Raw genomic sequence first — 72,089 nt, forward strand, 5'->3', positions numbered from 1 at the left:
GTATTAATAAACACTGTTCTTAGATGGAGTAACCCTTGCTGGCGTGCCTTCCCAGCAATTAAAGGATCACTATAGTGTCAGGAAAACAAATCGATTTTCCTGACACTATAGTGCCCTGACGGTGCCCCCACCCTCAAGGTCCCCCTCCCGTGGCGCTGAAGGGGTTAAAAACGCCTTCAGCCACTTTCCTTAATCCAGCGCTGGGCTCCCTCGGCGCTGGTGACCTCTCCTACCCGTCTGACGTCACCTCATCCCCCCCTGCTCCTACCTGAACCCCCCAGTACCCACCTCAGCCCCCCTGTACCCACCATGGCCCCCCCAGTACCCACCTCAGTCCCCCAGCTCCTACCTCAGCCCCCCAGTACCCACCTCAGCCCCCCAGTACCCACCTCAGCCCCCCCTGTACCCACCACGGCCCCCCCAGTACCCACCTCAGCCCCCCTGTACCCACCTCAGCCCCCCAGTACCCACCTCTGCTCCCACCTCAGACCCACTGTTCGTACCTTAACCCCCCTGAGAGACAGGAATTAGGGTATTGGGTATTGTAAGTTAGGAGGTCTGCTCTATCTTTTTTGGTGATGGTATTTATAGTGGTGTTGAGGCGGGTTGGTGAGTAATTTTTCTCAATACATTTTTCTTTTAGATAATTTGATTGTTTGTTAAAATCTTCTATTTGGGAGCAATTCCTTCTGAGACGACCAAGGTTTGTAATGGCAGCTAGATCTTTCGATAGCTGTGTTGACGCAGACCTTTTTAAAGAATGTTTTGGTGTGGATGGTGTTGTCTGTAATGAAGATGTTGAGGTCTAAAAAATTTATAGATTCCTTACTTGTTTCGTGGGTTAGGGTAATGCCTCTATTGTTGATGTTGAGGTGGTGGATAAAAGAGTTAAAAAGAGCTTCTGTGCCATCCCAGATAAAAAACAAATCGTCTATATATCTAAAATATGTTACAAGGTTCATACACCAAGCTTGCCTTCCCCATATGGCTGTGGATTCCCAGTCGGCCATAAAGAGGTTGGCGTAGCTTGGCGCGAACCTTGTACCCATCGCAGTGCCTTGTTTTTTTTTTTAGAATCTTTATTTTTGTTGTGCATGGTATGACAGTAGGCTTATTCAGCCACAATAGTATTCGTAAGCGGAAACAGGCATAACATTCAAAGCATGGCATACGAATATACTGCACAATTTTTTTAAGTTTTGTTGAGAAAAAGCGTTTTTACAAGTATGACATTTGAGTATTGGCACATTTTTAAGATGAACCACAAAGTTTCCACAATAGTCATAGCAGCTTGCATCGACATATATCAGCATATAATGGAGTTTAAACAGTGGCATGCATAGTCACACAAGTTTCTCTCTATATTTATGCAGGGTACAACAGTTATCGGTTATTGTCTAGCTAAACAAAACATCCAACTTAACCTTTACGATAAGGCACTGTAATATTGTAACACGCTTGGTATGAGTTAGGTTTTATATTTGAGGAACCAACAGAGTAGTATGTGTGGCTTGGAAATATAATTTGAGATTAATGCTAGACAGCGCTGCTCGGTTGTCTCGAGTGTGTTAGGGAGGGGGATGAACAAGGGACGTATATTTCCTACGCTTCATGGAGGGAGAGGGGGGACAGGTTGTCATTAGCTGGAGAACATAAGGCAAACAAGCATCAAACTTAACCATGTCCCTAGTCAATAAGGCAATCGGGTCCGGCATATCGGGTACTTCTGGCGTGACCTGTGCAGCAGAAGGTACATTCGCGATCAGCCGACACCCATCAACGGGAAGTGCAGAGACCTTGGTAGGTGAGTTGCAAAGTCCCACAACGCCGTCCGAGAGATCTGCCATCGGTGTGGAGGCTTGCACATGTAAGCACTAGTCAGCTGTATTGTCCCTGATCCGGGCTGTAACGCAGGTTTGGTGTTAGCTGGGTGTGTGCCGGTTGGCCGTTCGCCCCTGCTCGTCAGTCTTGCCTTAGTGGAGCCGGCGGTGCGGTGAGCGGGAGATGACTTTGGGCTTCCGTTTTGATTGTGGTGCCATGTTGGTTGTGGGCATCTGTGGCCCTGAAGGGTGGTGGACGGTCCGCCGGAGCTTCCCGTGGGTGGCTGTGGTGCCTTTGCATGGCTTCCAACAGGCCGCTTCGTGCGGGTAATGCCCTTTTGTCGCTTCATCTGCTGAGTTCCAGCGCCCTGCACGCTCCTCCGCATCGGCAGCGCTGTGCATGGGTGTCCCGGCTGCTTTTTAGGGGGTGCGCTATGATTCTTTGCCGGTGAAGAAGGCATCGGTCTGGGATGTGAGCGCCTTGCCTCCATTCGTTCCCAGAAGCGCAGGTAGACAGCATCAAATTTAGCCTTGAAGGCCGTCGCCCATTCCTCAGCGGTTTGCTGCTGCAGGTCAGTAACCCCACCGTCGGCCATCTTGGCTGGGCCTCGTGGGCCAGACTGTGTGGTGTGGCGCTGAGTTGCGTCCCAAAGGTGGGTGCTCGCCATATGCTGGTGGACCGGGATAACCCCCACCTGTCCAGAGGGGGGGGAACTGGGACCCTTCCATACCGAGGTCCTCACCCGTGGTGGGGGGAGAGCGGCCGCCTCTCCCGCTCGTCCGGTATCTTTTGCTCATTTCGCCGCTTGATGGGTATCATTGCCCTCCGCTTGATGTTCCCTGTCTATTGCTGGGTCTTTTGACCCGATTAGTCTCCGTTTTGGACGGGAAAGGTGGCTTTATTTTCGGATTTGTGCCGGAGCTCCTGAGGTTGTCAACCACTCGGCTCTGCGGTCAGGCCCCGCCCTCGCAGTGCCTTGTTTTTGTAGGTAAAAGGAGTCAAAAAACCAAAAATAGTTGTTGGTTAAAATTATATTACTACCCCAATAACATCAACACTCATTTGAAAGAAAAATCCAAATTTTACCCTTCCTACTGCAAATCTGCACCCCTCATGTTCGAAAAACTTGTGTTAAAAGACTTTGAAAAAATTAAATATAACAAATATGACTCACACAACCTCACCCATGCCGAGCGCAACACACTGAAACAACTACAAGAAGACAAAGATATTGTCATAAAGCCGGCAGATAAAGGAGGTGGGATCGTTATCCTATCTAGCAAGATGTACATAGATGAGGCACATAGACAACTACACGATAAGGAAACATATAACCAACTACCCTCTGACCCCACCCCTACCATCCAAATTACCCTATCCACTTTTTTACAAAAAGGCTTGGATTCTGTCATCCTAACCAAAAACAAATACAACTATCTTAATATCAAATACCCTAAACTCCCTGTCATAGATTTTTTTACCAAAGATACATAAAAATATTAATAACCCCCCTGGCAGACCCATTGCGTAAGGGATAAATTCCCTATTCTGCAATCTGTCAGAATACATTGACATACTCCTCCAACCATCCGTTAAATTAATGCGCTCTTACCTAAAAGACTATGTCACTACTACGTTTTTTAGACAAATTCAAATGGCAAACTAATTAAATTTAACTACTTGTGATGTCCAATCCCTATACACGATTATACCCCACCATATAGGATGCCAGGCAATCAGAGACATTTTAACTAAAGAAAACAGAATCCCCCCAGCCCAAATAGATTTTATTTTAGAGAGTATTAATATCATTTTAACCAACAACTATTTTTGGTTTTTTGACTCCTTTTACCTACAAAAACAAGGCAATGCGATGGGTACAAGGTTTGCGCCAAGCTACGCCAACCTCTTTATGGCCGACTGGGAATCCACGGCCATATGGGGAAGGCATGCTTGGTGTACGAACCTTGTAACATATTTTAGATATATAGACGATTCGTTTTTTATCTGGGATGGCACAGAAGCTCTTTTTACTCTTTTATCCACCACCTCAACATCAACAATAGAGGCATTACCCTAACCCACGAAACAAGTAAGGAATCTATTAATTTTTTAGACCTCAACATCTTCATTACAGACAACACCATCCACACCAAAACATTCTTTAAAAAGGTCTGCGTCAACACAGCTATCGAAAGATCTAGCTGCCATTACAAACCTTGGTCGTCTCAGAAGGAATTGCTCCCAAATAGAAGATTTTAACAAACAATCAAATTATCTAAAAGAAAAATGTATTGAGAAAAATTACTCACCAACCCGCCTCAACACCACTATAAATACCATCACCAAAAAAGATAGAGCAAACCTCCTAACTTACAATACCCAACCCACCACCAACCCCATGCCCCTTTCTGTTGTTTTCAATTTGAATAACAAAAGTGGCCATGTCAAAAAAATTATCAAAAAACATTGGCACCTCTTAAAAGAAGACAAAGTACTTAAAAATATTATACCTGACAAACCTAATGTTGTCTTTAGAGGTGCCCCAAACTTCAAATCCATTTTAACCACCAATTTACAAAAGAAACCAAACCTACTTTTAATTCTTTTATGCCCAATGCCAGTGGCTTTTATAAATGTAAAAGATGCATCGGATGCAAAAACACAGACCCCTCCGTCCCTTCCAAAACCACCAGTTTTAAATCTAATATCACTAACAAAACCTATAAAATTAAAGATTTTATCAGTTGCGATACCAAAAATGGCATCTACTTGTTGGAGTCCCCTTGTGGTCTCCAGTATGTAGGCATGACCACAAGAAGTCTTAAAGTGAGACTGAGTGAACACTGTAGAAATATCAAATAAGGCTACCTGAATCACTCAGTCTCCAAACACTTTTATACACATAATAACGACATAAGACACCTTAAATGCATCGGCATAAAAAAAATGTATAATACCATGGAGAGGTGGTAACATTAAGAACATATTAGGTAAAGCTGAGATGGAATGGGTTTTTAATCTAAAAACTCTTACCCTATCTGGTTTAAATGTTGATTTTGACCTGTTCAATTTTATTTAAATTCCTATATACAACCCTTATCTACATGCTTTTATTCTTTATGTTTGGACCTAACCAACCCTCATAATAATAATTTTTAATTTTTCATCTATGCCTTTCCATTTATGTATCTTGTATTCTGTGTTATTTTTTATTTAATTTTATTTTTCTTTTATCTATTATTTTCATTTAACATCTGTAATATATTATTACTCTGGGGTATAATTTAACCCCTATTTAAATCATTATGTTTGTGATTATATTACCCCCTTTTCATGCATACTCCATTTACATATATCTCTGTATCTCTGTACCTTTAAACCATCTACTTATGTGTTATTTATTTTTTCGATATGTGACGTATGTTTTTTTTATTTATATTTGTTTTTTATGAACTTTATAAAACAATTTATTTTTTTACTTTTAAAAAACAACTTTCTCACCCTCGTTTTTACATTTAAATAATTTAAATGGACTCATCACCTTTATAACATCACTCCCATACTTTTGAATCCTAATTTTTAAAAGTGTTTTTAAAAATTGTCTCTGATTGGCCAATTACAATTTTGGCACAATTTTCTAATTAACATAGCCCTATTTAAACAACCCCTGCCAGGTTACTACTTTTATCCCATTCTGAAGAAGCCACTTATGGTGAAACGCGTTTATGGGTATTAATTCTGTATTTTATTGTGTATTTTAGATCAATAAAAGTTTTTTGGCTACTTTATTGTACCAATCCTCTTTTTATTGCACTCTCTGTGCACTTTAAACTTTTTTTTACCTATTCCTGGCATTTTAACCTCTCCTGGTTACTTTTACTTCCACTGGCAATTTTAAAGTTCCAGTACTCCAAGAAATCCTAGGTGGGGATCATACCACCAGCGCCTATCCATAGAGCAGTACCTCTGCTCTATCTTTGTATTATTTTATTTCCTCTACTACTCTCTTAACCTATCACAATTGAGAGCACTATTGCTGCTTTTTATTCTTCTATATTGGAGCCTTGGATCAACAGACGGTGCTGACGGACGTTTCGCCGCTACATATCCTATAAGTGGGAATTATACCGCTGTACGCTATCCACACCAGAGCTGGCCATAGCTCCCTCAAATGTGAGTTTTTTACCTCTACTTATCTGCACACTGAACCACATCAAAATTGAGAGCACTATTGTCGCTTTCTGTCTTTCTTTTCCGAGTTCTGGACTACCAGAAGTTCTGGACTACCCCCTCCCTACATATCCCATAAGTGGGGATTATACCGCTGTACGCAAACCACACCAGAGCTGGCCATAGCTCTCTTGAATGTGAGTTCTCTACATTTTGTTACCTATCACACCCTGAACTTTCCTACTATACCATTAGTCGCCTCTACCTCTCTTGTATTTACATATACCGAACGGTCTACACTAGACGCATCCACAGAGGAACTCTATCAAGTATCCTAGACCATCTATTGGCACCCTAGCAATACTTTACTTGACTATCTACCCTTATTTGGCGCAGCCCTTCCATATCTTTTTATAATAGACAATCACAGTCTGCTTAAACTAATAACACACAAAGAATTACATGTTGCCATGTTTTTATTGAACACACCATGTAAACATTCACAGTGCAGGTGGAAAAAGTATGTGAACCCCTAGAGTAATGACATCTCCAAGAGCTAATTGGAGTGAGATGTCAGCCAACTGGAGTCCAATCAATGAGATGAGATTGAAGGTGTTGGTTACAGCTGCCCTGCCCTATAAAAAACACACACCAGTTCTGGGTTTGCTTTTCACAAGAAGCATTGCCTGATGTGAATGATGCCTCGCACAAAAGACCTACGATTAAGAATTGTTGCATAAAGCTGGAAAGGGTTATAAAAGTATCTCCAAAAGCCTTGCTGTTCATCAGTCCACGGTAAGACAAATTGTCCATAAATGGAGAAAGTTCAGCACTGATGCTACTTTCCATAGGAGTGGCTGTCCTGTAAAGATGACTGCAAGAGCACAGTGCAGACTGCTCAATGAGGTGAAGAAGAATCCTAGAGTGTCAGCTAAAGACTTACAAAAGTCACTGGCAAATGCTAACATCCCTGTTAGCAAATCTACAATACGTAAAACACTAAACAAGAATGGATTTCATGGGAGGATACCACAGAGGAAGCCACTGCAAACAAAACATTGCTGCATGTTTACAGTTTGCACAAGAGCACCTGGATGTTCCACAGCAGTACTGGCAAAATATTCTGTGGACAGATGAAACCAAAGTTGAGTTGTTTGGAAGAAACACACAACACTATGTGTGGCGAAAAAGAGGCAGAGCACAACAACATCAAAACCTCATCCCAACTGTGAAGTATGGTGGTGGGGGCATCATGGTTTGGGGCTGCTTTGCTGCGTCAGGGCCTGGACGGATTGCTATCATCGAAGGAAAAATGAATTCCCAAGTTTATCAAGACATTTTGCAGAAGAACTTAAGGCCATCTTTCTACCAGCTGAAGCTCAACAGAAGATGGGTGTTGCAACAAGACAATGACCCAAAGCATAGAAGTAAATCAACAACAGAATGGCTTAAACAGAAGATAATACGCCTTCTGAAGTGGCCCAGTCAGAGTCCTGACCTCAACCCGATTGAGATGCTGTGGCAGGACCTCAAGAAACCAATTCACACCAGACATCACAAGAATATTGCTGAACTGAAACAGTTCTGTAAAGAAGAATGGTCAATAATTACTCCTGACCGTTGTGCATGTCTGATCTGCAACTACAGGAAACGTTTGGTTGAAGTTATTGCTGCCAAAGGAGGTTCAACCAGTTATTAAATCCAAGGGTTCACATACTTTTTCCACCTGCTCTGTGAATGTTTACATGGTGTGTTCAATAAAAACATGGCAACATGTCATTCTTTGTGTGTTATTAGTTTAAGCAGACTGCGATTGTCTATTGTTGTGACTTAGATGATGATCAGATCACATTTTATGACCAATTTGTGCAGAAATCCATATCATTCCAAAGGGTTCACATACTTTTTCTTGCAACTGTAGTCATTTTTTAATAGTCCTTAAGAAATTTCCTGTATAGAAATGAAATGTTGATCTTTTTATTGACTTATTTACATGAAATAAAGGAATACAAAGATGGCCTATCCTATTAAAATATATATTTTTCAGAGGAAAATGCTATTATTTTAATATCTTACTAAGTAAAACTCCCTTAAAATCGAAAAATAGATCCAATTTATTCCTTACTAGGGAAATATTCAGTGAGTATAAATGTCAAACTTTGTTCATTAATAAATAAAAAATAAAAATAGCGTCTGTACCATTTGATCAGGACAGTAGATAGAACGATACCTATTGCGCACTAAAACTGTAACAACGTAACCAGAACCTTTTCTATAACACTCGCCATCTTCTCCCATTACAGCCATCATCTCCACAGACTTATCAACCCTAGAACCAGCAGCCACCAAATCCATCTCATTCTGTATTTCTAATGTATGCCAATACCCATCACTCTAAGCTTCTCAGACAGGTTATTCACTAAATTGAGAATTGTCAGAATTAAAGTCAATTAAAATGTTCACTTTAAAGTAGCTGAACTCAAAACAAAGCCGAAATGCAAAGTTTTTCCAGTTGAGTTATTTTTTTTTGTCAATCTTTGTTTTTATTGAGGCGTATGATGGTTCAGTACAGAAAGTAAAGTAATGGGTTAATGCATGTAAAACATAGTTTGCATAAGTGATGTACACAATAGTTGCATGTATTCCCAAGAATAGCGGCCTCTCTTTTTTTTTTCTTTTTTATATTTTAACAGTAGAGTTGTCATTACAGGTTAAACAAACTAAGCAATTAAAACAATGAAGGTGTGCTGAACGAAGTTGAATGTGACCTAGTTGGTAGAACAGTAGCACTATTACTAGCAGCAACACTACCAGAAGTATCATTATTACAGGCTAAGCAAGCTAGACAATGACGGTTCGGTTAACTGAGTGGAATGTGACCTCGCTAGTAGGACAGTAATATTATTGCTAGTGGTGTCGTCACCATTAGTATCATTATTACAGACTAAAGCAAGCTAATCAAGCTAAACAATAAGGGTCCGTTTAATTAAGTTGAATGCGATCTCGTTTGTATAACATTAGTATTATTACTAACAGCATCATTACCAGACTTTGAGCTATGCGGAGGCTAAAGATTAAGTGGCTAGGAGGCAGAGAAGGAAAAACAGGGGGAGCATGCAGACATTATATACTGTGTATGATTTCTGGGCACATGCTTAGATGTGAGGTGGTTAACATCACCCCTTAGGCCCTTATAGCTGCACCTAGAGGACAGTAGTAGGGCTGAAGCGTTAAGACAGGAACATTTTATATTGTACAGGCTAACCCTTGCTGAATCCTGCCTATCACAAGGGGTCATGAGAGGGACAACAGAATCAGCAAAATTAAGGTTTCGCCGTTTAGTGTGGGCTGAAGTATATTCACACTGAACTAATCACAATTAGAAAATTTATGCAGGAGTCCCAATATACACAGTAATTGCTTAGGTTAATTATGCCCCGCTTGGTGCTGCATGTTGCCCAGTGTAACATGCCCGCTACGTCCCGGTGAGCATAGGTCCTGCTAGCTGCACCCCGTGGTGTGTGTGGTTAGTCAACCATGCTGATCAAAGTAGCTTACATAGATGTTTCGACCGGCTGTTTCAAAGATTTTGGCCCAAGTCCAGGTTAAGCACTTGTAAGTCCGCGTGGTAGTAGCTAGCGTGTCCGTTACTTATCCCCTGCCCGTCTGTACACTCAACCGGGCCTGCTGTTGCGTCTCGCGGTGGATATTGCTAGTCTTCAAGTTTCCCCAGTGTTGTGGTGGCGCTGTGTCCTTTGTAGGTGCTCGTGCCCTTGATCCCTTCAGCAGGATCGAGGGCCCTGGGTTCCGATCCCATTCTTCCCCCAGGGTGTATGGCAGGCTTCAGAGGGGTTCCTCTGTGTGAGCACCCAGCCCAGAAGAAGGGCGAGCGGTCTCGTGGGCGGTGTCGTCCTCGTGAGTAGTTCAGCGTGCAGGGTCTTCGGTGCTTTGTGCCTGGAGTGTCTCCGGGCTTGAGTCCTTCGTTACAGTGTGGGCCGTCATATGTGTGCTGCTTTGTGTTCCATGCCAGGTGGAATCTGTAAACAGCCTTAGACTCTGCAGGTCGGACCCAGCACCCGTGGCCTCCGCCATCTTGGCTCTGGGTTTGCATGGTGGTCCAGTAATGCCTCAGAGTGTAGGCTTGGAACTAGGACCGGGATAACCCCCCCGGTCCGGAGGGGGGGGGGAACAGGACCGGGTCCGCCGTTGTGCCTTGTGCATGACGGGCTCCGTGGGGCAGGATAGTGAAGCGGCGGCCGTCCGCTCCACTCACCGCCAGGCCGGATCCCGCTGGTTGCTGCAGGTAATCCTCCTCCGGGGGACTTGAGCTCCGGGAGCAAGCCTCTCCCCGGCTCCGGTAGCCCCTCTTCATTGCAGGTCGCAGTGCTTGGTCGTCTGGGTCCGAGAAAGCCACAGTTTATAGCGTGGATGGGGCATGTTAAGCAGGAGCTGCTCTCCCCTGCGACCGCTCGGCTCGGCGGCCCGGCCCCGCCCCCTTGAGTTATTTTTTGTTATACTTTTAATTCACTATAACTGAATTATAAATAAAAGTGTAGAATCTGCATTTGGCCACAGCAATAGGCAACATGCACAACATCAGCTAGAGCACCAGATTGCACCCACATCATCATATTGCACCCACAGGACTTTTCACATCACAGCACCAGGTTGCACTCACAACCTCCCACAGCACTTTATAAATGCCAGAAATAATAATAATGTGCCCCAGAGAGGGGTCTCACTAACAGAGGCCATCTCAGTATTAGAGCAGAGCTTTCCAAACTTTTCACATTGGTGACACACTTTTTCAGACATGTATCCATTTCCGACACGGTGATGGTCGAGACAGCGTTTTATTTCTTCTCTTCTATTTGCCCTTCTTCAGATCCCCTCTCCTGAGCCCTTGTTCTGTCCCCCACCCCTCCTATGCCCTTTTTTAGTCCTCCCTTGCCCCTTGTGCCCTTGTCTTTCCCCTTCCCTATGCGTGCTCAAACTCACCTCACTCCATGTAGAGTGGCCGAGCAGGTGGACCACTCGTAGATGAGCTTCTGTTTCTCCTACCCAGTCTGATAGGAAGCAGTTCTGTGCTCTCAGTGAGCACTTCCTGCTAGACCGGGTAGGGGGAAACAGAAGCTCGGCCACACTACATGAAGCGATAGCAGGAGGGTAACGCTGTGCAATGTGCTCCCCTTTCTGTCGGACACCTCTGTGCGACACATTCAAACAGTGTGGCCGACACATGTGTTGCACCACAAAATTCAGAAAGCTGTGCATTAGAGTCTTTTATAAAAAAAATCCATCTTCACCTGTGTGTCTCTTAACTCCACTTTTGTGTTTCTTATCCTATTTTTCTAATGTCTTAACTTGTATCTTACCACCCATTTAGTGTATGTTATCCTCCATTTCTTTCCCCATTCTGCCCACAAACATTCACCTTTTTCTATATTCTTCCCACTTTGTGTCCCCTAACTTCTCTATTATAATCAGACATACAACAGTATACAGCCAGCATTTTAATCGTATTTGCGGTCGTTTCATTAGACACACACCTACCACTTTCTTCATATCCCACCAACTTCTGCCCCTTTTCCCATATCCCCTTAACACACACCTTTAACTTGCTCAATATTTTGCACCACACCGTAAATTGCTCCATATGCCCCCTCACCTTTTGTCCCTTTTCTAATACTTCCTATGGAGGATCCACGAAGGACAGCAGGAGTATGGGGAAGGAGGAGCCAAGCATGACAGCAGGAGGATCCGGAAGGAGGAGCCAGGCAGGACAGCAGAAGGATGGGGTAGAAGGAGACAGGCAGGACAGCAGGACAATGGGAAAGGAGGAGCCAGGCAAGACCGCATGAGGATGGGGAAAAAGGAACCAGGCAGGACAGCAGGAGGATGGGGAAAGTGGATTCAGGCAAGACAGCAGGAGCATGGGGAAAAAGAAGCCAGGCAGGACAGCAGGAGGATGGGAAAGGAGGAGCCAGGCAGAACAGCAGAATGATGGGGAAAAAGGATTCAGGCAAGACCGCAGGAGCATGGGGGGAAAAGGAGCCAGGCAGGACAGCAGGAGGATTGGGAAAGAGGAGCCTGGCAGGACAGAAGGAGGATGGGGAAAGAGGAGCCAGGCAGGACAGCAGGAGGATGGGAAATGAGGAGCCAGGCAGGAAATCAGGAGGATGGGGAAGGAGGAGCCAGGCAGAAAAGCAAGAGGATGGGGAAGGAGAAGCCAGACAGGACAGCAGAAGGATGGTAAAGGAGATACCTGTCATGACAGTAGGAGGATGGAGAAAAAGGAGTCAGGCAGGAAAGCAGGAGGATGGGGGAAAAGGAGCCAGGCAGGATATCAGGAGGATGGAATGGAGGAGTCAGGCAGGACAGCAGGAGGATGGGAAGGAGGAGCAAGGCAGGACAGCAGGAGGATAGGGAAGGAGGAGCCAGGCAGGACAGCAGGAGGATGGTAAAGGAGATGCCTGTCAGGACAGCAGGAGGACGGAGAAAAATGAGTCAGGCAGGAAAGCAGGAGGATGGGGAAAATGAGTCAGGCAGGATATCAGGAGGATGGGAAGGAGGAGCAAGGCAGGACAGTAGGAGGATGGGGAAGGAGAAGCCAGGCAGGTAAGCAGGAGGATGGGGAAGGAGGAGCAAGGCAGTGCAGCAGGTGGATGGGGAAGGAGGGGCCAGGCAGGGCAGCAGGAGGACAGGGAAGGAGGAGCCAGACAAGATATATCAGGAGGACAGGGAAGGAGGAGCCAGACAGGATATATCAATAGGACAGGGAAGGAGGAGCCAGGCAGGTTATAAGGAGGATGTGAAGTAGAAGCCAGTGAGGAAAGCAGGAGGGTGGGAAGGAGAAGCCAGTCAGGACAGCAGGACGGTGAGAAGGAGAAGTCAGGCAAGACATCAGGTGGATGTGAAGGAGGAGCCAGTGAGGACAGCAGGTGGATGTGAAGGAGGAGCCAGTGAGGACAGCAGGAGGAATGAAAGTAGGAGCCAAACAGAAGAGCAGGAGGATCCTATGTGAATACGTTTTCCCCTCAGGATGTACTACAAATCAGCGATAAAGTATTACATGCATTTACAGAAAAATAACACCAGTACCCAGTATGCATACCTGGATGGTCAGGTTGCACTTCTCTTGCTGCTCCCCCACTGGATCCACATCACCTGAGAACAGAGCACAGCACAGAAAAAAAAATAGCGGCCTTTGCATTGCTGGCATTTCTGCAATATCGGCACCGGCCATACAACCTTAAATACCGGCTGTGCTAGTAAAGTACCAGTTAGGTGGCAACCCTACATGTGAGAGATTTATCAAAGTGTCTGTTCTAAAGAGTGGTACAAAAATGGAAAAAGGGAGGAGTCACCATTAGAATATGCCTGCTGGTTCCAGTGGTTTCATGATGATTGCCCCAATTCTAGTTCTTTTGACCACTCTTTATAACAGAACACTATGATATATGTTTTCTCCACCAATGCAGTGTGTGTCCTGTCTGCACCTGAACTGGATTGTGACGATATTTGATAAATCCTAAATATAATGGATTGGCTAGTGATGCTTCCTTGGTCCCCTATGATAGGATGCTTTAGTGTCTTAGCTCTCAATTACTTGAAGATACAAGTTCCTAAAAATCCACTTATCCATCTTTCTATATAGCTAGCTAAATATGCTTTACAGCTTGGGCCATATAAAATTATGTATATCTGTTGCTACAGTCGAAATAAAATATAGTTAAAATACTATATAAAGGCTCTGCACTCACTACTAAATCCAGAATAGAACCTATGTGATCAAAAGAGACACAGTGGTGGTAATGGGGAGAAAACAGGGTGTAACCCCTAATTAATTTAAAGGACCACTATAGGCACCCAGACCACTTCAGCTTAATGAAGTGGTCTGGGTGCCAGGTCCATCTAGGATTAACCCTTTCTGCTGTAAACATAGCAGTTTCAGAGAAACTGCTATGTTTACAAATGGGTTAATCCAGCCTCTAGTGGCTGTCTCATTGACAGCCGCTAGAGGCGCTTCCGCGCTTCTCACAGTGATTTTCATTTAAACTCAAAAAAACAAAAGCACATGTGGTATACTAAAACATATCATTTTAAAAAGGCCAATTTCAATAAATTAAGAGCAGCATTACAATATATTGACTGGCATAAACTAGTGAAAAAACAACACTGAGGATCAATGGATCATCTTCCAACAAATATTAGAAATGTACATTTCTCAGTATGTACCATTGGGAAATAAATATAAAAGAAACAAATTAAAACAAATGTGGAACAGTACAAAAAAATCAAGTAAAAAAAATGGCGCTATACAATTAATGAAAGTAATTAAAATATCACAACAAAGGCTAGCAAGCACTAATAGAAGTGAAAATAACTCTAAAACCACTCAAATAGTATGTGCAGAAAAAAGTGCGCTGTGCCTTTAAGTGCTAATTTAACAATTTTAAATCAGTCTGTACATAAATTTAATAAAAGGATAATGAATAAAGTGCAAATACAATAGGTTATATACTTAAAGTGCAAATATATTAATTCCAACGTTATATATTGAGTGAATTTGTGCTTTAGTGAAATATAACCAAAGGAACAACTTACTCCTCACAATATTGAAACAGCTGCAGATGAAGGAGTAATTTTTAAAACGCTCCACATATAAATAAAGGGAATAAAAAGACAATATAGTGTAAATCCATATGATGAATATAAATCAAAATAACAAATAGATTGGCAACTCACAATGGCAGAGCAGAAGAAAGTCTGCTCTAGCTTATGATGCTTTGAAATCCTTTCTGTAGGATTCTGTAGAAGTCGGATGGTGTGCTTTAAAACAAGCAGGACGGCACCAGAATCAAAAAAAGCCCTTTATTGGTTCAAAACAATATAAAATTAATCACCCCTCTCCCTGGAAAGCTTCGATAGATCTCCACACACTTTGGACTCGCGGCATGCACTTGCGGTCTTTACAGTGTTAGAATGCTTCCGGGAATGGGAGGTGCTAGTAGCACGTACTGACGTCGTGCGTCCAAAAAACGTGATGACGCGTTTCGCCTTGGCGGCTTCCTCAGATCACGTTCAGGTGGTTGCCGTCACTCACATAATATACCCATCACTGTGGGCGTGGTTTCTTTTTAAATGCACATAATTAGTCCCAATAATAAAAACAAGTCCGTGAACTCAAGGGAATATCGCCTAAATGTCTCTTTATGGAAATGTCTCTTAATGCAAAAACGTCCACTATATGAAATGTAAACTGATAATATCATTGGATCAAAAGAAAATAATGGGTTCAAATATGCATATACAGATAAAAATATCCTACTTCAAGAGGGATAAAAAAAGAGAGAGATAGATGTTACTTAATAGAGAATTACAAAACAAACACATAATAATATAGACCAAAAATGAAAAAATGTATATTTAAAATCTATTTAAAAAACAGAAGAAACATTAGAATAGTACCAGACAGAAAGGACTCATCATAAGAAATTATATAAATCAAATTCTATGTTAAGTCCATTGGGCTCTAAGGTACCTAATTTATGCACCCATTTCATTTCTTCCTTCCCAATGTCTGCAATATAATCGCCACCTCTCCAAGATTTTTTAACTATCTGAATCCCTAGAAATGTTAAGCCACTAGGACCTTGTTTATGGTATCTTTTAAAATGAGCTGAAACGCTGTGTTGTTCAAAACCCCTTTTTATATTGTATATATGTTCATACACTCTTTTGTGTAAAGGGCGAATAGTCCGGCCCACATATTGCAATCCGCACGGACAAATTAAAAGATATATAAGATTTTTACTAAAACAAGTTATGAAATCATTTATTTGGAAATCCTCTTCTTTTTGCTTTGTTTTAAATTTGCTAATGCCTTTAATAGTTCTATTTTTACTGCATTTGCATCCCGCACATTTCCCACATGAATAGAAGCCATTTTTATTATTTTTTAAAAAAAGTAGTAGTTACTTCAACTTTAGGGTGGTTAAAAGTTAGCATACATTTAAAACTTGGTGCTCCTCTAAAAGTAATAAAAGGTTTGTCAGGGATCACTTTCAATAGCTCTTTATCTTTTTTAAGAAGGTGCCAGTGTCTGTTTATAATAGATTTCACTTTTTTATTATCATTATTAAAATCTAGGACCAAAGGCATTAAAGTTGAATTATCAGATCTTTTATTTGTATTACATTTGGAAATTAATTCATGCTGATTTAATGTATTGGTCTCTTCAAATGCTTTTTTAAGTAATGTGTCAGGGTATTTCTTTTGTGCAAATTTGTCTAAAACTATCTTAGCTTGTTCTTTAAAAATATTATCATCAGTGCAATTTCTACGGATCCTTTGTAGTTGTCCTTTTGGTATATTGTCTAACCAAGGCGTATAGTGTCCGCTGTTATATAAAACATAGCTATTAGCGTCCACTTTTTTAAAGAATTTTTTTTGTTTTAAGGGTATCCCCTTCTGTATATATCTCCAAATCTAAGAAATTAATACTCTTAGTACTAAATTGGCTATTTAGTTCAATACCCCAGTTGTTATTATTAATACTAATTAAAAAAAATTTCAGATCACTTAAAGTTCCCTTCCATATAAAAAAAAGGTCATCTATATACCTATGGTATGTGACCAGGTTCGCTCCCCATGCCGTACTATTAAAAACAAATGTGGCTTAGTAGAGAAGTAAAACAAGAGATTAAAAATAAGAAAAGGGCATTTAAAGCATTTAAATCGGACAAATCAGATGCATCTTATAAAAGATATAAGGAAGCAAATAATGCGTGCAAAAGGGCAATTAGATTTGCTAAACTTCAAAATGAAAAAATGATCGCTAAAGAGAGCAAAACCAACCCCAGAGCATTTTTTTTTAACCCCTTAAGGACACATGACATGTGTGACATGTCATGATTCCCTTTTATTCCAGAAGTTTGGTCCTTAAGGGGTTAAGTACATAAATTCTAAAAAAAAAAACAAGAATGAAAGTGTAGGTACACTAAAAACTGAAACGGGGATGTTAGTTAATTAAGACAAGGAAAAGGCAGGAATTTTAAATAACCTTTTCTCCTCCGTATATATTAAGGAAGAACCCATGGCTATAGATGTGTAAATGATTGCTACTAAAAACTTGGAGAATAATTGTAATTGGTTAACTCAAGACAAGGTGCTGCAGCAACTAAAGAAAGTTAATATAAACAAAGCTCCAGGGCCTGACGGTATCCATCCACGGGTACTTAACCCCTTAAGGACCAAACTTCTGGAATAAAAGGGAATCATGACATGTCACACATGTCATGTGTCCTTAAGGGGTTAAGGAACTAAGTGTAGAAATAAGTGAACCTCTGTTTTTAATCTTTCAAGATTCTTTTCTTTCAGGAAGTGTTCCGGAGGATTGGAGGAAGGCAGATGTGGTTCCTATATTCAAAAAGTGTTCAAAATCCTTGCCTGGAAATTATAGACATGTGAGCTTAACTTCTGTGGCTGGGAAAATATTTGAAAGGTTATTAAGGGATAATATTCAAGAATTCCTTGAGAAGAACATGTTTATCATCAAAAATCAGCACGGTTTTATGAAGCACAGGTCATGTCAAACTAACTTGATTGCGTTCTACTCAGAAGTAAGTAGAAGTATAGATCAGGGTGTTGCAGTGGATATGATCTATTTGGATTTTGCCAAGGCATTTGATACAGTTCCACATAATAGATTAGTGTTCAAACTCAAGGAAATCGGTCTAGATGAAAATGCTTGTTCTTGGGTAGAACATTGGCTTAAAAACACAGTACAAAGAGTTGTCATTAATGGTAAATTTTCAAGCTGGACAGAGGTGGCAAGTGGTGTCCTTCAGGGGTCTGTTCTGGGACCCCTTCTATTTAACATGTTTATAAATGATCTTCAAGACAGCGTTGAAAGTCATGTTTCGGTGTTTGCAGATGACACAAAACTCTGTAAAATAATACAATGTGAGCAAGATATTACTTTGCTGCAGAGGGATTTAGATAGACTGGGGGACTGGGCACTCAAATGGCAGATGAAATTTAATGTTGAAAAATGCAAAGTTATGCACTTCGGCGTAAAGAATACACAAGCAACGTATACCCTTAATGGAAGCGAATTAGGGAGAACACGAAAAGGACTTGTGAATTGTTATAGACGACAAACTATGCAACAATGTGCAATGTTAATCAGCAGTGGCCAAGGCCAGTAAGGTATTGTCATGCATGAAAAAGGGCATTCATTCTCGGGGCAAGAATATAATTTTGCCTCTTTATAAATCACTGGTAAGACCACATATTGAATATGCTGTGCAATTTTGGGCACCTGTTCTAAAGAAGGATATTATGGCACTAGAAAAAGTGCAGAGGCGGGCTACAAAATTAATAAAAGGAATGGAACATATCAGCTATGAAGAAAGGTTAACAAATTTAAACCTATTTCGTTTAGAAAAACGTCGCCTGAGAGGGGATATGATAACAATATACAAATATATTTGGGGCCAATACAAACCATTGTGTGGAAATCTATTCACAAACCGGACTTTACATAGGACACGAGGTCATGCGTTTAGACTGGAAAAAATACTATTTCGTCTAAGGCAAAGGAAAGATTTTTTCACTGTAAGAACAATAAGGATGTGGAATTATCTGCCTAAAGAAGTGGTTTTATCAGAGTCCATACAGATATTCAAACAACTACTAGATGCATACTTGCAAAAACAGAATATTCAATGATATCATCTTTAAATGTAGGGTAATAACTGCTTGATCCAAGGATAAATCTGATTGCCATTCTGGGGTCAAGAATTTTTTTCCTAACTTGTTGCAAAATTGTGCTTCAAACTGGTTTTTTTTTTACTTCTTTTGGATCAACAGCAAAAAACAAATGTGAGGAAGGCTGAACTTGATGGACACAAGTCTCTTTTCAGCTATGTAACTATATAAGAAGACGCCAGCGTCCATAGGAAAGCATTAAGAATGCGCATTCAGCCGATGACGGGGAAAGGAGGAGTAGAGTTCCCCGCGCCGAGGGACCCTGGCGCTGGGAAAAAAAGGTAAGATTTAACCCCTTGCTCTCCATCCAACGCGGCAGGGGCATCCTCAGAGCACTATAGTGCCAGGAAAACGAGTATGTTTTCCTGGCACTATAGTGGCCCTTTAATTGGTAGGTAGTAAAAATAAACAATGCTAAAGAAAAAGTGAAAAAAACCAAGACAAAAACTACCAGCAGGTGTCTCCCAGGAGATGCAATTAGTAAGTAATATCGAGGTGAAGCCATTTCACTGTAACATATAGTGATTATAAAACTTAACTTATAAGGTTTATAGTTAAAGGGATTCTCCAGTGCCAGGAAAACATATCTGTTTTCCTGGCACTGGAGGACCCTCTAGTGCCCCTCTACCTCCCACCTTGTCTTGAGTTAACCAATTACAATGATTCTGCAAGTTTTTAGTAGCAATCATTTGCACATCTATTGCCATGGGTTCTCCCTTAATATATACGGAGGAGAAATAGTTATTTAAAATTGCTGCCTTCACAAAACTCTTCACCAAAATATTAGCCACCCGACTTAACAACCTGATGCCTACACTAGTGCACCCCGATCAAACAGGGTTCATACCGGAGCGAGAGGCTCGAGACAGCACCCTGAGAGTCCTCGCTATACAACATTTAGCGAGACAAAACAGATCCCCACTCCTTCTATCCACGGACGCCGAAAAGGCATTCGACCGAGTAGACTGGACATTCTTGAAAACGGTGATACGTCTCTTGGGGTTTAACGTCAACATACAGAAATGGATCGGAGCGATCTACAGCACCCCGACGGCGGCGGTACGCGTCAACGGAGCCCTGACGGAGTCCTTCCCAATTCGAAACGGTACGAGGCAGGGCTGCCCCCTATCCCCGCTATTGTTGGCACTAACATTGGAACCCCTGTTGGAGGCAATCCGACGAAATATTAATATCTCAGGCTACACTGGGAAAACCGCCACCCACAAGGTTGCAGCGTACGCTGACGACATGTTATTCTTCATTACACGCCCAAGACTCACCTTACCTTGCCTAATGGACGAACTTGAAAAATACGGGCACCTCTCGGGCCTCAAACTTAACCTAAGCAAATGCGAACTGCTCAACATCACGGACCCGACGGGGGAACACAGAGATATAGCCTTGACCTTCCCGTTCCGGTGGTGCCAAACCCAAATGAGATACCTGGGGATATGGGTGATGGCGCACCCCAACACCACCTACCAGAAAAACTTCCTTCCACTCCTCACGCGTATCCAACATGATCTCCGAACATGGAATTACCCACACATATCGTGGTTCGGCCGCATAGCGGTCATCAAAATGAATATACCAGACCTATATTTGTTCCATACCATCCCAGTGGCATTGCCGATGACCTTCTTCGCAACACTAAAAACCGCATTCCTGACCTACGTCTGGAGAGGATGCAGACCACGACTAAGATATGAAATACTATGCAAGACCAGGAGACAAGGCGGGCTGGCACTCCCAGACTTACGCAAGTACCACCAAGCGACAGCCCTACAACGGATACTGGAGTGGCACACTAACCCAAGATACAAACAGTGGGTTACCTTGGACAAGGAATCATGCGGCCGATCCATTTTCGCATCCCTATGGAATCAGAAAACGCCACGAAACAACTATCCCAGCGCACCCTCCCCGGCGAGCCAAACCCTCCGAACATGATGGTCAACAATGAGGAATACGGCGACCATCTCCCCAACACCCAGCCCGATGACCACGCTAACGCACAACCAAACACTAGGAGGAGGACTACCGATCAAGGCCTGGGACTTTCTACAAGGGGCGGACTTCATCCCACTCGCTAACCACCACTGGACTGACCCCCCTGGAACAACTGATGGAAGGCCCACCAACGCCCATGCGCAGATTCAGATACTCCCAGCTGACACATTTCTATCACACACTACTGAACAAACAAGAGGTGCACAGAACCCTCACGTGGTTTGAGGACATCTGCGACAAAAAAACACCAATCCAGAAACCAACGGCGACGCTCTACCAATACCTAATCACGGATGGTCAGCAGGCAACACGAAGAAAATAAAGAAAAATGGGAAAACATCACCGACCAAGTCTTCACCGACGCACAATGGAAAAAAATCTCATCCTTCATCACAAATCTACGATTAGTTCACAATACCAAGAAATGAACTATAAGCTATTGACATTCTGGTACAGAACCCCACATCGCACATACAAACAACTCAGCTGACTGAATTACACAAAGCTAGGACATAAGACACATGAAGGAGAGGAGGGAGAACAACATAACTGGGATGGACCTGGGAGCCCATCACACACTGAAAACAAACGCCACTCGCTCCAACCACCCACGACTACAAGACAACCTTGTCACGAGAGCTACACCTACATATCAATTACTGTTTACCCAAAAATACACTGCGCAGAATGCAGTTTACAAAGGAGCACAAATTAAGGGATCGGAACCTCGGAGCCCTTAGGAACCACCGACATATGTGCCCATATGGATATTTCATACACATCACTAATACCTTTATATGCAAACCCAACATAGGACCTACGTAACCCACACGATCCATACTGCGAAAGCATATTACAACGAGATAATCCTAAACAAAAAACACAACAGTGTACCCCACCTGAGAAGACCTAATCTCCTCATGAGAAGATAAACCTCTATTAGGACCTGCGAGTCCACTATATTTCAGATATATGCTCTCATATGTGACCTGTGTGTCACCACACTGTATTAAGATACTCAATAATCCTCCTAATTGAACGAAATCGCAACACTCATATGGGACCTGCGAGTCCACACTGCTTTTCGAAGTAATGATGAAAAATATACAATAAAAATATATTTACGAAAACACTTGGGAAAGCCACAAACACCAAAAAAAACAAGTTGCTCACTGCAGGGTACCACAAGCAATTAGAACTGAAAGAGACAAAGCAACAATACCTAAATCGGACTCCAGATGCTTAAGAAGTATAAATATACACAGTCCTGTAAAAATACCCTGTGGTATTACACTTTGTATAAGTGAATAATAGGTTTCAACTCTAATCTCTGATTATTAAACGGTTAATTGAAATTGCTGCCTTTTCCTGGTCTTCATTAACTAACACCCCCGTTTCAGTTTTTAGGCCGCCATTCGACAAACGAACATGTGGCGGCGACCATTTTAATTCAGCTGAAGTTTTACCTTCTCCAGACTTCAATGCATTCGACAATTTGAATGCCGTTCGACAATTCTAACACCATTCAACAGTTCATTCGACAATTCGAATGGTTGGCGTTCGTCTGTTTGTACTGACTTTAACATGGAAAATAGACCGGTGTTCTATCATTTCACTATAACTTGTCAGAATTCTATACCGGAAGTGACGTTTCCCAGCTGGAGGAGGAGGAGGAGGCGTAGAAGGTCAGGTAGGTGAAATTTTCAGCCACAGTACGGGGAGAAGAGGCCGCCCATTGCGCATGTGAAAAACCAAGCAGTCGTCCACCGGGACACACTGTGCCTGGACCAACAAGAGGGGGTGTGCGGTAGGGGATGTAACGGGCCAGTGTGCACGCCGGCTAAGTACTCCCGTCATGCACACAGAGCGGGATACACCGCACGTGCGCACCAGCGTCCAGGGAGAGACGAGCATTCATCCAATCTCCCTGCCCCACACTGCAGACGCGCCTACCCAGCAAGGACAGCCTCGCGCACAGACACCGCACGTGCGCAGTATGGGGGTAGGGAGGTCTGATGGTCCCTTTCACTGTCAAATCTCTATACCCCATACTGCGCACGCGCGCACAAAATCAGCTGTGGCTTGCCTGCGGACACCGCGCGTGCGCACTTAGGGGTATAGATATCTGATGGCCATTTGTGCTTCTGAGAAATCTCCTACCCCTTAGTGCGCATGCGCTGTGTCCGATCCTCAAGTGCATCCTGACATCTATCAGGTCAGTCTCGCTCCCAACACTCAGCCATCCGGGGGAGGGGGGTCTGTGCAGTATGGGGGGGGGGGGGTTGTGCAGTGTGAGGTGGTCTGTGTAGTATGGGGGGGTCTGTGCAGTATGGGGGGGTCTATGCAGTATTGGGGTGGTCTGTGTAGTATGGGGAGGGTTTGTGCTGTATGGGGGGGGGTCTGTGCAGTATGGGGTGGTCTGTGCAGTATGGGGGGGGGTTGTGCAGTATTGGGGGGGTCTGTGTAGTATGGAGGGGTTGTGCGGTATGGCAGGGTTTGTGCAGTGTGGGGTGGTCTGTGCAGTGTGAGGTGGTCTTCTAATTCTAAAATTATGGGGGGGTGTGCAGTATGGGGGTGGTCTGTGCTGTATATTGGGTGGTCTGTGCTGTATATTGGGGGGTCTGTGCTGTATATTGGGGGTGTCTGTGCTGTATATTGGGGGTGTCTGTGCTGTATATTTGGGGGGTCTGTGCAGTATATTGGGGGGGTCTGTGCAGTACATGGTGGGCTTTGTATTAGGGGGCTGTGCGTTAGATGTAGGAGGCAGTCTATTAGGGTGCTGTGCGTTAGTTGTGGGGATGGGTGGTTGTGTGTTAGATGTGGGGGGGGGGAGGGCAGTGTACTAAATAGGGGGCTGTGCAGTATGTGGGGCCTGTGTGTTAGATGTGTACAGCCCTAATTTGACTACAAAACATTTATTTCAGAGATCTCAGACGCCATGGCCTGCTTTTTGCTACAAAAGCCCAGCCATCTAGTCACTCAGCAGGGGTGGATGAGAAACTGCACCCCAGCCAGAGGGACTGTCCCACATCTGCAACCAAATCCGTCTGTCACTGAATTCTGTAATCTCCGTGTCTTTGTGCATTATGTATGTATAGTACTCCCAATTCTTATATTTAATACGGTGTGTCTCTCACAATCTTTGTGTCTGTCTGCTGTAAATATGTGGCACGCAAGTCTGCATGCACTGTGTCTGTTATGCCATTTTACTCTAACCATTATATTTGTGTGTATGTCACAACTTTGACAAGCATGTTCTCCTATGGGGCACGAAGTACATAAAGAGGAATGAAGAAGCCCATGTTTGAGGCTCGCGTCCAGGGTGGATTATTGAAGTGGCACCTGTCATGTGATAAGTTTCTCCTGTTTGCATGGCGATATCAACATTGTGTACTGTGATCAGAGGTAGGTAACCTTAGGCAGTCCAGATGCTGTAAATTACATCTTTGCCAGCATTATGGGAGGTGTATTCCAAAACATCTGGAATACCGAATGCGTATGAGGTATGAGGTTCGTTGCCTCACTGCGTGCCTCGTCGTTCTCCTACTACCCAGCCTTGTTAAAAACACAATATGACAAATAACATTTTCTATTTCGGGTAGTATGAGAGAGAATTGTTCAGACGTTGAAAGCCTATGATCTTCCCATCTGGCCCACTTGGGTAGGTAACCTTGTGTGCCACAGGTAGCCAAATCTGACCTACTGCGTTGTCAAATGGCCAAGCAACAGTGTTCCTGGACAACGTAAAGTTTTTGTCATGATGATTATTATTATTGTTAGAGGTACATAATAGAGAGAAGAAAAAGGTATGGGTCCCTTGATAATGGACCATCCAACTAAAAGGGCCTAAGCCTAATTATAATTACAGAAAGTTGTTCCCAAAGGATGTTGGATAGCCTTGTTTAATTAAAGAGCTTACGTTTAATATAAGTTTACAAAAAAAAACAAATAACAATTAAAAATGTAGGAACAACATATTGAAACAAGAACTTAAAGACAATGCCCTCTCATATTTCCAGTGCTAAATCATATAGGGAAAATCATTTATTAGTTGCTAGGGTATTAGTAGAGTGGCATGTCCACTAAAAGTCTTAAAGTAGGAGCAAATTTGTCTCTACACAGGAGGTAGTTAATATAAGTCTACCTGTATCCACAAAGAACCACAAAATGTTGCAACTAGTGTTAACCTCTTGTGCCTCAGTGGCAACACTATATCGATAGTAGTGTTATAGAGGAGAGCTCAATATTATACAGTGAATGGAAGTATGAAAAGTGTAATTCAATCTGGATTGTGCACACAGCATGCACGTTTACCCCCAAGTTACCCAGACACCCTGAAGGATATGACTCCCGACTACACTCTAATGGAACTATGACATGCTGAAAAATATATAGCCGATGTGTAGTTATAAGGTACAAAATCCTACAGGTAGTAACCCAAAATCTGGAGGAGAAAACCACAAACCAAAGGGCACACAGAGGGTTTGGAGGGGGTTAGAGGTGCACAGAGGGCTGGGAAAGGGGAAAAAGACACACAAAGTGTGTGGGGACGCGTCTCCGAAAAGGGGTTTCAGACGCTCGACAACCATGTACCACTGCCTGCGTTAGGGAGACAAAATGGCCATTCACTAGAGCACGTGTGTTCAGTTAAACAAATCGCAGCCACCAAGGGAAAGCACTTGAGCTAATTAGTTCTTTGAAGTTAACAAGCCAGGGGATGGTCGGGGGGTAAAAAAGAGAGACTCTCGTCATTATTCAGGAAACAGGGGGTGGGGGGAGATGGATAACCGAATGGAGAGGGGAACAAGTCAATTCAAGAACGGACGGTTCACTTGCTGCCCAATAATTTCCACCCCTTGACAAGGTGCCATTTTAATGATATAATCAATGTTATTCACTTCACCAGTCAGTGGTTTAATTGTTGTGGCTGATTAGTGTATAGTGAAATTGATCCAATTTTTGATTACTGTTCGCAATGTATGAGACTCATACAAACACCCTTTCCAGGAAGGCATGTTCCCTTTTAACATTTGCTGACTTTTTTCTATTTTCTTTCTTACTTTTCCTCTATCTTTATTTCTATTAATCAATTGATCTTCATGCCATCTATTATGCACATTATCCACAATTAGATACTGAATCAATTGGAAATAATAATACTTTTATTGGAATAAATAACAATGCTAATATGATGATTCCAGCGAAGTCCATCCATGTCTATCTCCAGCTTTAAATCCTATCGGAAACCCAGTCAAAATCTTTGAATAGCTCCAGCTCTACATCAGATAGTGACTCAGACTCGCCTGGCGGTGTCAGAATGGGGGCGCATGATGTGTACATTCTATTAAAGTAGCGGACGTCGTCTGGTCCCTCGATGGATGGTACGCATGGCGGCCTGACACTCTTAAACAATAATGCGAACCAGTCTATTTGCTGTTAAAAATTCAAAAAGTTTAAGGGAAAAGGATGAGGAAGATAAGTAGTGTGTACTCTTATACAATCAGTAAACTAAGAATATAGAATAATAGATATGAAAATAGGGGTGGCTTTTCCATAGGGACAAGGAGATGCTGGGTATAATTTTCCTATGATCCCTGAATGATTAAATATAAAATACCGTATTTATCGGCGTATAACACGCACCTTATTTTCAGAAGGAAATTCCAGGAAATTTCCCCCCCTTCATCCCATAGTGCTCCCCCCCTCCCATAGTATTCTCCCCCCCCTCCCATAGTATTCCCCCCCCCCCTCCCATAGTGTTCCCCCCTCATCCCATAGTGTTCCCCCCCCTTTCCATAGTATTCTCCCCCCCTCCCATAGTATTCTCCACCCCCTCATCCCATAGTGTTCCCTCCCCTTTCCATAGTATTCTTCCCCCCCTCATCCCATAGTGTCCCCCCCCTTTCCATATTATTCTCCCCCCCCCATAGTATTCTCCCCCCCCCCCCCCTCGCATAGTATCCCCTAGTGCACTTTCCCTCTTGTCCCATATTTACTTACCTGTCTTGAAGCGTGGGCCGGCTTCACAGCGTACACCGCGGTACTGGAACTTCAATTTCAGGTACCGGTTTCCGGCGGGACTGAAAGGAAGTGTGCACACAATGTGCACACTTCCTTTCAGTCCCGCCGGAATCCGGAACCTGAAATTGAAGTTCCAGTACCGCGGTGCGCGCTGAACACCGGCCCACGCTTCAAGACAGGTAAGTAATTATGGGATATCGGCGTATAACACGCACCCACGATTTTCCCCCTATTTTCAGGGAGAAAAAGTGCGTGTTATACGCCGTTAAATACGGTACATGAACTCCAGAAATATTGTATATTTGGTTAAAAATCTCAACTAAAACCTAATATTTATTTAGCTGCTAGAATGTGTCTTTCTATTTGACATACTTTAAAAAAAGGGTGGCTCTTCAGATCCCAGGCATCATTCTCGCTGGCTCCTAGACGGACTTTGGGATCTTTATGCAAAAGCTGTAAAAGAAAATTTAGAAAAATGGAAAATGTTATTTTAACTGAAAAAAAACTGAGAATTAAAGGCATTTTCTTGCAGGTTCTGTAAAATCTTCTTTTATGAGCTCAGGCTGTATACGTTAGTACAGAGCTCAATGAACAGAAGGCACCATATCGCCATGGCATCGTGTTCTGGTGCCCGGACATAGCTCTGCCCTGATCGATGGTATTAGTCATGCTTATTATTTCATTCACCACATGGAATTCTAACCGGTTTTATTCTGTAACTAGATCCATGTGTTTGTGACTGCTTGTTGTTCTCTGTTACAATCTAACACACCGAATATTCACACAGGACCAGCTGTGTTTCCAGAGCCTTACAAATCAAACTGCCCGAGCCCACATTCACACACAATGGAATCATTATAGCATGATAAGCCATAAGAGTAGTACTGCTTAGAAGCAGGAACTTTAATCCTGGAGGGTCCAAGAACGAGCTAACTCAATCTATCTAAATTAGAAAGCACTATGTGTTGGCAACTTACACTTCTTAATATTGATCGTGCTTCTGCAGTCAGGAACCTCGGATAGTGCGGCGTTGAATAGACAATATTATACCTCACCTCTCTTCTGTTACCTGAGAAGGGATACTAATAGAAAAACTACAGTTAGAAAAAGTGCAGGGTTGGCATGGGATCTACGGTGGGTAATGTCTAATGTAAATGGTTTGCCAAAGCAGAACCAATAAATATAATATAAATAAACTGAGAGAGTATTATAGGGTTAAAATTAAACAAAGTGGACAGCACACTTGTGTGATATGAATCTAGAAAAAAAACATTCACCACAATAGTTAACATTCTAGTGGTGTGTGCGGATAAATAAATAAGGACATGGGCATGTCGGGGGACACAGAGAGGGGAGGAAGGTCAACAAAGCACTGGAGCCAGTGTTCGTACAAGCCCTGTCAGGGAGAGCGGGGAAGCAGGGCAAGAGCACAAGCAAGAGTGTTTGCTGAGAAAGTCACCCAACGATCGTCCAGACACCAGGTGAACCTGCAAGACAGTTGACTCCAGGGATATTTCCATCCCACATATGTTGAATTACCTGAGCCAGTTGCACATAGGCTCATTAAGTGTAATGCAACAATAACATTATTTTTTATATTTATTTTATGTTCAAACTGTATTACACTATTTGGAGTATTTCCCCTTACAGAGACATTTGGGATATCATATACATGGTATATTCCTTATTTTTTTACCCTTACACACCACTAGTGCTCACTATTGTGCTAAATGTTTATTTCATAGATTGATATCACACAAGTGCGTTGTCCACTTAGTTTAGTTTTTATGTCTGAATATATTTGTAAAATTTACTGATTGTTTTCACTGTGGAGATTAGCAGCACTTATCGTTACATCTACACAGCGCCTGTTTGTACCATACATCTGTTTTTTGTTTTTTTTTTTCTATAGGGTTAAAATAAGTTTGGATAAAGTGAAGAGGGAGTTATTAGGTTCTGATATTTAGATACACAGTATAATGAGCTGTAGTAGTTATGGTGCTCAGGTTTCCCTTTAACCCCTACCAGTCTACAGTTTGAAATGCTATCACTATTATCAATGGACTGTTTGACATCACACAAGGTATTTTTGGTTTATAAACGAGGAATCCTACAAATTGGTAAAAATGAGCTATTCTTACCATTCCACACAGCATTATATAAATAACTGCACCGAGACTCCACCAGTCAATAGATGTTGTGTATGGTTTACCGCAAACCATTTCCGGTGCCATGTAATGCAGGGTGCCACAATATGTTCTGTCTTGTTCTCCATATCCCATCCCTCAGAAAAAGAGAAAAGATAAATGTGCATCGGTAAATATACTGATAGATGTTGACACTTCCTTTCAGTCCCGCCGGAAACCGGAACCTGAAATTCAAGTTCCAGTACCGCGGTGAGCCCTGTGCTGCCGGCCAACGCTACAAGACAGATCTGAGACTTTAACTTATAACAAAAGACTAAGACAACATCAGATGGTACAACATCAGATTCCCAGTAGACAGGAATAAGCCCTATGAAGTATTGGTAATTTTAAATATTTTAGAGTGCTCTCACCATTTTATATTTCACTTTGTTTCACTTGTATATGTGTTGAGTGGTGCACGTAGGTGATAGCAGCACCAGATTTTCACTTTTCCCAACACTCTGTTTCTATTGTATGATACAGATAGATGTTGCTGATATACAGTATATGTTATAAGTGATATTAGAATATTGCTGCAAGGAGTTGGTGCATTGCAGCTGCAGATTCTCTCTGTAATTTTGTATAAAGTTTTACATGGTGTTTACGAATCTGTGGCTGACAAGCCAACCAATCAGAGTGCTCTAATGAGAATTCAATGTGTGGGAAAGCCTTTATAAAGGCAATTCCCACTTTAAAGCTTCATATTGCACTAGCCCTCGCAGGACAAAGAAAGATTTATTTAAGTTGTGTCAGGTTTATAATTTTGTGGGCAGGTTTTTGCAATTGGGATTTGTAAGTGTTACATTGCAGGATGATGGATACTAAAGTAGCCTTTTTGGGGCTGAAGATAAGATTTACAAGAAAAAAAGACTTCAGAAGAGAAGTATAATTTATTTTCTTTCAAAGATATTAGTTTTAATGCCTCCCTCCCAATTTTATTATAATGAAAGGGGTTGGTAGGTGTAATTCATTGTAAAAGAGGGGATTGGGGACCCAATAGTGACAATCAATTTTGGGGGAGGGTTGGACAATGGCATGTTCAACCCCCATTGTTTAAAGGGACACTATAGTCACCAGAACAACTACAGCTTATTGAATTTGTTCTGGTGAATAGAATCAATACCTTAAGGCTTTTTGCTGTAAATACTGTCTTTTCAGAGAAAATGCAGTGTTTGCATTACAGACTAATGATAACTTCACTGACCTCTCCTCCGATAGCTGTTAGAGATCATTTCTAGGTCATGGCTGCCTAAAATGCATCCAAACATTCAGTGTCTTCTCCCTCTACATGCAGACACTAAGCTTTCCTCATAGAAATGCATGGGTTCAATTAATCTCAATGAGGAGATGCTGATTGGCCAGGGCTGTGTTTGAATTGTGCTGGCTCTGCCCCAGATCTGCCTCCTTGACAGTCTCAACCAATCCTATTGTGAAGCATTGTGATTGGCTCTGGCAACAACTTCTGATGATGCCAGCAGGCAGCTTGCTAGTCTGAGACAAACAGCATATGCACAGCTACAGCTTCAGGCTTGAATACAAGTAAGATTGTGCTATATTTAGGGAGGCATGAGGGGCCCAGGGGGGCTAGATGGTGGTTTTAACACTATAGGGTCAGGAATACATGTTTGTGTTCCTGATCCTTTAGCGCTCCTTTAAATATTTAGAGCCCCTACCCAGCACTAATGAATGTGGTGGGGACATTAGGTTCTCCCAGTATAAAATGAGTAGCCTTCCACCAACTGTCGACCTGCATTATTGATTTTTAGCCCCCCACCAAATGCCTACAGGTGGGGATACAAGGGACTATGTGCTCCCAATTATTTACTATGGACATTGGCTGCCCAGTCACTAGTTTTAAACAGTCCCTATGGCAGTTAAGGGAAGGGGGAGGTTTTAAACTTCCTTATAGTCATATGGGGATCTTAATGGTCCCCACAGGGTTTTTATTTATATATTTTGACCAACTGCAACATAATTAACCCTTGCAGTTGCCAAGGCTTTAACTATTTTCATTCTGGTTTCTATAAATGCCTAGGGGAAAGAATTTTGGAAAATTTCGCTGCATTTCTGACAAATTTCAGTCAGATGGGTTTGCCCCATTAAGTACGAAGCCAATCGGACTTTAGTGAGTAACGGTTTGTGTTTCATACATACTTTTAATTCGGTTTGCAGTTGGATGTTATCTGAAGGTAAAGTAAAATTCTGCAACTTTGTGAGAAATGACTTTTGTTTAATATAAACTAATTTTTACCTTGTTTACTAAGACCAAAGTCTGTAATTTTGGCAAATCCATCTATGTCAATTACAATGTTTTCCAATTTGAGATCTCTGGATTTAAAATACAGAAAAATAGTTTTTATTTTTTTCAATATCACTAGAGGCACTTGAATTACATGGTTTTTTTTTTAGCCTTTTTAAAGATTAGATTTAAAGACTTAACTATTATAAGACAAACAGTTAACATAATAACATAACTAATCAATCAAACCACAGACACAGCATTTTGATCACAATACATTAAAATAACACAGATAATATTTATGGGGACACTATGTATGTATACATTTGTTATACACCTACCCTTAGAAGGGTGACTTGATGCTGTCTTTACAAAATTGTGTCCAATTCAGGTACATATACACATAAATACAGAAGATATAAAATCTTTTACCTGAATTGGACGTACTACACGCAATTTTGTTAAGACAGCATCAAGTCACCCTTCTAAGGGTAGGTGTATAACAAATTTATTGAATGATCCACTCCTAAGGTGAACTGCTGTTAGCGTTTTTCCCTTTCTATTTTACTATACAAATTTGTGGTGGGTGAAAGGGACTCCCACCAGAGTGTTGTAGCGTTTTGCAATTTACCATAATCACTACCTAAGCGCCTGCAACACACAGCTCTTTGTTCACTATGTATGTTCAACTTTATTTTTTCCTGTACACTTACCTGTGAACAATATCGTTTTGATGCAAGAAATCCAGGCCGAGCACACAACACGCCGCATAAAACCTGTAGAAAAGAGAATAAGTTAGTTTCATTTTAGGGAAGGAAATGAAGTTTTTGTACCATTGAAAATTTTGATTCCACCAATCATGTGTCAATCTGTGCTCAGATATATTTCCTGCAATGTCTTGTATCTTCTGTATTAACAGTCAGCTTAATCTGTTTTTGATTTTGTTTTCAAATTTCTAGTCCACCTTAAAGGAACACTATAGGGTCAGGAACACAACCCTGTATTCCTGACCCTATAGTGTTAAATCCACCATCTAGCCCCATGGTCTCTCTAAATAGAGTAACATCATACTTGTATTCAAGTCTGCAGCTGCCTCTGACCCTGATCTGCCTGCTTGGCTGACATAGTTTTCCCATAGGATTGGCTGAGACTGTCAAAGAGGCAGATCAGGGCCAGCACAAGCCAATCACAGCCCTGGTCAATCAGCATCTCTTCATAGAGATGCATTGAATCAATGCATCTCTATGAGGAAAGTTCATTGTCTCCATGCAGAGGCACTGTACACTGTACAGCACTTTCCCATGAAGCACTTCCAGCTGCCATCTTAGGAGTGGCCAGTGAAGTTATCACTAGGCTGTAATGTAAACACTGCATTTTCCATGAAAAGACCGTGTTTACTGCAAAAAGCCTGAAGGGAATGATTCTACTCACCAGAACAGATACAATAATCTGCAGTTGTTCTGGTGACTATAGTGTCCCTTTATTACATTTGGTTAGGATGTCTAGCTTGGTGTCACGAGTCCATGAATATTGGCTGGTTTTCTGATCTCTGCAGTTTGGTGCAGTACCTCATACTGCCAACACCTTTCTGTGGTGCTGTTGCAGGCTGCTGTCCTCAGACTGAAGAGATCTGACTGTCCCCAGCAGGCCTTTCCTTAGGATGATGTTCTCCCTCTTTAGTGTAGCCCAGCCCTTTCTGTGTCAATTCATTGGATTTGTTCTGGAGTTGCTCCCTGTGTCCTGCTCCTGGAGATCCTGTGTCCAGAAGGTCAGAGACCCAGAGGCCTCCAGTTTCCTCATATTAAATTTCCCTTTTCTCTTGTTTTGCATTTGTGTTACCCACTTGTTTTCGTGTAGCTAACATACTTGTTATCTTTCCTCATTGCTTTGTATTTATATGGGTATTAATTTCCTACTTACGGTGATTGCTGCTGCAGTCAGCACCCTTTACCAACCAAACTGCGACAATCCGTTTCCATAATCCCAAAACTATTGTTACTTACACAGCTCTGGTTGTGGAAAATGGCTGAAAGTTGTTGTTCCTAATATCGGTCATTAAGTCCCCACCAGCGGCATACTCCATTAAAAAACAAAAATGACCCTGAGTCTGGAAACTTGCCAACATGTTAACAAGGAAAGGATGCTGTACTTCGCTCACAGTATGTAGGATTTCCTTTTCACATATAAGCCTTGGAAATAAAAATGGAATAATTCAACTAATCACTTTTTTTTTTTGCTGTGCAAATAATAACATTCATACTTGTAGTGCCACGACAACATTTACAAGCCTAGCAATAAGAAATTGTATAAAGCTTCAGCATGGCATGTAGAGTAAACGCACATTTTTAGAATATAGTAATAACAAGCTAGAGTCATGTCTGGGTATATATTAAGATAGAGGCTTGCTAACGAGTAGCTTGTCCAGACACGGTGACAACTGATGAAGTAACATAGGGTAAGAATGCTAAATCACATGCTAAGCCATTACCCAGAGGAGTACTACTGCATCTAAAAGCTCTACCAGAGTGTCTCATCCACGCAACATAAATTATACGAAAAAAAAATACAAAAAAAAATGTAAGACTAAAGTAAAGTCAATGATAACATTTTTTGACTGAACAGCTGAAGGCAGAATGGGAGTTGGAGTCCTTCAGGAATCCCAGCAAAGCTCATACAGGAGGTGTAATGGCTATATGCTGTAGTGAGTCCCATGTTTAGCCAATTCCCAGTCTCTGGATATGAAGAATAGCTGTAATAGAACGGTGAGGCAAGGCAACTCCATAGCCCCAGGCCTTTGTGTAGGCCTGGATCCCTGATCCACGGGCTTGAGAAATGACAAAGTTGAAGTCCTTCCCATCTAAGGGACAGCAGAAGAGTGGTATGGTTTATCGCTGATTGCTGGTGTGGTTGATGCAAGGTGAGTAAGCCCTTATTGACCTTCAGCCCAGGAGTATCGTGGAAACGAGGAGCAGTTGCTTGCGGTTGAGTAATGCCCACAGGGTCCTGTCACCATCTCGCGTCTGTCGCCTCTGATCTCGAGATCGGGAATTCAGCCGGGACAGTTTTTCTCGGGCTGTTAGCTTAGGCCAGAAGTCGTTAAAGATAGCTTCCAATATTATCATAGAGTGCTCAACGGGGTCACTCCAGGGCTACTCTGTCATATTTACAGCATGCCCCTGATGGGAGAGTACCTCCACCATCCTGCATTCAGAGTTGCGTTCCAATACACTGCTGTACGATTCCAGACAGGTGACAGGTAGCGCAGTGGGGACCGGGATAACCCCCACCAGCCCAGGGGGGACACAGTAGGTCTTTGCAAGAGAGTTGTGCTTCACAGGTCAGAAGACTGGCCGCCTCTCCTGCCTGGTGCCTTCACTAAGCCTCATCGGCTCCGCCGGAGATAAAGGCATCGGCACCTCTAAAAACCGGACCGTACCATTCAGTGTTAGCAGCTGGTAGGGCACCGAATGTGTTGATTGTGAATGCAGATTGCCTCAAGAATAGGCTTAAAATAGGAGTATTGTGAGGAGCACTGTCAAGATGCAAATAGAAACATGGAATGTGACCAATAAGAACCATTCGGCCCATCTAGTCAGCCCAATTTTCTAAATACTTGTATTAGTCCCTGGCCTTATCGTATGGCTAGGATAGGATTATGCCTATCCCATGTATGCTTAAACTCCTTTACTGTGTTAACCTTTACCACCGCAGTTGGAAGGCTATTCCATGCATCCACTACTCTCTCAACAAAATAATACTTTCTGATTTTATTTTTAAACTTTTGTCGCTCTACTTTAAGACTAAGTCCTCTTGTTGTGGTAGTTTTTCTTATTTTAAATGGCAACCAGCTACCATGAGGCATAGGCCTTGCCCCCAATTAATCACTTTTTTAAAGGCAACTCTTGCACACAAATAAAAACTGACAAATAGTATCACCATCCAAAAATTAATCAAAAAATTAGGATGATAAGTACCCTCCATTTACTGACCTTGGGACTCTTTTAGTTCCAGTTATGTCTTGTTTTTTTTGGGCTTTTAAAGCAAATTTGCTCTTTGTACGCTTGTACTCAACAAGCAGAACCTGAAATGCAAAATACATATATATATATATATATATATATATATATATTGTTACCTAGCATTTATCTTGACACCTTTTATATTGAAAGTGGAATTCACACCATAACCCACCTTTCCAAATGCTCCTCTTCCCAGCACACAGAGACAATCAAAATCCTGAATGCTCAGCCGAGCTCCTTGCTGAATACTGCAAAGAAAAGAACACGTTTTAAATATATTTAAAATTACATACAGTCCCCTCCCCCATGAAAAAACAAAGACCCAAAACAAAATTCTACTATAACACACAGTATACGTTAACAGCATTGATGAGAAAGATGAATATCTCAATACCCAGCTGATGATGATGGATTTTCCACATCTGCTTCTGCCAATGGAACAGCGTCACGAACTAAACCCTTTGGTGGTCCAGTGGTTTCTTCTGCAATGTTATCAATATCAATAACTGCATCTTTCTCTGTTGATGTTTGGATGTTTTTTTCCATATCAGTAGCAGCACCAGGTGGTGATGATTCCACTTTCTTATTGTCCACTGCTGACACTTGAGGCGTGTCAATTACTACAGCCTGCTCTGGAGCTGGTTGGATTATCTTTTCTGTATCTTCATCGTCAGCTGGCAGCAATGGCTTCATGCTCTCAGAGTCCTCTACTGGTAGTGATTGAGGATTAATAGCTGCATCCTCCTCTGGAGGTGGTTGGATTGTCTTTTCTGTATCTTCATCGTCAGCTGGCAGCAATGGCTTCATGCTCTCAGAGTCCTCTACTGGTAGTGATTGAGGATTAATAGCTGCATCCTCCTCTGGAGCTGGTTGAATTGTCTTTTCTGTAATTTCATCAACAGCTGGCACCGATGGCTCCACGCTGTCCGTGTCCTTTACTGGCAATGGAGTAGGGTCAGTAACTAAATCAACTTCTAGAGCTGGTTGGATTGTCATTTCTAGCAAGCTTACAATAGCTGGTGGTAATGGTTCCATGCTCACAGAGTCCTCTACTGCTACTGGCAGTGGAGCATTGTCAAAAATTCTAGCTTCCACTGGAGGTGGTTGGATAGTTTCTGTACTAATGGTGTTGATAGCTGGTAGTGTTGAATCCACATTCTCAGTGTCCACTACTGGTACATTGTCAATAGTTGTAGCTTCCACTGGAGGTGGTTGGAAGGTCTCTTCTGTAATGGTATCAGCATCAGGTGTTAATGGGCGCATGCTCTCAGTGGCTACTGGCAATATAGGATTGTCAGTAACAACATCTTCTTCTGGAGCTGGCTGGATGGTCTTTTCCGTTTCAGTATCCACAGCCGGCGCCGATGAATCCACGCTCTTAGTATCCGATTCTGGCAGCGAATGAGCATCAATAGCTGCATCCTCCAGTGGAGCTGGTTCGGTGGTCTCCTCTATAAAAGTAGCACAGAACATAACTTGAGTATTGTATATGATACACAGAGATCAATAATGTATTAATTGCTTACATCATAATCCAAAAACTCTAAAGTAAAAGCATAGGAAAAAAAAGAAGGAACACAATCTCCAAGCCTAGAACTTTATTTGAATGTATTAATTGTGAGTTATGGTTTATAATATTACAATAACCAATAATACCAATGTCGTTAATGGGAATGGCATCCAGTGAAAATGATGATCTTCAGGTAGGTATAAGTAATTTAATCTGTGTATACTGTATATGTTATAAGATGTACATCCTGCAGTATGGTTGTTAGAATGGATGTATATGTATCAGTTTCTCTACCTGTAAGATAATGAAATGTGAAACCCCACACTGGTTACTGAGTGCATTCACACTGCTTGACAAGCTTGATGTGTTCTATCACACTGGGGGCTAGTACTGGGGTACAAGGGTTCGCCGCTTGTCAGTAACCAATCAATAATAATTTCTGCCTGATAGATGCCTTTAAAGGCCCATGGGCAGTTTGCTATTTAATACGAGGCATGTTAAACATACACTTACCTTGTTTTGAGGAGATTAATTTCTTAATTGTTTGAAGCTTTGGCCTTTTCTGGGTGAAAGGACTGGAAAACGTCACCTATTCCAAAACAAGGTGAAAGAGTTAACTGCAGGAAGTAAATGATAATATCTTATTTTGCCAAACCAACATAAAAACAGACACACAAATGGAAAAGTAAACAGCTTCAAATCTGTTCTTCTACAGCTAATCACAATAAGTGAAGCCCTTTATTTAGACAGTCTATAACTTAATATAGTGTCCTTTATCTAAAAAAGTCAAAGATTGCTAAAGATGCTATAAGTGGTAATGTAGGTAATATGACGTATATACAAAGGTTTATTCAATAAATGGCAAATTGCATGAATTGAAAACAGAGTCCCTTTAAGCTAAAAATCCAAGTTACTACTATTGCTGACTTAAGGAATGCTTTCAAATCACCTATTGTTACCTAAGTTGTGCATTTCAGTTTACACTTCAGTACAGTTTGATTTATATTTATACACTTATTCACTAAGTGTGAAAATCCACTATCTTTTAATTGTAAAGTTGTGTAACGTAATCATTCTTTTGTTTTCTGTATTATTACATTAAAATATAACTATAAATTTATCGTGGCCAGAGATTGGTTCTCACCTTGATGAAAAGGGTGCCCTGTGGTTCCAGTTGTAGACACAGTTCCTGTTTGGGGTTCAACAGGAATTCTTCCAACTTCAGAGTCTTTGTGGCACACAGTGATCTCTGATCATGCCAATATAAGGATATTTCTAGCTCCCGAGACTATGTAAAAATTAAATGAACAATAGTTATTTAAACAAAAAAAGTTTTGGGCCAATCATGTTTTCGTAAGGAACCATTTCCACACATTTAAACCACATTTTACCATTTTCACATTAAAAAAAAACAAAATTATTTTTCATCAATATATTGAGGTTAGTAAATGAATAGATATAAATTTGTTTAAAGTGTTATATTCTTTGCCCTATTACTAGCCACACTACTAGTCTTCCATGTGTGTGCTTGACACAGCAGGACTTGCTAACTTTGAGAGATTAATCGCAGTTCATTCCAGGTCAGGTGTACAGAGCATTAAGCAGACCCAGAAGTGGTGGGTATGTAAACATAAAATCAGTTTGCACCTATAAATTTTCTATCCACATGGCAAGCTTGTTTATTGGGGAAAATAAGCAATTAAACAATGTGGTTAGTTAATGCTTGACAGAATGCCTTTAACTAAAAAGTTATAAAAAGTCAAGGTGGCAAATGTTTTCTAAAATATGCAATATATCACAGATTGTTTAAAAAATCCTTTAACAATATCTAGAGAAAGATAAACTAACCCAATGTTAAACAACTCTACATTTTAACTGTCTGACACATTAAGGTCCTAAAAGGTTTAGAAAAAGGAGTTCAATTAGACAACTCTTTACAGGATTTGAAGATTTATAACGTATTAATTCTACCTGGGGCCAAAAATGAATTCAAGCTAAAAAAAAAATAATACACGCATGCCATATGTACCTTATCTAAATCCAGTTTAAATGTCTTATTCCAGGATGGGTTAGAAACAGTTTTCCAACTTGTTGAACCCACTGGAATATGATCGATCTTCAGCTGAGTACGGACTTCACCTGTAAGGAAATTTCAGGAACTCAACTTAAAAGGTTAAGAGTATTTTAATTTAAAGAACATTTCTACGTAGCTTTGGTCAATACACAGACAATATAAAGGTTCATCTATTAGCTTTACACAAAGCTCTAGAGGTTTGCTTTCATCAAAGGAGTCTAATCTCCTGTATTCTGTAAAAAAAACAAAAGAAAATAAAAAAACTAGACAACTTTATAGTCAGCCAGGTAATACAGTCTGAATATAAGCAAAGAGATATATGTGAAATAACACTAGAACCAATTCACTAAAAACATGTTGAAAATGATGTTCCTGCTGTCGGTCTTTTTTGTCTAACAAATAATGTAAAGAATGGAGTTTGTACGATGAGTGAGTCCAAGTTTATATGTGGGTAGAGTAGTTTGGTGTTGACCTGCTACAAATTTTGAACAGGATATAGATCGATATTGTGGTTTTGATTTTCATTTGGATAGCGATGTTTATTGTAAATACATATTGGCCACAGATTTGGAAGAATTGTTTTACAGAGGTGTCTTCAATAAATAATTTGTGTAACCAATCCAATAGAATCAGGTAAGTGAGTTTACGATAAATAAGGCCATTGTAGGGCATAAGGCCCGTCTACCAACTTAAAATGTAGTTTGTGAGCTGCTGTATAGAGTAATGTTAAAAATGTCTTATTATGGAACAATGGCCATCAAACGATCTGAACAGGTGTTGCAATGTATAAAGCTTATTTTTCTTTTTAAAACTACTTTGCTATACATTGCAACACCTGTACAGATTGTTGGCTGACTAAAACGGTCTACTTGGTTTTTTACTTTGGAGCAGCGCCATTTTTTTTGTAAATCTCAAGACTGAGATATCTAATGGATTTCCCTGATTCTGAATAGTCTCACTACGCTAACACGTGGAAACCTACAGCATGACAACAATGTGGGACTAGGAGGTTTCCCACTGCAGCCTCGGTTTGGCACAATGGAAGAGGTCCCATGCTGCAGTCTTGGTTTGGCACACTGGATTAAGGAGGTACCATGCTGCAGCCTTGTTTTGGCACACTGGATTAAGGAGGTACCATGCTGCAGCCTTGTTTTGGCACACTAGATTAAGGAGGTACCATGCTGCAGCCTTGTTTTGGCACACTGGATTAAGGAGGTACCATCCTGCAGCCTTGTTTTGGCACACTATATTAAGGAGGTACCATCATGCAGCCTTGTTTTGGCACACTGGATTAAGGAGGTACCATGCTGCAGCCTTGTTTTGGCACACTGGATTAAGGAGGTATCATCCTGCAGCCTTGTTTTGGCACACTGGATTAAGGAGGTACCATCATGCAGCCTTGTTTTGGCACACTGGATTAAGGAGGTACCATGCTGCAGCCTTGTTTTGGCACACTGGATTAAGGAGGTACCATCCTGCAGCCTTGTTTTGGCACACTGGATTAAGGAGGAACCATCCTGCAGCCTTGTTTTGGCACACTGGATTAAGGAGGTACCATCATGCAGCCTTGTTTTGGCACACTGGATTAAGGAGGTACCATGCTGCAGCCTTGTTTTGGCACACTGGATTAAGGAGGTACCATGCTGCAGCCTTGTTTTGGCACACTAGATTAAGGAGGTACCATGCTGCAGCCTTGTTTTGGCACACTGGATTAAGGAGGTACCATCCTGCAGCCTTGTTTTGGCACACTATATTAAGGAGGTACCATCATGCAGCCTTGTTTTGGCACACTAGATTAAGGAGGTACCATGCTGCAGCCTTGTTTTGGCACACTGGATTAAGGAGGTACCATCCTGCAGCCTTGTTTTGGCACACTATATTAAGGAGGTACCATCATGCAGCCTTGTTTTGGCACACTGGATTAAGGAGGTACCATGCTGCAGCCTTGTTTTGGCACACTGGATTAAGGAGGTACCATCCTGCAGCCTTGTTTTGGCACACTGGATTAAGGAGGAACCATCCTGCAGCCTTGTTTTGGCACACTGGATTAAGGAGGTACCATCATGCAGCCTTGTTTTGGCACACTGGATTAAGGAGGTCCCATGCTGCAGCCTTGTTTTGGCACACTGGATTAAGGAGGTACCATCCTGCAGCCTTGTTTTGGCACACTAGATTAAGGAGGTACCATGCTGCAGCCTTGTTTTGGTACACTGGATTAAGGAGGTACCATCCTGCAGCCTTGTTTTGGCCCACTGGATTAAGGAGGAACCATCCTGCAGCCTTGTTTTGGCACACTGGATTAAGGAGGTACCATCATGCAGCCTTGTTTTGGCACACTGGATTAAGGAGGTCCCATGCTGCAGCCTTGTTTTGGCACACTGGATTAAGGAGGTAACACCCTGCAGCCTTGTTTTGGCACACTAGATTAAGGAGGTACCATCCTGCAGCCTTGTTTTGGCACACTAGATTAAGGAAGTATCATCCTGCAGCCTTGTTTTGGCACACTGAATTAAGGAAGTATCATCCTGCAGCCTTGTTTTGGCACACTGGATTAAGGAGGTACCATCCTGCAGCCTTGTTTTGGCACACTAGATTAAGGAGGTACCATCCTTCAGCCTTGTTTTGGCACACTAGATTAAGGAAGTATCATCCTGCAGCCTTGTTTTGGCACACTGGATTAAGGAAGTATCATCCTGCAGCCTTGTTTTGGCACACTGGATTAAGGAGGTCCCATCCTGCAGCCTTGTTTTGGCACACTGGATTAAGGAGGTACCATCCTGCAGCCTTGTTTTGGCACACTAGATTAAGGAGGTCCCATCCTGCAGCCTTGTTTTGGCACACTGGATTAAGGAGGTATCATCCTGCAGCCTTGTTTTGGCACACTGGATTAAGGAGGTATCATCCTGCAGCCTTGTTTTGGCACACTAGATTAAGGAGGTACCATCCTGCAGCCTTGTTTTGGCACACTAGATTAAGGAGGTCCCATCCTGCAGCCTTGTTTTGGCACACTGGATTAAGGAGGTATCATCCTGCAGCCTTGTTTTGGCACACTAGATTAAGGAGGTAACACCCTGCAGCCTTGTTTTGGCACACTGGATTAAGGAGGTACCATGCTGCAGCCTTGTTTTGGCACACTAGATTAAGGAGGTACCATCCTGCAGCCTTGTTTTGGCACACTGGATTAAGGAGGTACCATGCTGCAGCCTTGTTTTGGCACACTAGATTAAGGAGGTACCATCCTGCAGCCTTGTTTTGGCACACTGGATTAAGGAGGTCCCATCCTGCAGCCTTGTTTTGGCACACTAGATTAAGGAGGTATCATCCTGCAGCCTTGTTTTGGCACACTGGATTAAGGAGGTACCATCCTGCAGCCTTGTTTTGGCACACTAGATTAAGGAGGTACCATCCTGCAGCCTTGTTTTGGCACACTGGATTAAGGAGGTCCCATCCTGCAGCCTTGTTTTGGCACACTGGATTAAGGAGGTATCATCCTGCAGCCTTGTTTTGGCACACTGGATTAAGGAGGTACCATCCTGCAGCCTTGTTTTGGCACACTGGATTAAGGAGGTACCATCCTGCAGCCTTGTTTTGGCCCACTAGATTAAGGAGGTACCATGCTGCAGCCTTGTTTTGGCACACTGGATTAAGGAGGTAACACCCTGCAGCCTTGTTTTGGCACACTGAATTAAGGAGGCTTTCTTGCAGTTTATACTCCACATATATTGAAGTGCTACAGTTTCCTATGAGGTTTGCTACATAGACCCTCCTGTGTTATACACCCCTGGGTATGACATTATGTCAAGGATTTTACTGGTGATCTGAGAGGTGGGCCTATCTTATTTATATATTTTTTGTCACACTATTCCATGTTTTCTACTATACAGTAACGTTTGTGTAATATTGTATTTGTTTAATACTATTAGCATTTATTATGAATGTACAGGATTACATAATAATGTACTGTTATATATCACAATGCCATTGTTAGATACATGTAATAATAATATTTAATGGCAATTAAATGGATGATAAAAAATTAACCCAAAACATTGCATTAACAAATAATCAGGAAAGTCCAGAGCATAAAATTGAAAGTCAGGCTGGCTGTGAGCTGTGTTCAAGTCTCAGAATGGTAAAGCCGCAATCCCAAAGAAACAATGAAATCATCAATGAGTAAAGTAGTCGAGATCTCGTCTACTGATTAGATAAGACGATAATGTAAGGGGTGTTGTGAGCCAGTATTCTCCCCATGGACCAGGAGGATGTTTCAAAGGCAACTTGTAACTTGTTTAGAGGAGGATATAAAGTTGACAGATAGGATTCCCAGCTTGAAGAATCTTTGGTAAATGTTTCCTTCACTTTTAAAGTTTAGAGTCACTTCATTCAGAATTTGTAAAATAATTTGGTGGAAAAAGGCAATTGTGGAGGGATATCTGGAAATATGTTTTGTAAAACTGATCTCCTTGACAACACTTTCAGTATTGTGATTGATTGGCAGGGTCTTTGTGAAGGACGGAGAATCCTATTAGATAATAATATTTGTATTTCGCCTCCATTCTCCCCAAACAGGAACATTGCAGAGTTAAAGGATCCAAGATTCCTATACAGACCTTGTCTAACCATGACCAGTCAAATGTTACTGGACTATGATTATAAATTCTGTCAGTAAATGGTGGGATATGTAGTTTAACAATTGTAGCAGGGAAAGGTTCGATACCCCAGATATTGAGCACTGTTATTGAGCGTCACTGTACACATAACGGGATTAATAAGATAAAAATCACTGTACTAGAAAAGTCAAAAGTCTCTTGGATGTTCTGATTGCTGCCACGGTTGTTTCTTCTGATCCGGTTCATTAATAAGAATCTTCCTCGACGTGGACTCCTGCCAGGGAGAACATCTGACGGGTCCTTTAGTCTGCCAGGTACATTCTCCAGAATACCGTGACAGCCCTTTACTCGCACTTTCAGAGTACCTGTCAAACAATCAGAATAAATATTGTAACAATGGCTATTACACTTTCACATTGATGTTAAAGAAAACTTTGTGTTTGGTCTAAGTAGCACACACAGAATATGAAATGATTAGGCAGCTTTTACATCTTTATCAGAATATAAATCAACCAAAACTGAACTTACAAACAGATAAAAACTCAGTAACTTCAGTTAGTCCCTGCTTGGTAGTCAGACAAGGTTTATCTCACTGGTGCCATTAGAGAGGAAACGTATACTATTTGCATTATTAGATATTTCTAAACACTCACAGGAGTAATTCAGAACCAAAATGCAACAAGTCCACGCTATACAAGTTGGAACCCCTCTATGCAAAGTGAACAAGGAGTCCACGTCTGGATTAACCTTTACACTTAGTGGGACTCTAAGATAATAAAAAAAAAAAAAGTAAAACTGAATTCATGAGAATACCAAAAAAGTGCAAATTCTCAGTAACATGTCATTTTCACATATTCAGATGATTATAAACTGTGTCTTAGACAGAGTAAGTAAAGTCATTTATCTAATTTCCCATTAGTAAAATATTCCTCAAAGTGTAATGCTTAACTTGTTTACTTAGTTTATGCTATTAATTCACTCAATAAAAAGTTATGCAGAAAGCTAGCTCAGTACATTTGGAAGAATGATGCTAAGAGTTACATATTGTTATCATTTAAAATGTCACCGGTCACATTTAAACTTGCATACACGTCACATAGAATAAATCCTGCTGGAATATCAGTAGGCTAACTGTGAGTTTCCTCCAGTCAGACTTCACACAGATGGAAACATGCTCGGATATTTCAATGTTAAATATTCTTGTTTCGTTTATTCCCAGATCTTTCAGAGACAAAACAACTTACCGGTTAGTGCTATGGACTTGGATTTGACTGAACCAAGGGACAGTTCCTCGGTGGTTATACTCTTCCTATGGTGGCCATCAGGAAGTTCTTTCACTCGTTCCTGCAAGGAATATTTAAGGAGGTCCAGCTTTTCATTTGACGCCTGTAGTATTGATTGTGCCTGTTAAAAAGTGAAAAAAAAAGATAAAGGATCAACAGAACGACAGACATTATCTGCTGGCAAAAATATCTGGAAGCTGCTGTCTAACATGAGCTGATGTTCAAGGTTAGACACACAAGTCCTACAAGTGTGGCTCATACTTTCACTGTATTTATAAAGGGTGTTATAATTCCACATCATGTTCAATGTATAAAACTCAGGATTAATCACTAAAGTCTGAAATCTGAACTGCAAATATTTAAACTAAAAATAGTGATCTGGAGAAATTCCATCTCGGCTTTAGTCAGAGCTTATCTAGGTTTGTTTCAGTTTGGTAATTCAGATTTTTATTTCCTACAAATCAGTTTATTGAAAAAAACCCGTATTTAACTTAAATGCTGAATGGAAAAGAAAAAACTAGTTAGCATAGATTTCCATAGATTGATATTATGCTATTGGCTTTTAATAAAACTAATGGGAATTAAACAATTGGGAGAATTTTAAATAAAGCACCATAGAGACAGAATAAAATACAGAACAAATGGACCAATAAAGACTTCAAACAATTAAGGTCTCAGAAGAGAGAATATAAATTATTCATAAAGCAGATTCTGTTGGCGCTTTATAAGTCATAATACTATACCATGGCTACTTGGCTAATGCCAATAAACTGCAACTTCCAACCCCTTGACAGACATTGGAGGCCCATTATTCATTCTGGGGATGAAATGGTTAAGAGAATACACTTTGTAACTGACCTCAACAAGCGGCTTTCCATCCAATTTCTGGATGGCATGTTTGGCTCCTTCAGCCACGGCACGCTCGATCGCAAATCGGTGGCTCAACTCCTCAATGCGTTTCTCCAATGGACTTATTGTAGGTGTTTCTAGGACACAAATTATTAAATTTTATTATATTAATGGTAAAAAGGAAATCGACATGGTAGTTTCAGGTGTCACAGTATTAAACGGGTAATTTCTATAAGGTTTCTCTACATATTTCTATATGTCTCAGTGCACTGTTTCAAACACAAAACATTTTAACCGCTTTCCGACCACAGACAGAAATTTCCCATCAAGCTTGTCATTGCCTAAAGGAACCTTGATGGAAAAGTTCTGTCATTTATTAAAGTTAACCCTGGATCACCGCAATCGCGGGGTTAACGCTCCTCTGGTCTGTCTCGGTATTCAACGCAGACTGGGAGCCCCCGATCGCACTGTCCCTGCAGCTGTGATCGCTCTGACAGCCTCTGACTCTTCCGCGGCCAGTGTGAAGTGCATGGAGACGGATCAGTGATGATCTGCTTCTCCCTGTAAATAAAAGTTTTTAAGTTAAATCCCACCCCCTTTCACCTGCTTTAATATAATTAACCCCTTTCATGCCAATTGATCACTGACTACAGTTGTCAATTGGCAGGGACTACATTTTACAGTCATCAGCTTTTTATTTTTTTAAACCCTGAGGGTTAATTTTTATCTTTTTGAATCCTCAGGGGTTATATTTATTCTATTAATTCATTAAAATATTTTAAAATTATATATTTAGCTAGCTGGGGTGGGCGGAAAATAGTGGGGAATTGGTGAATTCGGTGTTAGGCTAGCTTGCCTGCTAAAGAGCTCCAAAGTGGGACACGGACACATCAAAACACCATGAAAATTCACACTTAAAAACCTGAACTTGTCACGTCTCGTTTACAGCACTGTAACATCACAAAATAGTGTCTAGGTCATACATTGGGCATATTGGTTTACTCAGAAGATGTAACTGAGCATACTTTTGGGGATATTATGACAGTGACACATATCAAGTGTAAGAAATTTTTTTTTTCCTTTCACCACAAACATTGGCATAAATTCGTAAAAAAATGGTGACAAGTTAGGGCACAATATACGCCATATAAAATACCCTGGGGTATCTGCTTTATCAAATGAAAGCCCTTTGTGGGGTTATTTAAACAGTCAAACTGCTATAATACTCCAAAATGAGACATAGGCCCGTCAAATCATTATATGAAAATTCTAATTATAGAAACTGAAATAGCCTTGTCTCTTATATGGCATTGTAGATTCACAGAATAGTGCCAAAGGCATACAATGGGGGTATCGTTATACTCAGCAGATGTAGCTGAACACAATAGCACACACTAGCTTTACGAAATACACATTACAAAACCGTTGTTATTGGTGTATATGCCAAAATAGAGAAAAAAAACACTTTTACTCCAATATTTAGCAGAGATTGGCGATGAAATCGCTACGTTAAAAGTGTCAAAATAATCTTGGGTAAATAGCCTGTTATAATAAAACACAGTAAAAAAGGAGGAATATTGGTAAAAGGTGCTCAAATCACCAAGTGTGAGTCACTCCAAATCACACAGAAAGTGTATAAAGCAATATCGTAAATAGTATGGTGAGAGCAAGTAATTATACACCAAATATAAAATAGATAAAATATATTAAACAGGCAATATTACCATATGTCTTGGATGTCCTAAAAATATAAAATAAAGGACATAGTATAGCCTGTATAAAATGAATGAAATGAAATAAATATAAAATTGACCACTCACGTGGTGCTGAGCCTTAAATAGCGGCTCAGACTATAAGCGCCTTTTTATAATTTCCTGGAGACCGCAATGCTGGAAAGGCAGGTTAAGTTTATCTCTGTCAGAATCCCCTTGTGTCAATTGATGAAAACCAAGTCAGGAAGTACAGGAACAAACTTTATTTGCATAGCATAGCATATAATGGAATCTCCCAAGAATATTGCACTAACGCGTTTCGACAGTTATAGTCTTTATCAAAGTGCTGTAGTGTGAAACAAATTTAGCGTTTAAATACATTAAAAAAGGCGCGCATTGTGATTTCTTCGCCGGTTTACTTCCGGTTTCCGGCTGTTACTCCTCGTCATTTAATTTCCGGCTTCCGGTCACGTTGCGTGTCACAGGGCATTTCCGGGTCAGCGGTCATGTTCCCTTTGCGTTCCAGCGAAACTCCGGTTCCGGTCAGCATCAATGAGTTTTTCTCAAATATCTTTTGTACCATGTCCATAATGTAAATAAACAGTGTAAAGAACATCCATTTTATACATATTTATCCATGCTTTGTACTGCTATTCGGAACTTTGGTGGGGAAGCTTATTGGAATAAAATATTTTACTAATTTTAACACAGTAAAAATTATTGAAAAGGATTACATATATATAAGAATATGTCATATCACGGAATATATAAAAACAGGCGAAGAAATCACAATGCGCGCCTTTTTTAATGTATTTAAACGCTAAATTTGTTTCACACTACAGCACTTTGATAAAGACCATAACGGTCGAAACGCGTTAGTGCAATATTCTTGGGAGATTCCATTATTTGCAAATAATACAAGAAATAACATTTGAATCATAGCTGAATTCCCTTTGTCTGACACTTCCAAGAGCTGTATGTTTCCCCATAAACCTAGCTTTCTATAAGAGAGCAGAACACAAACCACATTCACAATACACAGAACATATGACATCACTGAACCTTTACCTTTATGTTGGAGAATCAACATGCGCAAAATTTCTATTTTTCTTTTGCTGTCATGGAGTATTTTCTGAGCATCACTGAGATGTTTCTGATCCTGTAAGCAGAAAAATCAAATGGATAATTAAAGGGACTCTATAGTCACCATATAAAAGCAAGAAAGACAGGTTCCCCAGCCTTCCTTCTTGCTTTTATATGAACTTTCATTGATTAAAAAAAAAAATTTCGGTGTTTTTATATTAAAAACTTACCTCCGTTCCAGCGCCGAGCTCCCCGCTAGGCCGCGCCCCCTTTTTCGTCAAAATGACGAAATCGCGGGGCCCAATGGGACGGCTTCGCGCTGGACCAATCGCGTTCTTCATAGAGCGGCATTGAATGCCGCCCTATGAAGAACCTGAGCGCTTTACCGCGCATGTGCGCGGAATGCGCGTTCGCGAGCTGAGCTGTCTGACTGACAGCTCAGCTCGCTTTCTAAAATTATCAATAAGGGGGGGGACCTACTGTCCCCCCCCGGCCCCCACCCCTGTGCGGCGGGTGGGGGCCCTAAAATTATCAATAAGGGGGGGACCTATTGTCCCCCCCCGGCCCCCACCCCTGAGCGGCGGGTGGGGGCCCTACAATTATCAATAAGGGGGGGACCTACTGTCCCCCCCCGGCCCCCACCCCTGTGCGTCGGGTGGGGGCCCTAAAATTATCAATAAGGGGGGAACCTACTGTCCCCCCCCGGCCCCCACCCCTGAGCGGCGGGTGGGGGCCCTACAATTATCAATAAGGGGGGGGACCTACTGTCCCCCCCCGGCCCCCACCCCTGTGCGTCGGGTGGGGGCCCTAAAATTATCAATAAGGGGGGAACCTACTGTCCCCCCCCGGCCCCCACCCCTGAGCGGCGGGTGGGGGCCCTACAATTATCAATAAGGGGGGGGACCTACTGTCCCCCCCCGGCCCCCACCCCTGTGCGTCGGGTGGGGGCCCTAAAATTATCAATAAGGGGGGAACCTACTGTCCCCCCCCGGCCCCCACCCCTGAGCGGCGGGTGGGGGCCCTACAATTATCAATAAGGGGGGGGACCTACTGTCCCCCCCCGGCCCCCACCCCTGTGCGTCGGGTGGGGGCCCTACAATTATCAATAAGGGGGGAACCTACTGTCCCCCCCCGGCCCCCACCCCTGTGCGGCGGGTGGGGGCCCTAAAATTATCAATGAGGGGGGGACCTACTGTCCCCCCCCGGCCCCCACCCCTGAGCGGCGGGTGGGGGCCCTAAAATTATCAATGAGGGGGGGACCTACTGTCCCCCCCCCGGCCCCCACCCCTGAGCGGTGGGTGGGGGCCCTAAAATTATCGATAAGGGGGGGACCTACTGTCCCCCCCGGCCCCCACCCCTGTGCGGCGGGTGGGGGCCCTAAAATTATCAATAAGGGGGGGACCTACTGTCCCCCCCCGGCCCCCACCCCTGTGCGGCGGGTGGGGGCCCTAATATGATCAATAAGGGGGGGACCTATTGTCCCCCCCCCGGCCCCCACCCCTGAGCGGTGGGTGGGGGCCCTAAATACAAAGGGGGGGGGGACCCTAGTTAACCCTCCCCCCCCCCAAAAAAAAAATATCTCCCTACCTACCCCCCTCACCCTAAAAATAATGAGGGGGGACCATTAACTAAAAACCTGTAAAAAAAAAAAAAAGAGATAAAATCAACTTACCATTCGATGTTTTCTTTCTTCTAAAATCTTCTTTCTTCAGCCCCAAAAAAGGCCAAATAAAAATCCATAATAACCGACGCAATTAAAAAAAAAAAAAAAAAAAAAACGAGCGCAAAAAAAAATAATCCATCTTCACCCATGGAGGGCTCCGCGCAGACTGAGCTCCGCAGGGCGGGGGAAGGCTTATAAAGCCTTGCCCCGCCCTGCAATTAGGCTAAGAACACTCTGATTGGTGGGTTTGAGCCAATCAGAGTGCTCTTTGTCATTTTACAAGCGTGGGAAAGTTCTTTGGAATTTTCCCACGCTTGTAAAATGACACAGAGCACTGTGATTGGATGGGTTTCAAGCCATCCAATCACAGTGCTCTGTGTCATTTTACAAGCGTGGGAAAGTTCTTTGGAATTTTCCCACGCTTGTAAAATGACACAGAGCACTGTGATTGGATGGGTTTCAAGCCATCCAATCACAGTGCTCTGTGTCATTTTACAAGCGTGGGAAAGTTGAACTTTCCCACGCTTGTAAAATGACACAGAGCACTGTGATTGGATGGCTTGAAATCCATCCAATCACAGTGCTCTGTGTCATTTTACAAGCGTGGGAAAATTCCAAAGAACTTTCCCACGCTTGTAAAATGACACAGAGCACTGTGATTGGATGGCTTGAAATCCATCCAATCACAGTGCTCTGTGTCATTTTACAAGCGTGGGAAAATTCCAAAGAACTTTCCCACGCTTGTAAAATGACAAAGAGCACTCTGATTGGTTTAAACCCACCAATCAGAGTGTTCTTAGCCTAATTGCAGGGCGGGGCAAGGCTTTATAAGCCTTCCCCACCCTGCGGAGCTCAGTCTGCGCGGAGCCCTCCATGGGTGAAGATGGATTATTTTTTTTGCGCTCGTTTTTTTTTTTTTTTTTTTTTTTTTAATTGCGTCGGTTATTATGGATTTTTATTTGGCCTTTTTTGGGCTGAAGAAAGAAGATTTTAGAAGAAAGAAAACATCGAATGGTAAGTTTTTTTTATCTCTTTTTTTTTTTTTTTACAGGTTTTTAGTTAATGTTCCCCCCTCATTATTTTTAGGGTGAGGGGGGTAGGTAGGGAGATAATTTTTTTTTTGTGGGGGGGGGGGGGGGAGGGTTAACTAGGGTCCCCCCCCCCCTTTGTATTTAGGGCCCCCACCCACCGCTCAGGGGTGGGGGCCGGGGGGGACAGTAGGTCCCCCCTTATTGATCATTTTAGGGCCCCCACCCGCCGCACAGGGGTGGGGGCCGGGGGGGGACAGTAGGTCCCCCCCTTATTGATAATTTTAGGGCCCCCACCCGCCGCACAGGGGTGGGGGCCGGGGGGGGACAGTAGGTCCCCCCCCTTATCGATAATTTTAGGGCCCCCACCCACCGCTCAGGGGTGGGGGCCGGGGGGGGGACAATAGGTCCCCCCCTTATTGATAATTTTAGGGCCCCCACCCGCCGCACAGGGGTGGGGGCCGGGGGGGGACAGTAGGCCCCCCCCCTTATCGATAATTTTAGGGCCCCCACCCACCGCTCAGGGGTGGGGGCCGGGGGGGGACAATAGGTCCCCCCCCTTATTGATAATTTTAGGGCCCCCACCCGCCGCACAGGGGTGGGGGCCGGGGGGGACAGTAGGTCCCCCCCCTTATCGATAATTTTAGGGCCCCCACCCACCGCACAGGGGTGGGGGCCGGGGGGGACAGTAGGTCCCCCCCCTTATCGATAATTTTAGGGCCCCCACCCACCGCTCAGGGGTGGGGGCCGGGGGGGGACAATAGGTCCCCCCCTTATTGATAATTTTAGGGCCCCCACCCGCCGCACAGGGGTGGGGGCCGGGGGGGGGGGGACAGTAGGTCCCCCCCCTTATAGATAATTTTAGGGCCCCCACCCACCGCTCAGGGGTGGGGGCCGGGGAAGGAGAGTAGGTCCCTGTGGGTTCGGGCTTCAGCTGTCAGCTGAAGCTGAAGCTGTCAGCTGAAGCCACGCCCACAGCAGTGCTGACAGGCTATCAGCACACAAAGCGCGTTCACAGTGCTTTGTGTGCTGATAGCCCGTCTGATGCATTCACCCAGAATGCATCGGACGAGAGGCCTTTTTAGGGCCTCTGAACTCGGAAGTCCCTCTGGTGGCCGTCTGATTGACTGCAACAAGAGGTGTTCCAAGCTTCCAATGTAAACACTGCATTTTCTCAGAAAATACAGTGCTTACAAGAAAAAGGCTCCAGGTAGCTGTAGCACTCTCCTGAACAACCTCATTAAGCTGAAGTTGTTCAGGTGACTATAGTGTCCCTTTAAGATAAACAAAGACTGGACGTTTAGGTTTATTACCCCACACCGCCATGTATACATGAGCTAAGTTTAATTTTCACTGTCCCTTAAAACCCTTTTGAAGAGACAATGAAGTCACCAAGGCGCTTAATCTCAGTGAAATGGCCTGGGTGCAGAGTTCCTTTCCCTTTTAATCCTGCAATGTAAAACATTGCAGGTTTTTTTAGAAGTTATTGCTAGGTTAAGTTCACCTTTAAAGGCTGTCATACTGACAATGATTAGAGGTGCTTCCACAGCAACAAGTAAAAATCGGTCATGTGTCGCGGAAGCTCATAGAAAAGCATCAGATCTCCAATGCAACCCAGGAGGAACATTGGATTGGACCATCAAGAATAATGCCACGTTTCCTCACTGATGTTGCGGGATGTAGAGAGGTGGAAAAGGTAAGCAAAACTTTACTATTATTTTGTATTGCACATGAGGGGAGGGGGACGATGACATGTATTTGACTAAGATCCAGCGCACTCATCCATTCACCAAATAGCAATCTCAAGGCTCATATAATGTAGTCGCTTTATTTAAAAACACCTAACCTGGGCAAAAATAATGGGAATTTAGTTACAGTATATGATCATACATTGCATAAGCCTGCCACAACGTCAATGTACCCCATTCTTGGCTGGTCCTAATCTAGCAACCTAATGTATGCTCTTATGAGATTAATCCACCTCAACTAGGCAAAAACATTGGAGTTGTGGCAGGCTTATGCAACGTATGATCATATAATGTAACTAATCCCCCATTATTTTTGACTAGGTAAGGTGATTTTAAATAAAACGGCTACATGTTAATACTTAAATTATTGTTTAGTGAGTGCGCTGGATCTTGTATGTTGTATGAATTGGCCCCAGCAGCACCCTTATAAGTATGCATGTTTAGGTGAGTGCCTCCCTCTTGGTTTCTTGTATTTGACTAGGGACAGGGGCACCTCAGCATTAGGGATACAGGTTTGTATTTCTAACACTGTAATGTTCCTTGCATTTCTCCTCTCCTCTATTGTTGGTCTTCACCTAGAGATTTAATACATTTCCCTCTTTACCACCAAATTACTTCACATTTTCAGAACGGACACACTATTTACAACAACGGCAAAAGGAAAGCTAACAAAAAGGATTTTGCAAATGTGGAAACTATACATCAACATATTGTACCCCTCCGCTATTAACAAACTATTTTAAGACAACATCATGGTAGATGGAGAGGATGTTAGGGAATACTCGTTTACCAATCTTTACCTTGATCCCTACCTTATCTGAAATGCCAGCCCCTTCTAATTAGACAGAATGTGCTCTCTGGGACGTTTCAATTTATCCTGTATTTTACTTTCATTCACTCTTATGGTATTTACTTATGGCTGCCTATTCCTTGTACATCCTTTATATCCTTTGCTATCATGTCTTTCCATGTTTTTTTTCTCACCCATGGTTTTTGTTTCTTATTTCTCTTTTACCATCCATTCACCCCCCAATATGTCCTGTAAATACATTGAATCAAACTAATTTAAAAAAACGAGAGAGTTGTGTATATCTTTGCACTTAAAAAAGTGGAAGGAAGAGCCTTGTACTTTTCAGCTGAGAGAGAGCCATAGGAGAACTCCACAAAATGATGTCTTTTAATTTCAGTTCGATCCAGGAGCAGAAAGAGTCCATCAGCTCCCGGATCCCCAGCCTGCTATCAACTAAAATTAGCTAGGAACCCATCATGAGTGGGAAAAAGTCACACATTGCAGAAAGTGGAAGGAGTTTTCTAAAATATAAATTAATAAAGATATAGTTGATCTTTAAGATGAAATAAAATATGTCCAACATACTTTGGAACGGCCGGTAGAATACGCCTTTATCAGCTTTTCTGCTTCGCTCTTAACTTTGAACTCATCTTCGAGTTGTTTCTCAAAAGTGGCTAACTTGTCCTCATCTGGTGAGGAGCATGAATCACTATCAGAAGCAACTGGAATCTGGGGACCATCTGCAAATTAATAAGATAAAATCAAAATTACAAATGGCAGCAGACAGTATCACTCAATCGAGGTTAATGAAAGACAGACATCGAAAAGTAAAACCACGATAGCTGAAGCCAGTCATGATAGCAGCATCTAGTCTACAGTAAGTCACAAAGTGGATATAAAAATGGTGTAAGCAGGTTAATGATGGGTAATTTGGTTACTTTAATGGGATATGTGATATGTATCCAATATATATTTATATATTTACATAACACACACACAAACACACAAGGTGTTTTAATGTACCTGGGTGTGCCCCTGCTCCTTGCTCGATAACATCGATTACTTGTGTTCCGCTGACCTGAAAAGGCAGAAATTAAAAGAATCAGAAAAAGTCTCTTTGCCAGACGAACAGGATCACAAGTTATTTGTGGCTCTCAGTGTGGTTACTATGTGCTGGATTGTCTGCGAGGACTCTCTGGTCCTGTCTGGTGTGGTAGACTCTGCTTCTATTGATCTGGTGCAGATTGCCTGTTCCTGTGCTGTTAGTATTAGTGTCTCAATGCTGTCTTTCAGTCCGGATATATTTTTTATATACATATACAGGATATATGTGTGTATAAGCATCCTAATAACAATACTATATAGTACTTTCACTTGACATACCACTAACTGAAATGAATAAGGGTCAAGGAATTCATACCACAAAAACCGATACAGTAACCATATGCTGTCACTGTGCTTTGGACATTAAAACTGGAGCCATGAAAGGGTTAAATATTGAAGAAAGAATAAAATGATAGACCTGAGTGTAACCTCCCCAGTGTTCCCCATTACTAATCAGATAACATGTTCAATCTGTATTCTCTTTATCCCCCATCCTGGACTACACTGGGGATTTGGTTAACATAATAAAACTCTCAGTTAATTATATGTAGAACTGGAATCTTATACAGAAAATCAAGTATTTTACTTACATCACAGCATACACATGGAAAACAGGAAAAAATGGTTCTACTATTTGCCATCTTTAGCCACGTGATCACCACAGCAGCTAAGCAGTGACTACTGTCTAAGCAGTGTGTAGTGACTGAACTGTGCTCAGCAAGGATGATGTCACAGTGATGTCACAGCGAACAATCAGATGATCTGTAGATATCTCTGCCTTTCTATACTCCGTATAGGAGGAAATGCCCTAAATACTTAAAAATATAAATAAACTGCATTCCCCAGTGGAAAGTAAAGTAAAGTTTAAACACACACACACATATATATACAGTGAAGGAAAAAATAATTTAATCCCCTGCTGATTTTGAAAGTTTGTCCACTGACAAATAAATAATCCGTCTATAATTCTAATGGTATGTGTATTTTAACAGTGAGAGGCAGAACAAAAAAAAAAAAAAAAGTCCTGAAAAACGCATGTCAAAAAAGTTTTACTTTGATTTGCATGTCAATGAGTGAAATAAATATTTGATCCCCTATCAATCAGCAAGATTTCTGGCTCCAAGGTGTCTTTTATAAAGGTAACAAGATGAGATTAGGAGCACTCTCTTAAAGGGAATGCTCCTAATCTCAGCTTGTTACCTGTATTAAAGACACCTGTCCACAGAAGCAATCAATCAGATTCCAAACTCTCCACCATGGTGAAGACCAAAGAGCCGTCCAAAGATGTCAGGGACAAGATTGTAGACCTACACAAGGCTGGAATGGGCTACAAGACCATCGCCAAGCAGCTTGGTGAGAAGGTAACAACAGTTGGTGCGATTATTCGCGAATGGAAGAAACACAAGATAACTGTCAGTCTTCCTCGGTCTGGTGCTCCATGCAAGACCCAAAACACACAGACAAGGCAACAAAGGAGTGGCTCAAAAAGAAGCACATTAAGGTCCTGGAGTGGCCTAACCAGTCTCCAGACCGTAGTCCCATAGAAAATCTGGTTTTACTTTGAATCCTCAGAATTGTGGCTAATGCATAAGTCATAGTTATAAAAAATGGCAGAGTAAACCCTTTCACTGGATGGCGCCAATTGCAAAATATGGACAATGTAGGGGCAGAAAAAAAAAATATATATATATATTCAGCTACGAGTAGTCATTATAAATTTGAGATGATTAACCTGTGCCATGTCAGGTGTGAAAAGTTCTTGCCCAAAGACACTGAACTGAGCTGCTCCGGGCGAGAATAGAACCTTCCATTTCCTGTTCACTCTCGGTCAGAAGAGGCGTGGGAATGTCTGTACTCGCGAGGCACCTTTACGTACACTCGCGGGTATGTCTGTACTCGCAAGTGTACTTAAAGTGAGTGTATGCAAAGTGGGGTTTGCCTTATTAAAATATATATTTTTTCAGAGGAAAGTTGCTATTATTTTAAAATCTAGGTAAAACTCGCTTAAAATCGAAAAATAGATACAATTTATTTCTTACTAAGGAAATATTCAGTGAGTATAAATGTCAAACTTTGTTCATTAATAAATAAAAATAGCGCTTGTTCCATTTGATCAGGACAGTAGATAGAACGATACTTATTGCGCACTAAAACTGTAACAGCGTAACCAGAACCTTTTCTACAACACTCGCCATCTTCTCCCATTACAGCCATGATCTCCACAGACATATCAACCCTAGAACCAGCAGCCACCAAATCCATCTCATTCTGTATTTCTAATGTATGTCCACACCCATCACTCTAAGCTTCTCAGACAGGGTTATTCACTAAATTAAGAATTGTCAGAATTAAAGTCAATTAAAATGTTCAAGTTAAAGAAGCTGAACTCAAAACAAAGCCGAAATGCAGAGTTTTTCCAGTTGAGCTATTTTTTTGGGATACTTTTAATTCACTATAACTGAATTATAAATAAAAGTGTAGAATCTGCATTTGGTCACAGCAATAGGCAACATGCACAACATCAACTAGAGCACCAGATTGCACCCACATCATCATATTGCACCCACAGCACTTTCCACATCACAGCACCAGGTTGCACTCACAAAACCTCCCACAGCACTTTATAAATGCCAGCAATAATAATAATAATAGAGAGACCCCTCTCCAGGGCACATTAACAGAGGCCACCTCAGTATTAGAGCAGAGCGTTCCAAACTTTTTACGTTGGTGGCACACTTTTCAGACATGCATCCTTTTCCGACACGCAGTTCTGTGCTCTCAGTGAGCGATTCCTGTCAGACCAGGTAGGGGAAACAGAAGCTCGACAATGCTACACGAAGTGATAGCAGGAGGGTAACGTTGTGCAATGTGCTCCCCTTCCTGTCGGACACCTCTATGCGACACACTCAAATTGTGTGGCCGACACACTAATGTGTTGCACCACAAAGTTTGGTAAACTGTGCATTAGATAGTCTCTTTTAGAAAAAAAAAAAATCTATCTATCTTCACCTGTGTGTCTCTTAACACCACTTTTGTGTTTCTTATCCCATCTTTAGTCTTAACTTGTTTTGTGTATCGTACCACCCGTTTATTGTGTTATCCTCCATTTTTCCCCCATTCTGCCCAAAACCTCCTCCATATTCACCCCACACCTTTTGTCCCTTTTCTCATAATCTGCCCTCAAACTTTCACCTTTTTCAATATTCTCCCCACTTTGTGTCCCCTTTCTCAGTCCCCCTACTTCTCTTATATAATCAGACATACAACAGTATACAGCCAGCATTTTAATCGTATTAGCGGACATTAGACATTAGACACACGCCTTCCACTTTCTTCATATCCTACCAACTTTTGCCCCTTTTCCCATATTCCCTCCACACAAACCTTTAACTTGCCACATTTTTTGCCCCACACCATAAATTTCTCCATATGCCCCTCTCACCTTTTGGCCCTTTTCTAATTTCTCTTCTAGAGGATTCAAGAAGGACAGCAGGAGGACTGAAAGGAGGAGCTAGACATGATAGCAGGAGTATGGGGAAGGAGGAGACAGGCAGGACAGCAGGATAATTGGGAAGGAGGAGACAGGCAAGACATCAGGATAATGGGGAAGGAGGAGACAGGCAGGACAGCAGGATAATGGGGAAGGAGGAGACAGGCAGGACAGCAGGATAATGGGGAAGGAGGAGACAGGCAGGACAGCAGGATAATGGGGAAGGAGGAAACAGGCAGGACAGCAGGATAATGGGGAAGGAGGAGACAGGCAGGACAGCAGGATAATGGGGAAGGAGGAGACAGGCAGGACAGCAGGATAATGGGGAAGGAGGAGACAGGCAGGACAGCAGGATAATGGGGAAGGAGGAGACAGGCAGGACAGCAGGATAATGGGGAAGGAGGAGACAGGCAGGACAGCAGGATAATGGGGAAGGAGGAGACAGGCAAAAAAGCAGGATAATGGGGAAGGAGGAGACAGGCAGGACAGCAGGATAATGGGGAAGGAGGAGACAGGCAGGACATCAGGATAATGGGGAAGGGGGAGACAGGCAAAAAAGCAGGATAATGGGGAAGGAGGAGCCAGACAAGACAGCAGGAGGATGGGGAAGCAGGAGCCAGACAAGACAGCAGGAGGATGGGGAAGCAGGAGCCAGACAAGACAGCAGGAGGATGGGGAACCCCTCCACACAAACCTTTAACTTGCCACATTTTTTGCCCCACACCATAAATTTCTCCATATGCCCCTCTCACCTTTTGTCCCTTTTCTAATTTCTCTTCTAGAGGATTCAAGAAGGACAGCAGGAGGACTGAAAGGAGGAACTAGACATGATAGCAGGAGTATGGGGAAGGAGGAGACAGGCAGGACAGAAGGATAATTGGGAAGCAGGAGACAGGCAGGACAGCAGGATAATTGGGAAGGGGGAGACAGGCAAGACATCAGGATAATGGGGAAGGAGGAGACAGGCAAAAAAAGCAGGATAATGGGGAAGGAGGAGACAGGCAGGACAGCAGGATAATGGGGAAGGAGGAGACAGGCAAAAAAGCAGGATAATGGGGAAGGAGGAGCCAGACAAGACAGCAGGAGGATGGGGAAGCAGGAGCCAGACAAGACAGCAGGAGGATGGGGAAGCAGGAGCCAGACAAGACAGCAGGAGGATGGGGAAGCAGGAGCCAGGCAGGACAGCAGCGGGATCCAAAAGGAGGGGCAAGGCAGGACAGTAGGATAATGGGAAAGGAGGAGCCAGGCAAAAGAACAGGAGGATGGGGAAAAAGGAGACAGCAGGAGGATGGGGAAAAATGAGCCAGGCAAAACAGCAGGAGGGTGGGGAAAAAGGAGCTAGGCAGGACAGCAGGAGGGTGGGGAAAAAGGAGCTAGGCAGGACAGCAGGAGGATGGGAAAGGAGGAGCCAGGCAGGAAAGCAAGAGGATGGGGAAGGAGGAGCCAGGCAGGAAAGCAGAAGGATGGGGAAAGAGGAGCCCGGAAGAAAAAGGAATATGGAGAAAAAGGAGAACAGGCACGTGTAACGGTAATACCCAATACGCAAAGTGAAAACCACTGGAACAGAGACAGGTAGAAAGTCCTTAAACCGTTCCTTAGAATGGCCAGATAAAATAGAAACTACAAGAAATGCCAGAAACAAGCCAAGGTCAAGGGAAGAGAGAAATACACAATAGCGAGGAACGTAGCCGAGTCAGAGAAACCAAGAATCAGAATAGTCAAGAGCAAGCCGGGTCAAACAACAAAGGAACGATCAAAAGAATACAGGAACGCTCTGAAAGGACACAAGATACACTAGGAACCACAACAGGGCACTGATTTTGGGGCAGACTGGACTTTTATATGATGGGGGGCCTGATTATCATAACCACGCTCCCAAAAGGTATGTGTGCTTTGAGCACTCTTGTTTAGAGCTCTTCCAACCTCAGGGCATTGGTACGCATGCGCCGCCTCTTTAAAAGGGGCGGGCGCATAGTGGCCGGCGTCCCTGATGCTTAATGCCTCATTTCCCGGCATGGGAGCGGCGGTTCGACCGTTCCTAATGTCGGCAGATCAGCGGACCAATAAGGTAAGTGGCTGAAAGCTTACAGAAGGAGGATGCTGAAAAAAGAGCCAGGTAGGATATCAGGAGGATGGAAAGGAGGTGTCAGGCAGGATATCAGGGGGATGGGAAGGAGGAGCATGGCAGGACAGCAGATGGATGTGAAGGAGGAGCCAGTCAGAATACCAGGAGGATCCAGAAGGAGGAGCCAGTCAGAATACCAGGAGGATCCAGAAGGAGGAACCAGGCAGTACAGCAGGAGGATGGAAAAGGTGGAGCAAGGCAGGGCAGCAGGTGGATGGGAAGTAGGAGTCAAGTAGAAGAGCAGGAGGATCCTATGTGAATAAGTTTCTCCTCAGGATGTACTGTGTAGCGCATTAAGGCTGTCTTTAAAATCTGTGTGTTTAATATGCTTTCGTGCAGTGGCAGCTCTAGACTTTGTGAGGCCTTAGGCGAAACTCAAACATGAGGCCCCCACTAACAGTTAAAGTTAAAAATAGGGGTTGCATTGTGTGTATAAGGTGCTATGGCAGAGGGTGGTAGGGTGCCTGTGGCAGAGCGTGGCTGTGGCAGAGGTGGTAGTGTTATAGTATAATTTAGAAATAAACAAAGATGTTTAAATGTCTATCTGTTCCTGTCCAAATTAGAGGAAATTAGATTGCGTATACGCAGAAGTAATTCAGACTGACACACGGAGTTCAGGTTAAAATAACTTCGAGGAAATTTATTGGCAAGTGAAGCAAGAGCGGGCTCGCAGGCCCTTTTAAGAGGGATTTTGCATCATCATTGATTATCGAGATATCAGTAAATAAACATCATTAATTGGATTAATTGTTAAGTGTCTGTGTTAGTGTCCACCCATCAATATGATTAATTGGCTCAAAAACTAAGTGGTTAGCTAAGTGTCCACCCACCGAGAGGTGCTATTGTTCTGGACACGGGTGTGGACGGATGGCTCAAGCGCCATCTTTCCTAGCATGAGGTTTACTCGGTGGAAAGGGGGGCTTGGGCGTCATTTTACGTGGTTAGTGATGTCAGTCTTGTGATCAGGTGCAAGGTTCTCTTATGAATAGAACATTTCATTAGTACAGTGTTCTCATGGCCTTCATATTATACTATGTTGCAAACTACAGGAGATTCAGCAATTCCTGGGTTAGTCAAGTCTTTATAGAAAATACAGTCTCTGTTCATTGTATTAAATGTTGCTGGGAAATTCTATCATGTAATGTAGTTTAAAATGGAGAATCTGTCAGGTAATGAGGACAAAATGGAGGGTCTGTCACAGTGTGAGGTTAAAATGGAGTTAGTACAATAATTCAATACAAGTTCAATAAAGATTTTTAATAATTCTACATCAGTAGGGTGGTAGGACAGTGACAGGGTAGTGGCAAGGTAGGAGGGCAGAGGGTGGCTGGGGCAGAGGATGGTAGGGTGGCTTTGGCAGAGGGTGGCTGGGGCAGAGGGTGGTAGGAGGACAGTGACAGTGTAGTGGGGTGGTAAGAGGGCAGAGGGTGGCTGTGGCAGAGGGTAGTAGGGTGGCTGGGGCCAGGGTGGTAGGGTGGCTGTGGCAGAGGGTGGCTGGGGCAGTAGGGTGGATGGGGCAGGGGTGGTAGGGTGGCTGGGGCAGTAGGGTGGCTGTGGCAGAGGGTGGTAGGGTGGCTGGGGCAGGGGTGGTGGGGTGGCTGGGGCAGGGGTGGCTGGGGCAGGGGTGGTGGGGTGGCTGGGACAGTAGGGTGGTAGGGTGGCTGGGGCAGAGGGTGGCTGGGGCAGAAGGTGGTAGGGTGGCGGTGGCAGAGGGTGGCAGGGGCAGTAGGGTGGCTGTGTCAGAGGGTGGCTGGGGCAGGAGGGTGGTGGGGTGGCTGGGGCAGGAGGGTGGTGGGGTGGCTGGGGCAGTAGGGTGACTGTGGCAGAGGGTGGCTGGGGCAGTGGTGGTCAGGGCCGCCATTAGGGGGTGACAACCATAACGGTTGTCACGGGCCCGGCGGCCCTGGGGGGCCCGGCCGCCCGGGCCCCACGTGTAGCGCATGCTGATGGGGCCCATCGGGTGGCCCACTCACTTAGGGCCACCCCATGGGCCCTGTATCTTCAGGGGCCCGGTCAGCGCTGCGGGCGTGCAATAGCGCGACCGGGCCCCTTAAAAAAAAATCCCAACCGCAAAGTACTGCTGGGAGGAAGTGGCCGTCACTTCCTCCCAGCTCCCTCCCCTCCCCCTCAGCACCGCGCGGGAGGCAAGAAGGACAGGCCTGCAGCCCGCAGGAGCCACGCCGACTCCCATCAGCCACAGCCTTCCACCTGCAAAAAAAGGTAAGAAAAATTAGCTGTATTTGTGTATGTATGTCTGTGTGTATGTCAGAATGTCTGTATGTATGTTAGAATGTCTGTGTGTATGTTAGGATGTCTGTGTGTATGTTAGGATGTCTGTGTGTATGTTAGGATGTCTGTGTGTATGTTAGAATGTCTGTGTGTATGTTAGGATGTCTGTGTGTATGTTAGAATGTCTGTATGTATGTTAGAATGTCTGTATGTATGTTAGAATGTCTGTGTGTATGTTAGAATGTCTGTATGTATGTTAGAATGTCTGTGTGTATGTTAGAATGTCTGTGTGTATGTTAGAATGTCTGTATGTATGTTAGAATGTCTGTGTGTATGTTAGAATGTCTGTATGTATGTTAGAATGTCTGTGTGTATGTTAGAATGTCTGTATGTATGTTAGAATGTCTGTGTGTATGTTAGAATGTCTGTACGTATGTCAGAATGTCTGTGTGTATGTTAGAATGTCTGTACGTATGTCAGTATGTCTGTGTGTATGTTAGAATGTCTGTATGTATGTTAGGATGTCTGTGTGTATGTTAGAATGTCTGTATGTATGTTAGAATGTCTGTATGTATGTTAGAATGTCTGTATGTATGTTAGAATGTCTGTGTGTATGTTAGAATGTCTGTGTGTATGTCAGTATGTCTGTGTGTATGTCAGTATGTCTGTGTGTATGTCAGTATGTCTGTGTGTATGTCAGTATGTCTGTGTGTGTTAGAATGTCTGTATGTATGTTAGAATGTCTGTATGTATGTTAGAATGTCTGTGTGTATGTTAGAATGTCTGTACGTATGTCAGTATGTCTGTATGTATGTTAGAATGTCTGTATGTATGTTAGAATGTCTGTATGTATGTTAGAATGTCTGTATGTATGTTAGGATGTCTGTGTGTATGTTAGGATGTCTGTGTGTATGTTAGGATGTCTGTGTGTATGTTAGGATGTCTGTGTGTATGTTAGGATGTCTGTGTGTATGTTAGGATGTCTGTGTGTATGTTAGAATGTCTGTGTGTATGTTAGAATGTCTGTATGTATGTTAGAATGTCTGTACGTATGTCAGTATGTCTGTGTGTATGTTAGTATGTCTGTGTGTATGTTAGTATGACTGTGTGTATGTCAGAATGTCTGTATGTATGTTAGAATGTCTGTGTGTATGTTAGAATGTCTGTGTGTATGTTAGAATGTCTGTATGTATGTTAGAATGTCTGTGTGTATGTTAGAATGTCTGTGTGTATGTTAGAATGTCTGTGTGTATGTTAGAATGTCTGTATGTATGTTAGAATGTCTGTGTGTATGTTAGAATGTCTGTATGTATGTTAGAATGTCTGTATGTATGTTAGAATGTCTGTACGTATGTCAGAATGTCTGTGTGTATGCCAGAATGTCTGTATGTATGTCAGTAAGTCTGTGTGTATGTCAGAATGTCTGTGTGTATGTCAGTATGTCTGTACGTATGTCAGTATGTCTGTACGTATGTCAGTATGTCTGTGTGTATGTCAGAATGTCTGTACGTATGTCTGTGTGTATGTCTGTATGTATGTCAGAATGTCTGTGTGTATGTCAGAATGTCTGTGACTGTCTGTGTGTGTATGTCAGTATGTCTATATGTATGTATGCCAGTATGAATTAATGTATGTCTGTGTGTATGTATGTGATGTCGGTGTATGTGTGTGTAAGTCCTCATGCATGTGTGTCTGTATGTATGTATGTTAGTATGTGTCTATCTGTCACTATGTATGCCTGTGTGTCTGTATATGTGTGTATGTCTCAGTATGTGTGTGTCAGTACGTATGCCTATATGCGTGTATTTCTGTTTCAGTATGTGTGTCTGTTAGTATGTATTTTTGTGTGTGTGTGTGTGTGTCTGTGTCCTTTTGTATCAGTGTGTGTTTTTGTGTCTGTGTGTATTCCTGTGGGCGGGATTTGGAGGCGGACCCTGTGGGCGGGATTGGAGGCGGGCCCCAGACCCTGAGCTGAGTTAGGGGCCCCAAAATTTCTGGTGGCGGCCCTGGTGGTGGTAGGGTGGCTGTGGCAGAGGGTGGTGGGGTGGCTGAGGCAGTAGGGTGGTGGGGTGGCTGTGGCAGAGGGTGGTAAGGTGATGGGGTGGCTGGGGAAGTAGGGTGGCTGGGGCAGAGGGTGATAGGAGGGCCGGGTGGGGAGCAGAGGCATAAATACCTTAGGATTAACTTTTTCCCTGGTGGTCCAGTGGGCGGCCAGGCTGTATCCCTGGTGGTCCGGTGGGCTCCCCTTATGGTCTGCAGCTCCGCTGGGTGCAGAGCTGCAGACCACGTGGTAAGTTTAGTCTCGATCTCGCGGGAACGCTCTGATTGGGTGCGATCGTGAGACCCACTCAGTCTGCAGCACTCGGCGGAGGCTGGCTCTCTCCCGGGCAGGCATTGGAGGGGCCTCGCACCCGGCGGCATTAAGGGCAAGCCACCGGGCCCCCTCCTGTGTCGGGTCCTCGGTCTCTGACCGAGGACCCGACCTGTCACACTGCTTTAAGGTGATTTAGGCGGCCGCGAGGCCCCCATCAACGCGAGGCCTTAGGCGGCCGCCTAAATCGCCTAATTAGAGAGCCGCCTCTGCTTTCGTGTATTGCTTATGTTATGTATTCACATTGTATGCAGCATTCGTCCGATTGTTCGGTAAAATCACTCAGTTTATTATACGAGTGAAACTACCGAACAATCAGACCACCCCCAAGGATATACCACCCCCATTACCATTCGCAACAATGTTACAAACCCATAATTAGCAATCCGTACTTTGTTCTATGGGTGGCCGCCGTTCGGGATACGAACACGTGGCGGCGGCCATCTTAAACTCCCGAAGAGCTGTGTTTGGTCGTCGAGTGTCTGGAACCCAAATCAGACACTTGACTAAGCAAACACCACTGAGACCTCCAGACTTCCATATCTTCGTGCTGAAACAACCGAACGAGCCGACGTTCGGTAGAAAGACTCATACGAACAAGGGGATTCACATGAAGGCAAGCAACAGCTATTTCATTCGGTATTTTCATCCGTTTATACCCACGAACAGAGACCGACCGCAAGGCCAAAACGTATGGAACTGTTTTCGGCTACTGTTGCCTGTGCGGTCAGTCAAAACTTTACTCCTCCATAACTCCCGAACCCCTGGTCCGATCTGGGTGAGTATGTTTTGAGTATGTTGCTCACCCAGATCAGGGCTATCAGGGGGGTATCATATTTAGGGGTGTACCCTATGTATTTGGGGTACATCCAGGAACTGGAGAGATAATGTACACTGATTAAGTGGATTATGTGTCATGCTGAGGGGAGGAGATGTGTGGGAGGTAACATGTATTTTATTGGTTACTGTAATAATTACTGTGGGTGTCTCCCTTGCATGGGATGATTGCTTAAAAGCAGGGAATGTGAAATTAAACCTCAGTTCTGTTCCTGATGCTGTGTGTCGTCCAGTCATTGGGAAATGTATGGGATACCTTTGGATTACTTTACTAACCGTGGATATTATTCTCTTGGGTTTTATTACTTGTTCCTGAGCCTTATTTGGATTACCAGCAGAGATAGTCTGTGAAAGACCAGCACTCCGCTACATACTGCAAATCAGCAATAAAGTATTACATGCATTTACAGTTAAATAAACACAGGTACCTAGTATGGATACCTGGATGGTCAGGGTGCACTTCTCTTGCTGCTCCCCCACTGGATTCACATCAACTGAGAACAGAGCACAGCACAGAAAAAAAAATAGCGGCCTTTGCATTGCTGGCATTTCTGCAATATTGGCACCGGCCATACAACCTTAAATACCGGCTGTGCTAGTAAAATACCAGTTAGGTTGCAACCCAACATGTGAGAGATTTATCAAAGTGTCTGTTCTAAAGAGTGGTACAAAAATGGAAAAAGGGAGGAGTCACCATTAGAATATGCCTGCTGATTCCAGTGGTTTCATGATGATTGCCCCAATTCTAGTTCTTTCGACCACTCTTTATAACAGAACACTATAATATATGTTTTCTCCTCCACCAATGCAATGTGTGTCCTGTCTGCACCTGAACTGGATTGTGACGGTATTTGATAAATACTGGATTGGCTAGTGATGCTTCTTTGGTCCACTATGATAGGATGCTTTAGTATCTTAGTTCTCCAGTACTTGAAGATACAAGTTCCTAAAAATCCACTTATCCATCTTTTTATATAGCTAGCTAAATATGCTTTACAGCTTGGGCCATATAAAATTATATATATCTGTTGCTACAGTCAAAATAAAATATAGTTAAAATACTATATAACTCATTATAGAAAGGCTCTGCACTTACATAACATTAAAAACAAGCGCCCTTTAAAAATAAAATAGTCAGAGCCCTATGTCAGTTTAGTAGATATCCCCTTTTTATAAAAATGGCCATTGATTCCCAATCAATCACAGATGGGGTCCCTCCTGTACTATATACGTGCGTAGCGCTCAGTAGTAGTCACCCAGCAGTTTTCTTAGGGGTATGTAAGATATTTGGGTGTTCTTTACTCCGAATGCAGTGTGTTCCTCAAAAGAAGCAAAGAGAAAACAGGGAAAACTCGCCCTGGTGTTGAAATCCTTATGATAATTATATACAAATAAAGGTGAAGGTTGCTTCTCACCTGGATCAGAGCCTGTAACCTGGCTCTGAGTATGTTAGCCCGTGAGTCCTTTTAAGGGGATGACTCCTTCCCTCTTTAGCAGGATAGAAGATGTACCAGGTGTATGTTTAGCAATAAAACTTTTATTCTACAGATTATTAAAATCATGAAATACATACATAACACTGGTATCAGTCCAAAACGCGTTTCGCCGATTCCTCCCGGCTTTATCAATTGGTAACTTCTTCCTGCTTCTCTCTTGGTTAAATTGCCCACCTTCTGTCCGGATTGGAGGAAACTGACTCTATTCCAACCAATCACGGACATTTCTGTGGGGGAGTGTGAGGACCTCCGGCTGAAATGATTTATCCCTTATCAGTGACGTCAGCGGGCATGTGCATGCGTTCATGCGCGTGACGTCACTTCCGGGAATCTGAAAGTTCCGTATTCACCTCACTATTCAGTGGTATCTTTATTCCAGGTCACATGGGATTTGAACCACAGGAATTACAATTTATTTGCGATTTTAACTATAATAGCAGACGCCTCAAAAAGATTGTAACGGACCGTTTCACTTACAACAGGATAAAACCCAGTTTAGGCGATATCCCCCTTTCCAGATGCACAGGCAGCTACTGCAAACACCATTCTCCCGACTGGAACCACACGAACACTGGAACAGCTGAACAAGAAAAGCAGACATCGGCTTACACTCTTGGCAGTCAGCTTACAATCCCATTCCCCCAAAGACCGAGACGACACATCGCTTTGAGGGTTAAGCAAGAACTCTGGACTGGGACACCCAGTCTGGCTTTTATTACAAACAAGTACATACAGGACACTCCCAGGGGGAGGATGAATTTAACCAATCACATGGATGTACCTCCCCTACATTTCCTCCCCTTAGATTAGCACTTAACATAATTATACCGTACACCCTTTTCCCCAATTCCTGGATGTACCCCAAATACATATGCTACACCTCCAATCAGGTATCCCCTGATAGCCCTTATTCAGGGGGACAACATATCCAAGAATCAGGTCATTCGGATGAATGGTTCGGGAGATATGAGGTTCCAAAGATTTGACCGACCGCATGGGTAAAGTATCCGAAAACAGTTCCATGCATTTTGGCCCTGCGGTCGGTCACAAACAAGGGAATGAAACAGACGAATTACTTGGGTTATAGAGACTAAGGGGGATTCGCATGAATCCCCTAGTTCGTATGTTTCTTTCTACCGAACGGCGGGTCATTCGGTAGTTTCTATACGAATTTCTGGGAGTATGGAGGTCTCAGCGGTGTTTGCCTAGTCAAGTGTCCGATTTCAGTTCCAGACACTCGACGGCAAAACACCGCTGTTCGGTAGTTTAAGATGGCCGCCGCCACGTGTTTGTTTCCCGAATGGCGGCCACCCAGAGGACAAAGAATACATTACATGGATTGCCAATTACCTGTTTGCAACATTGTTGCAAACTGTAATTGGAGGCACACTTATTCCTGGGTGGTCTGGTTGTTCGGTAGTTTCACTCAATATAATGAACGGAGTGATTCTACCGAACAATCAGATGAATGCTGCATACATATCACCCAGGTTAAACTTAACACATGAATACATATACAATATACAGGCAGTACAATAGAATATGCTTCACAGTCTTAAAGGGACAGTAGTCCCAAAATGTCCATCGCTGATTTTAAAGGGCCAGTAGCAGCAATATAAATTATTACATGCCCAAATATAGTTTTTAAAGTGCAACATGTCCAGGGGCCATAGTCAGCGGGCAGGAGGCTAGCAACCAGGCCTCTCCAGTTCACAGTGGCGAAGCTGGTTTCGCCACAAAGATCATATATAAATATTGGCCAATATTAAAGAATGATCCAGTTCTGAATCCAATACTCCCTGAGACACCAGATATAGTATATAGAGGTGTCCTGAATCTTAAAAGCACTTTAGTTAAAAACCATATATTATCAAGAAAACTGACAAATCAGTTTTTTAAAGAAAAATTTGGTTTTTATGGATGTGGCATGTGCGGAGCCTGTAAAAATTCTAAAAATGGCAGAAGAGTAGTGAGAAATTTTTGCCATCCACAAGAAAAGAACACTAAATTTAAAATTAAACAGGTCATCACTTGTCACTCAACCAAGGTAATTTCTATGATTACATGCCCCTGTGGGCTAGCATATATATATAGGAAGGACGACTAGAACCCTTAACACCAGAATTCAGGAACATGTTAGGAACATCAGAAATGGGTTTTTACAACATAGTGTATCTTTACATTTTAAAAACTATCATAACAGTAATCCACATCTAATGGAATTTATGGGAATTCAAAAAGAAATTGGGAATTGGAGAGGTGGTGATCCCATTAAATTAATTGGACAAACAGAGATGAAATGGATTTTTAATTTGAACACTGTGGTCTTAATGATGATTTTGAAATATGCCACTTTTTATAAGAATTTTTTCGAGACACTTTAAAAAAAATATTTTTTAAAGAAAGAATTTTTGAAAAGTTTGAAAAATATTTTTAAAGGAATTTTTTACACAGATATATATTCTCTATTTTATCTATTTATTTATTTTTTAATAAGAATTGATATACTTTCATATTCTTATTGTTTTATATATTTCCAATATTGATGCCATTTCCAGTATTATAGACATAGCACACCTAGTGGTGATAAATCATCATGATGAGAACCATTTAATACATGTTCTGTTGGTTTTTTAGTGGGGCTAATATAAATGATCTTTTTAATATATATTTATCAGCTACTAACAGTTTGCATTCTTTTTGTTTAAAATGCTCAAATATGAGCATATTATGTTAATAATAGAAAAAGAACATGGACAATAACATGGACATAAACATTGCCCTTCAGCAAAATGGCGGTTTGACGTTTTATGGATTAAGAAAATCGGACAAAGACTCCATGCCACAGGAAATGACATCAAATCCCATGTGACCTGGAAGAAAGATACCACTGAATAGTGAGGTGAATACGGAACTTTCAGATTCCCGGAAGTGACGTCACGTGCATGAACGCACGCACATGCGCGCTGACGTCACTGATAAGGGATAAATCATTTCAGCCGGAGGTCCTCACACTCCCCCACAGAAACGTCCGTGATTGGTTGGAATAGAGTCAGTTTCCTCCAATCCGGACAGAAGGTGGGCAATTTAACCAAGATTTGTGTATTCTTATAATTTTTATATACCTTTATATATATATATATATATATATATATATATATATATATATATATATATATATATATATATTTTACTATTTCTTTACACCATGGTTTTTATATTTGACTGTATATCAGTATTTGGATTTCTGTTGTTTTAATTAAATTGTTTTATTTCATTTATTCTAATTGATTAATTGTGACCACTTTAGGAGAGGGTATTTATACCCATTTTGGTGAAACCTCCTCCATATTCACCCCACACCTTTTGTCCCTTTTCTCATAATCTGCCCTCAAACCTTCACCTTTTTCTATATTCTCCAAACTTTGTGTCTCCTTTCTCAGTCCCCCGTCCCCCAACTTCTCTTATATAATCAGACATTCAACAGTATTTTAATCGTATTAGCTGACTTTTCATTAGACACACGCCTTCCACTTTCTTCATATCCCACCAACCTCTGCCCCTTTTCTCATATCCCCTCCACACAGACACACCTTTAACTTGCTCCATATTTTGACCCACACCATAAATTTCTCCATATGAACTTCACCTTTTGTCCCTTTTCTAATTCCTCCTCTAGAGGATTCAAGGAGGACAGCAGGAGGACTGAAAGGAGGAGCTACCAGTGGCGTTGCTAGGGTGGGGCATCCCTACATCATGCTGTGCCCCCCCAAAAGGGCAACTTGCTGGCCATGTGTTTAAATTCTATTCCCTCGGACTGTAACAGTCTATTACAGTCCGAGGGAATGCAGTGCTGGGTATTGTCTGTGGAAAGATGCTGGGGCACTGACAAGCTCCGCCCTCAAACCAAGCCCCGCCTCCTGCACATAAGCCCCACCCCCGCAGTTAAGCAACACCCCTTGCTGCTGTGTGTGTGTGTGTGTGTGTCTGTCTGCTAGTGAGAAAGGTTGTGTGTTTGTGTGTGTGGACTCAGCAGTCTGTGTCTGTGTGTGTCTGTGGATGGACTCCGCAGTCTGTGTGTGTGTGTGTGTCTGTGGATGGACTCCGCAGTCTGTGTGTATGTACTCAGCAGTATGTGTGTGTGTGTGTGTGTGTGTGTGTGTATGTACTCAGCAGTATGTGTGTGTGTGTGTGTGTGTGTGTATGTATGGACTCAGCAGTATGTGTTTGTGTGTGTGTGTGTGTGTGTGTATGTATGTATGGACTCAGCAGTCTGTGTGTGTGTGTGTGTGTATGGACTCAGCAGTCTGTTTGTGTGTGTGTATGGACTCAGCAGTGTGTGTGTGTGTGTGTGTGTGGACTCAGCAGTGTGTGTGTGTGTGTGTATGGACTCAGCAGTCTGTTTGTGTGTGTGTGTGTGTGTATGGACTCAGCAGTCTGTGTTTGTGTGTATGTGTGTGTGTATGTATGGACTCAGCAGTCTGTGTTTGTGTGTGTGTATGTGTGTGTGTGTGTATGGACTCAGCAGTCTGTCTGTGTATGGACTCAGCAGTCTGTCTGTGTATGGACTCAGCAGTCTGTGTGTCTGTGTATGGACTCAGCAGTCTGTGTGTCTGTGTATGGACTCAGCAGTCTGTGTGTCTGTGTATGGACTCAGCAGTCTGTGTGTCTGTGTATGGACTCAGCAGTCTGTGTGTCTGTGTATGGACTCAGCAGTCTGTGTGTCTGTGTATGGACTCAGCAGTCTGTGTGTCTGTGTATGGACTCAGCAGTCTGTGTGTCTGTGTATGGACTCAGCAGTCTGTGTGTCTGTGTATGGACTCAGCAGTCTGTGTGTCTGTGTA

The 72,089-nt window shown here is 42.7% G+C and overlaps 1 protein-coding gene across 1 annotated transcript; it reads right to left on the reverse strand.

Annotated features, from left to right (window-relative positions):
- Positions 1-26,007: 26,007 nt before the first annotated feature.
- LOC134582612 (serine/threonine-protein kinase N2-like) lies at positions 26,008-56,959 on the reverse strand. Its single transcript, XM_063439278.1, has 19 exons — positions 56,906-56,959; positions 54,617-54,671; positions 54,179-54,333; positions 48,350-48,440; positions 45,579-45,706; positions 44,682-44,841; positions 43,927-43,955; positions 43,617-43,845; positions 38,783-38,892; positions 37,898-38,041; positions 37,267-37,342; positions 35,638-36,694; positions 35,360-35,491; positions 33,228-33,413; positions 31,938-32,000; positions 31,237-31,313; positions 28,941-29,083; positions 27,172-27,252; positions 26,008-26,211 (listed from the first exon to the last, which is right to left on the reverse strand). Exons 1-19 carry the CDS (start codon positions 56,957-56,959, stop codon positions 26,008-26,010), a joined length of 3,174 nt encoding a protein of 1,057 aa, XP_063295348.1.
- Between the last annotated feature and the right edge of the window lie 15,130 nt (positions 56,960-72,089).

The sequence above is a fragment of the Pelobates fuscus genome, chromosome 13 (assembly GCF_036172605.1).
Source record: "Pelobates fuscus isolate aPelFus1 chromosome 13, aPelFus1.pri, whole genome shotgun sequence".
Classification (NCBI taxonomy): Eukaryota; Metazoa; Chordata; class Amphibia; order Anura; family Pelobatidae; genus Pelobates; species Pelobates fuscus.

What these genes read in the sequence shown, in the direction of transcription:
- LOC134582612 (XM_063439278.1), bottom strand. Translation starts at nt 56,959, where the DNA reads ATGGATTTGGTGGCTGCTGGTTCTAGGGTTGATATGTCTGTGGAGATC. An exon ending in CAAGTCCATAGCACTAACCG is followed by an intron (nt 43,956 to 44,681) that starts GTAAGTTGTTTT and finishes TTGTAAGTTCAG; the next exon opens with TTTTGGTTGATTTATATTCT. An exon ending in AATCCATCATCATCAGCTGG is followed by an intron (nt 35,492 to 35,637) that starts GTATTGAGATAT and finishes TTTTCTTTGCAG; the next exon opens with TATTCAGCAAGGAGCTCGGC.